Source organism: Taudactylus pleione, unplaced genomic scaffold (genome assembly GCF_031769625.1).
Source record: "Taudactylus pleione unplaced genomic scaffold, aTauple2 ptg000665l, whole genome shotgun sequence".
NCBI lineage: Eukaryota > Metazoa > Chordata > Amphibia > Anura > Myobatrachidae > Taudactylus > Taudactylus pleione.
Genome location: NW_028285067.1, coordinates 1590150 through 1662238, shown reverse-complemented (window position 1 = coordinate 1662238; position 72089 = coordinate 1590150).

Genomic DNA, 72089 nt, shown 5'->3' with positions numbered 1-72089 from the left:
CTTGCTTGTCCCCTGTATTTAGCACTACCAGTACTGGGTCTCCAAAACCCAAGGCTGGTTGTTCTTTTTTGGGGGGGGGGCACGCTGTTTTTTTTTTTTTTTTACACAGGTTACATTTTTTTTAAACACAAAAGCACAGACGGATCTCACTGATCCTGTCCAGGCATCTGTTTTTATTTATACACAGATGCAGACATCATCTATCTTCCTGATCCATGCCTGCATTTGCCACTGACACCCGCTACCTCACCTGGATCCTACAGCCTGCACCACTGCCGCCTGCATCGCCACTGCCGCTAATGCCCGTTACCTCCCGTGAGTCCTGCAGCCCGCACCACCACTGCCTGCACGCTAACACCCGCGCTGCTACCGATGATGCCCACTACCTTCCCCGAGTCAAACTGCTGCTACTGCCTTCAAAAGACAACCATCTTTGTGCGCCCAAGTAAAGCCACAGTGAGTACACCCCCCTGCTGGAGGCACCTAGTTTAAAAACTACGTTTCTAATTTACCTGAACCCCAAAAGCACCTACCCTGGAACAATAGCTACCTAATAAGACAAACCCCAAGTCTAAATTTGCCCTGTACCCTGACTTATGCCTTCCCAAAAATCCCCCATAGAGAACAGCAGAAAAGTGGTCCTAATTGAGTGTCAGAAAAAACTGACAGTTGGAACTTTAGATTACTCCCAAATGCTCATTTTTTAAGTTTTTACCCTGAAATTTGGCATGCAGCACCGAGCGACAGTTCTTCCCATCCATGCCAGATTTCAGCTTGGTACCTCCAACAGCTTCTGAGGTTTAGTACCTTAAACACCATGCCCCCCCTCGGGAGTTCTCTATGGGAGAATTCTGTTTTTTTTTTATTCAGCCCTAATATAAGGGCACTTATAATAATTCAGCATATAGGGGCTAATTCAGCAGAGGAAGGATGGTAAAGCGGTACACAAGCAGCTTTGCAATTCCGTCCTTGCAAATATGCAAATGCAGCAAGAGGTGTATGACACCCACTGTATGACACCCCCTGCTACATTTACGATCCCAGCACCAAGTGACAGTGGGATAACCATTGTGACCATCGGTCGTGATGGTGGACGGTGCCGACCAGCTGATCAAGCCTCAGCTTACGCAGTCTTTCTGGCTTGCGAGGCCATGAAACTGCATTCGTGGATGCAGCCCTGGCCTTGCCACCACCAGAAAATGGATCTGACATGCCCTAGTTTCTGGGAATGCGTCCCCCCTCAATCAGACAGAAGCATAGAAGGGGCTGCGTGTGATCACACACATTCGCAGAACGGGTCCGGGTAAGAAACCTCCCTTAGAGCCGGGGGAGGGGGGATGAGAGAGAGGTGCCATATTCCAAGTAAACCATGGACCTCTACATTTGGAACCTCAGAGCGCTCGCTCTGAATGAGGGCGGCCGCTTCTTTAAAATCCGGCCTCCTGGACGCTCGCTAAGCTGTGGGTGATCACCTCCCACAAGCTCCAGGTAGCTTCCTGCTCTAACAGAACAGGAAACTACCTACTGACATCACTGCTGATGTCAGTAGGGCCGCCTACAAACGGCAGGCGTTCCTTCAGGTGCGCAGGACCTCACCAACGACCCGCTTGCGAACGCATAGGTGCTTGCGAGTGGGTCTGAATGAGGTCCTTAGTCCAATGTAATGGATGAGCTGTCGTATTTACAAATAAAACAAATCAATATCACCCTCTTCTATAGCGAATTGAGGGAAGACATAAAATTGCACAGACGATATAAGTATCTACAGTGTGCTACATTACATCAGCATCGATTACACATCGGTAACATCAGTGTCAGTTAATCGTGACCTGCCAATATAAACCGTGTACTAACCAGTTCAGTATAATACCTATTAGGCACATACTGTACACATAGGTTCATTAATCCATAGTGCAGTTAGTAGGTAAGAAGATCACATAGTTGATTTGTTCATTCGATCCTGAGTACCAGGATCCCTCTCATTCATCCTATATTGTTCACTTCAGGAATTCCCTTGACATGACACAACACATAGACCATACAAGTGAGGAGGATATCACATACAAGTAGGGCTATATGTAAACACATCTGCAGTGATTTGGTATATTAGGGTTAAATCCAGTTATAACTTATTAGTAATGTAAATACAAAGCATCAGGCACACAAAGGCATTATCCCTACTCATAGATATCCAAAGCACCATCTCAATCATCCTTGGACAAATGCCACCATCTCTATGTTGTATATATTACCAGCGCTAATGCAAGATAGCGCTATGACCTAGTGACTTCAGAAGTGGGGATTGATATGGTTTTGTGGGTGCCATTATTTCTTTAAGACATATGCTCCCTGCACCGTGGTAACAGAACGCTCTGAACGAGTGATTCTAAATATGTACTGTATACTGTATGCTTTATATTCTAATGTCTCACACACCTCCAGCGATGTTGGGATATTGCACTATGAATTAATAAACCTATATGTATGTGCCTAATAGGTCTTATCCTGAACTGGTTAGTACAATTAATATTGGCAGGCCACGAGCAACTGACACCGATGTTACTGATGTTGTGATCGATGCTGATGTAATGCAGCACACTGTAGATACTTCCCTCATTTTGCTACATGAGAGTCTATCAGTGGGTGATATAGACTTATGTTTTAATTGTAAATATGACGGTTCATCCATTGCATTAAACTTAATGGCGAGGCCATATGTGTTACTTAGGATACAGAACCTCTCTCTCCCCCCCGGCTCTAAAAGAAGGTTTTTTACAATGGACTATATACCGCAATGATTTTCATATTGAAATTTCAAGTATATAACCGTCCCCAAGGTAGATGCAATCTCTCCTTCTAACAAGAAGGGAGGAGGTTTATGATGGCCATGGAGTAGTTTATAGCCGTCCCCTAGGAAACAGCCATTGGCTGTACTTCCCCCTCTGATTTCAAGGGCGGAGGCTCATGATGTCACTCTCCGTCAGCCTACAAGAGGTTTGGATTTTTTAAGACACTTACCCTGCTCCCTGCTGAGAAAGCCGACAGGTGAAACGCACGTCTAGGAAGGAGGGTGGGTCAGCAGTACACAGCTGATCTCATGCTGGCATCCGGGGGCATAGAAATATTTACACCGCCGCACACTCTACCTCTACTCAGGTATTCCCCATCGATGCTCTCTCACAGTGCAGGAATCTGTCCCGGGAGCACTGCAATGTTTTAATCAACAGTGCACCTGGCATTTGAACCAGCAAATGCAGGGGCAGCAAGACCACCTTAGAAGGCTTCACTAACACATTGTGCTTCTATAGGGATCTTTATCAAAGAGTAATGTGGTCAATAAATGAGTGTCTTTATGTACCTGCCTCTCCAAGTTCTCCTAGATTCTCATTGGTGTATAATTTTAACTCAGGTGTAATTGATATTCATTTTTGACAGAATATTTTTCTCTCATAGCGGCCTATTCATCATCGATAAATGGCCCAGTAACCATGCAAAAACACTAGTTTCCACACATTTTACTTACTGGGCCATTAATCATCAGGGGTCCGATAGGACCCCCTGATATTCAGCAAATGCCGAAAACTGAAAGTTTTCAGAGTTTGCTCACGAGAACAACTTCCATCACCAGACGGAGCTTGCTCTTGTAGTCCAGCTCCTTCCTATGGGAAGGAGTCCCAGGGACGCGAACAGGGATCCGAGCGGATCCCTCCACCGCCTTCTCACAGACTCCCCGGTGGCTGTGTGCATGTGTGACCTTGGGTCACGCATGCTTAGCCGGGCCGACAGAGAGGAGGTAAGTAACGCAGCTACAACTGTAGCTGCGACACTAACCAAGGGACAGCTGCTTTTTGGAGCAGCTGTCCCCTAACCAGAGCAATGATGAATTGCTCCGGTGTGAACTATCCCCCACTGCGAGTTGGATACTTAAGTATCCCTCGCATCAAGATCAATACTAAATCATCGGAGGCCATACAGCCTACGAGGGTGAATACGCACCATAATCTTTCTATTTTAAAAAGGATTTAATTCATTAACATTTTAATATTATTTCCTAAATTCAATTTACATATAGAAATACATACACACGTGTCTTATAATATAATGCAGATAAAACATTTAAAAAATCACTTAAAAATAAAAATATTTTAAATTTAAATAAGTGTAAAAAACAACTGACTTCTTTGGGATTTGAATCTTAGTAATTCTCCCTACCAGTCCTCACCTTTACCACTACCCCATGGCGATGGCGCGACAAAACCTGAAAGAACTAATTCTTATCATAGATCGTCTCCTAAACACAAACTATGTAGCGTATAAACTATTTATAATATCTTTCCCCAAACTTAATTATTAAAATAAGTTTTGGGATCACCCAGTGGCCAAACTTACCAACAGGGTTCCTCCTGAGATAAGTAACAGAGATAGATCCTATTCAACAGGCCATCCCCTTATATACTATACATATACATTCTCCCAGAGGACATTCTGAAATATATAATAATACAGTGAATGGAGTATTAGACACATCAACGGGTATTTATTTACCCATTGTTCCTAATGCAACTTTCTTTATAAATATTTAATTTAAATGAGAAATATATGAATATAAGCACCCACATTACTGATCTCATGGTTGTATATATTATATAATTACCAATTGTGAGTTGTTTTCAAAACACTAGGCCTGATTCAGAGAAGGGAATAGAGTAAAGGTGCATACACACTAGACGATATGCTCCCTGAGCGATATCGTCTAGTGTGTCCCCGGCAGGCTGTGCTCAATGTCGTTCATGACATTGAGCACAGCCGCTGAACGATATCATTAGCGATATCGTTCAGCGCCGGGCTCTCTCACCCATTCCCTGACATGCAGCAACCTGACGAGGTCGTCAGGTTGGCCTGCATGTCAGCCCGATGAACGAGGATGACGAACGACCCGCGGGAACGCGCGTCGTCGTCATCGTTCATCTTTTTTGTGTTAAAAATGGACGATAAAGTGGACGACTGAACGATAACGATATCGTTATCGTTCAGTCGTCCACTTTAATCGCCCAGTGTGTACGCACCATAAGATAGAGCAAGTAACTGTGCATCTTGGTAAAACCAAGTATATATTGTAAAGCGCAACCGAATATGCTGCGCTATATAAAAAACTTAATAAATAAAATAAATAAATAAATATTTGCACCCCTTGCATTGCAACATGGTTTGTTCAGGTACACAGTTACTCTATTCCTAACTCTAAGGGGGGTATTCAATTAGGTGCGAAAAGTCAATTTCTGCAGAAAAGTATTGCCAGTGACATCATTTTGCCTGGCGAAAACTTATCCCCGTATTCAATTCCGAAGACTTTTTGCGGGTGCGGAGAGTCAATGCATTGGAATAGGCGAAAAAGATTCGCCTATGAAACCTGTCGAAAAAAAGTGCAGAATTGGGGTTTTGGGGTGCAAACTTGCAGGATCCACCCAGCACCCTTGGGACAGTCCCCCAAAGGTAAACTGTGTCAAAAAAAGTTTTAAAAAACCTTAAGAACACCCCAAAAAATTACATTGAAAAAGTACAAAGTTGGGGGGAAAACGTAAAAACTAGCAAAATAGACTCCAAGGGGGACCCCAAGTATGCCCCAGGTGTTTTTTAGATTGCAGGTGTTTATAGCACGTGGATTTTTAAAGACTTTTAAAACTTCACTTTAGAAACTTCAAAATATGCTAGCACCCATTTTCATGTACCCCAAATTTGCTGGGACTAGTTATATCCTGCAGAAAAACCTGCTAAATGCTCACTTTTCCTGCCCTTTCTAGGCAACCAGGATTTCCAGAGAGGTTCGGCCTCTAATCCTTTTTTATCATGGTCAGAAAAGGGTATCACATCTATTGGATGATTGGTAGATTACTTAATAAAAGACCCCTCACATTCCACCAGGCAGTTGATAAATTTGATTTTTTTTTTGGCTCCCTACCCTATTACATATTTCCAGGCCCACCATTATATTAGCCAAGTGATCCGTAATTTTTCTGATGAGGATTGGGATAATCCCTTAGATGAGTTTCTGTCACGTCCCACTCCTAGCAGCAGAGCTATCTCTCTCCACTATGCTTTTTTACGTGATAATATAGACTACACCAAATCTCAATCTGGCCTACCCCGGAGGTTACAACAATTCCCGAAGTTAAAAATTGATCATTTGCTCAAGGCCCTCCATGATTCCTGTCGTCTCCTTCCAATGAGTTCTTATAGAGAATTATTTCTAAATGTTTTTCATAGAACATATATTAGTCCAAAAAGGGGCTTCCTGATGGGTTCTTCTCACGCAAACAATTGCCCTCGTTGCAGGGACGACAGTGCAGATTTATACCATTGCCTATGGTCTTGCCCTTTGGTTAGAGCCTTTTGGCCTCAAATTCGTCCATTTGCTCTGGGGCATTTGGTCAATTTTGTTCCCTTTAACCCTGAATGGGCCATATTAGGGTCCTCCCTCTAGGCCAAAGAGTGTCTCTTGGGAGTCGTAAACTCTTGCTTGCTTTGAGTGTGGCTGCTAATAAAACCATATTACAGATATGGATTCAACCAGGGATGCCTCCCTTTTCTTTATTTAAGGAAACATTATTTTATTTGTTTAGAATGGATTGGGTGGAGGCTTCTTTGTGTAAAGAATCTAGGGTGTCTACATTTTTTTACACTAGGGAAAGTTATATAGCTACACTCCCTTTGCAAACCCAATGGTTGATTGACAAATGCTTTTCATCAACCTCATGGTATCTGAGGCTCTTAATAGATAATGACCCTCCCATAACACTAGCTGGGGAACCCTAGTCCACATAGCACCATTATGTTTTATGTTTGACATATTATGATTTTGTTTATTCTTACATTGTTTTATTTTAAATTTATGTTTGATTGATTTAATGATGTATTCTGTCATTTGTCTTGTACTGTATATTCGATGATATTTATATTCCTGCTCGTATTTCTATAATACTTTATATTGTATTGAATTGCTTTTTATTTTTTCTTGTCAAAATATGCTTTTGAATCAATAAAATACAAGTTTAAAAAAAAAACAACTGCTAAATGCTATTCTTCACCACTTCTGCAAAGACGCTAATTAGTAGCTATTGAGAGCATTTAAGTAAACCCAAATACCTTCAGTAGGGCTTTTCGTGGGTATCTATAGTGATCCCCAATATCAGTGCATCTTTTGGGGGGTGTCAGGCTGATTTCCCCAAAGTTGACAGGACTTTTCACTGGTTTCGAATTCACCGGGTTCCATTTTCGCAGTTTTGGAATTGAATACTGGGATAAGCGGGGATGAGCACGAGACTTTTCCGCATGCAAAACCAGCGATGACGGCGGAAACTCTGGCATGTGAAAGTCAGAGACTTTTCGTACCTAATTGAATACCCCCCTAAATCAGACCCGATATCCGCTACCAGTGAAAAGTATTGAAACACCCACATTTTTCCAGTTTTATTGAAATTTATGCAGTTTAATATCTCAAAAATCATAGAATCTTTTTGTTTACACAAAAACAGACAGATCTCAGGTGCACAACTCCAAATTATTAATAATATATAAATGCAATAAAATGTTGCAATCAGTAGAGGTTTTTAGCATAATCTTAGCCAAGGTTATGGGCCTACCCACCATATCCAGGTAACCTCTGTAGGGTAGGTCCCTGACATACTACGATTCAAATCCAGAGCACAGGATACCCCCAAACTAGCTCAGATAAGCCGCCCCAGGGCACCGCAATAGTAAGAAAAGTGCAGTGTGAAAGAGATAGTTAGGAGCAGCTACTGCTGCATATAAAGAATGAAAATAAAAAGTGAGGTACATATATAATAAACAAACAGTGAAGGGTTAAAATGTGTTATAAAAGAAAAATGTGTTATAATGCGGTGCCCTGAAACAGATCAACAAAGGCAATCCAGGGGGACCCACGCCCCAAAAATGAACCAAAGTTGCACTACAGTATATAAAACTTGTAGGACTTACCTAGAATTGTGCCTATTACTAGTGTGCATATTCATCACAAGACTCCATGCTTTTAAACCAATAAGGTAGGGGTGCTAATCCAGACTGAGGGCGTCTCCTTTCCCTCAGGTGTGCAATAAAGCACATTAAATGGAGTATATGGGAAAGATTTCTGGACAGCACACCCTGCAGTCCAGAAATCTTTCCCATATAATCTTTTTGTTTAACAAATTTTAATCTACATTTTTGACTCATAGTCATTCTTTCTACAACGGAAATCAAATAGAGTTTGGGAAGTTCTTCACAACACTGTTGTAGAAGTTCTCACAGATGTGTTGAGCTTATTGGTTAGATGCTTTTACCCTTCTGTCCAGTTCACCCCAAATAAGCTAAATTGCGGCCACTCCATGATATGAAGCCTACCGTCTAGTTTTATTCCTCGGAAGGCAGTTCTGATATAGCCTGGACATATGTTTCAGGTTAATGTTATAGGATGAACTCTTGACCAATTAGGCGCAGAGCAGAGGGTATTGCATGGCACTGTAAAATGCTGAGGTCGCCCTTTTGCTTCCAGGTGATAGTAACTTCATGCAAGTTGCTGACTTTGGATCCAGCAAAAGAGCCCCAGACGATCACGCTTCCTACTCTACATATTGGCAGTTGGTGTCACAAGGGCTTATTTACTAAGCAAGCAGCAGCTTCCTGGTGTGTTTAAACCCAACATTTAAAAGGTCAATGCTTTTAATACAAAACATGAAGCGGATTTATAGGGCCCTAGGCAAGACACCGGTTTTGGGCCCCCCTCCCTTAAACAAGCCATAGCACTATATTTTTGTTTCTGATTCATGCCCCCTATTTTATGTCGTTTTTCATCCATATATACAACTTTTTAAAGTTTTAAACCTAAAAACACAGTACAAATATAATACAAAATAATTTATTTCAACTTTTAAACCCTGATATCATAGAAAGTGCAATCAATGTATGTAAAAATAAAGAGCCCTGGCCCATAGCTATCCTAATCAGTCTGCTCTTTCCAAAATAGTAGAGATAAAACAGCAAGAATTCACATTTGCATTTATCATAGGTATAGACCAGGCTAGACAATAAGATTCACAAACTCATCAGAGCCAAGCTTCATGGAAATTGATCATTTACTTACTGTACTTAGGGCTCGCAGCCCACCTACATTAGAATAGCCCTCACTCACAGACTCTGTTATATTACTTTCCCCATTCACTAATTGCACCATATCCCCATACCTTCTAATTCCCATTATTACACCCTAACTCACTGACTTTATTATATTACTGTCCCCTCTTCACTGATTGTACCAGACCCCCATCCCCCCTAATTACTATTATTATAAAGTACCCCCACTCACTGATTGCATTATATTATTGTCCCACCTACACTGATTGCACCGGGATGTAGTCAGCTAAATGCCGACGCTGATATCCCGACAAGGGAGTTAAGATAGGCGTCAAAATACCGACTCCTATCTTAAACCCGATGCCGTAAAGCAGACGGATGCCCGAACGAGGTAAGTCCGGGTGCCCGTCCGCTTAGCTCTGGGGGGGGGAGGGTTAGGGCAGTTAGCGGGGTTAGTGTTAGGTTTTAGGGGGGGTTAGGGCTAGGCACCCCTAGGGAGGAGGATTAGGGTCAGACACCACTGGGGGGTTAGGTTTAGGCAATAAGGGGGCAGGGCTTGCTTTAGGCCTGAAGGAGGGGGCTTAGGTTCAGGAACTAACAGGGATGGTTAGGGTACGGGGTGGGGAGGGTTAGGGTTAGACTACCAGAAGGGAGGGGTAAGCATACTTACCCGACCCCTGTCTGGATACCAACCATCAGGATGCCACTGTCGGTATTCTGTCAGGAGGCATCCCGACAGCCTGCATATCATACCGATTCCATTGCACCATATTCGTCTAATTTCCACTATTATACCCCTCAGTTACCACATTTGAAATCAGTGACCCACCCCCTCACTGATTGTAGCAGGCACCCATCCATTATAATACTTATGATTACACCCATTAGTGACTGATTTATACATCAGTGTCTCCCCCTCCCCCCTCACTGATTGTAGCAGGCATTCATCCCCGTATAATACTTATTATTACACCCATTAGTGACTGCTTTATACATCAGTGTCTCCCCCTCCCCCCCTCACTGATTGTAGCAGGCACCCATCCATTATAATACTTATTATTACACCCATTAGTGACTGCTTTATACATCAGTGTCTCCCCCTCCCCCCCTCACTGATTGTAGCAGGCACCCATCCATTATAATACTTATTATTACACCCATTAGTGACTGCTTTATACATCAGTGTCTCCCCCTCACTGATTGTAGCAGGCATTCATCCCCGTATAATACTTATTATTAGTATTACACCTATTAGTGACCGTGTCATCATCCCCCCTTCCCTACTCACTGATTGTATCAGGCACCCATCCCTTAATACTTATTGTTACACCCAGGGCCATTAGTGACCGCTCTATATATCAGAGCCCCCCCCCCCCCTGATTGGGGCATGCCCTCGACCCAAATTCAGCTATTTTCATAATACTTTATTAACTTAAAAATATATTCCCTAGTTTTTAATTTAACAAATGATTCCACAGAAGACAAGTAAAGAAATACAGAGTCAAAGTCAAAACACATTGTCCGTCTCAGGAAAAAAAAACACACACATTGTCCACCACGGGAACAAATACACACAGAATGTCCACCACTGGAAACAAAAACACACACACATTGTCCATCACTGGTAAACAAAAACACACACACATTGTCCGTCACTGGTAAACAAAAACACACACACATTGTCCGTCACTGGTAAACAAAAACACACACACATTGTCTACCACGGGAAACAAAAACATACACACATTGTCCGTCACAGGGAAAAAAAACACACACACATTGTCCGTCACTGGTAAACAAAAACACACACACATTGTCCACCACGGGAAACAAAAACACACACACATTGTCCGTCACAGGGAAAAAAAACACGCACACATTGTCCATCACAGGGAAAAAAAAACACACACACATTGTCCGTCACAGGGAAAAAAACACGCACACATTGTCCACAATGGGAAACAAAAACACACACACATTGTTCCCCATGGAAACAAAAACACACACACATTGTCCACCATGGGAAACAAAAACACACGCACACATTGTCCACCACGGGAAACAAAAACACACAAATTGTCCACCATGGGAAACAAACACACACACACGTTGTCCACCACGGGAAACAAAAACACACACACATTGTCCACCATTGGAAACAAACAAACACACACATTGTCCACCACAGGAAACAAAAACACACACACATTGTCCACCACGGGAAACAAAAACACACTCATTGTCCACCATGGGAAACAGAAACACACGCATTGTCCACCATGGGAAACAAAAACACACACACATTGTTTGGCAACGGATATTAAACACACACATTGTCCACCATGGGAAACAAAAACACACACATTGTCCACCATGGGAAACAAAAACACACACACATTGTTTGGCAACGGATATTAAACACACACACAATGTCCACCATGGGAAACAAAAACACACACATTGTCCACCATGGGAAACAAAAACACACACACATTGTTTGGCAATGGATATTAAACACACACACATAATTAATTGTCCCCACAGAAAAAATTAAATAAAACATACTGTACATTAATTTATTGCCCCCAAAGGAAAAAAAATATACATTCCTTCTTTGTCCCCCACCCATCCCAGAAAACTGAGTGACCTCACCTCACAGAGCTGCAGGGAAAGTTGCAAGAGGAGCTCCATAGGCTCAGTGACCAGTCATCTGGTCCCCTACTAGCCTTCACCCCACCGTGACCCTGGCACACAGCAGCAGCAGCAGCCTCAGTAATTAGCCACTGGCTGCATCACCACTGTGAGTGCGGGCTGGACAGCGAGCGGCAGTATGACGTAAGACATCACATTGACGCCTATAGGTCACACACAGCCTGCATCTGAGCTACCCAGGAGAGCCCAGGGGCAGGAATTTGCAAAAAGGCAGACTCAGCCATTATTCCTGCAATGCGGTCGCAGATTCTGGAGGACATGGAGACCTGGGCATAGCAGCGCTCCACCATATATATCACGGCAGCTGCATTGTGCCTTCTTTCGGCATCTCCACAAGAACGTCTCTCAAGTCGGCCCTGCTGATTGTAGCAGGCAGTGGCATTCATCCCTTATTACTTATTGTTACACCCATGGCCGTGTTTTCAGTGATTGTAGCAGGCAATGGTCACTGATGGCCCTGGACCCTGGGTGTAACAATAAGTATTAAGTGATGGGTTCTCTAATAGCAGCCAGGTATTCAACGCCACCCACCCTCCCCCATATAATAGCAGTCCCCCATCTCCTATACAGTTTAACAGCAGCCAGGTATTCAGCGCCACCCAGCTGCCCACCCTCCCCTATATAATAGCAGGCCCCCATCTCCTATAAAGTTTAGTAGCAGCCAGTTATTCAGCACCACCCAGCTGCCCACTCTCCCCCTCCCTATTATAATAGCAGGCCCCCATCTCCTATACAATTTAATAACAGCCGACAGCACGCACCTTGCTGCTCATCCTCCTATCACTTCTAGCCCCGATGCGGGCGGCTGGCTCCTCTCTCCAGGCGTGTGACATCATACGCTCTAGCGTTATGGCATCACATGCACAGCACAGCAGAAGAGAGCAGCGTGTGCCCCCTGGAGCCGACAGTGTACCCGGCAGTCTATCAGTGCACCATTAAGACAGCAGCCAGAGTCTTCAGCCAGCCAGCGTGGCGCACCCTGTGACATTTTCGGCAGAGCCTGTGATCCACCGGATATGCCCCGCACACAACCTTGGCCACGGGCCCCCTAGGACCCGCCGGGCCCTAAGTGGGTGCCTTTGTTGCCTAGCGGGAAATCCGCCCGAGCATGATGCTATTAAAATCATTGCCCTTTTAAATCTTTGGCTTAAACATGTGCTGTAGTGGCTATTACAAGCTGAAGCTTAGTAAATAAACCCCACATATTGATGAACCATGCTTTCAGGGGCGTATTTATAATGGGTTCAGGGTGTGCGGGGAACACGGGCCCCTGGGTCCAGGGGGGGCCCCATACCGCACACCCTGCACCCATCAAACTTACCTCTCCGGATTCTCACGTCGGCTCTGGTGTCTGCGCCTGTAAAAACTATTGGAAAAATGTCCGCCACTGCTATTTTCCCATCGTTTGCGCATGCATAGTACAGGGAAAATGGCCATTGCGGCAACATTTATCATACACAGTGACATTTACCACTCATTTTGGTGATAAGACTCGTTAATAATTGAGGCCCAATATGTCTGGCCATAGAAACCAGCTGTGATGTCATTGTCACTGGACGGCCGTGTGTACACATGAGTAGATGTGAACAATGGCCCTCATTCAGAGCCGTTCGCTATTTGCGGTCGTTCGTTTAAAAACAAGGGGTGGCTATTCAAATGATCCGTACGCACATTGCAGTCTGTTCACACCTCTAAGTCTGAACGAACGAGCAAAACATACGCTCGTTTATTTGTTAAAAACGCCCCCTGGCCGCACGCATCCTACGTCATGTCCGCTATTTATTAGATTAATCGAGTACATCGACCAGCGTATGAACTGCTCGCTATTCTTGTGGTTGGTGTTTGCTACCACAAATTTGCGAGCAGTTCTGGCTCTTAAATAACCCAGTGACGTGGTCAATGACGCTGCTGTTTTAAATATACACACCCATAAAACGCCCGTTTTGACCTTTAAGCACGCCTGCGTTCGGATCTCCACTCCCCATTTTCAAGCACCTTCCCCTGTTACCACCCACATACGCCTCATTCTGTCACTCAAAATAGCAGGCACTCGCTATATAGCGTACAAACGATTTTCGGCCGCACTGACTGGTTCGCGCATGCGTACTAAAAAGCGTACGCATGCGCAGATGTGCAAACATCGCTCGGAACGAGCGTACTGCCGCTAACGAGCGGCTCTGAATGAGGGCCAATATCTTCCAGATATATTGTATAGCTCACAGACATATCGTGTGTACACATGGACAGATACACTGAACAATTTATAGTTTATCTGTGTACAAACAATATATTGTGCAGTGTGTACCCAGCATAAGGTTTCTCTATTATGTCAATATTTTGCTGAATATGAATAATTTTATGTATAATTTTACTATTACAAAATAAAAGCTGAGTGTAACCTGTGTATCCCACTATAGCAGCCCATTTTCTTTGTTCTTTTTGTTAAAATCAGGCCCGCTGAGAGCCACGGCAAGCCTGGGTAATAGGGGGCGTGGCCTAATCGCGGGAGGCGTGGCCACGCCCCCTTCCAAAAAAAAAAGATTTGCAGTGCCGCGAAGCGTGGCTGCGTGCTGCGGAGGGAGGCGCTCTGGGCCCCCTCAGCCCTGCTCAAAGCCAGTGGGGGCGTGATCAGTGTGATCACTCCCCCCACAGGCATAGGAGACTGCTGTGTGCTGGGCTGCTGTGAGGGAGGGGGAGCGGCGCCGAACCCGGGCCCCGCAGGAAGCCCAGCCCCGGTAATCTGTACCCGCTCCCCCCCCTCTCGGCGCCCCTGGTTAAAATTGAAGTGAATAGTAAGTGAAATTCAGAGTAGAAAAGGGAAGAACATAGGAAAATGGTCTCATAAATACTAGCGGGATCCGGGAGAATTATATATCACAGCAGCCAGTACAGACAGACAGGTATCACCTGACTCTGATAGGCAAAATAAGTACAGTAATTACATATGAGATTTGGGTGACACATTGGAACAGCCCCAAATATTCCCATCATAGTGCTTGGGACAGGGCCCACCAGTAATTTATATAAACATGGTTGTATTAGAGGGACTGTGGGTAACAGGCAGTGACACTGGGCCTACAGCAGCTGGTGATGTCACAATGCTGTTTAGGATGTCATAGAGCTGCTGGCTCAGTTGATTACCTGCATAAGATACGTTTGTGTGTTTTCACCTATTGCAGTGTGAAGGCGTTTTTATTCGTGCTTAGCGAATTTTTGTTTATTTTTCCTGATTTTTCTTGAAATGAGATCAAGAAAGAGGAAAAGGCGACCGGATAACAACAGGTCTGCTATTAAGGAGGGTAGTAGGAGTAATAAGGAGGATATCTGTGTGGGAAGAGGAGATTTTCCCAATATCACAGAGGGAGGAGATATTCAGGGGAGAGAGGACCATCAGTGTGAGAAGATCCAGCAAACTGAGGTGACTTCGAAGAGCCAGAAGAGCCAGGCTAGATCACCGAAGCAGCCAGATGAGGCTCCAAATAAAAGGCTCAAGGTAGAAAGCACCATCAGTAAAAGAGCGTCTAGAAAGAGACCCTCAGACAATACGAGGGAGAGTGACACCAATAAGAAAAAGAGAGAGGAGGAGCTGAAACATGACAACCCAGGAGAGGGACCCAGTGCACCCATCATAGAGCTCACAGCTCAGAGGGGCAAGAAAAGATCTTATAAAAGTGAGGACCCAGACCATCAAAAGAAGTTTAAAAAGGGAACAGCAGGTAAAAAGATTTTTTGCTTGAAAACACTAATAAGGGGGAGATGTATCAAACCTTCTAAAGATAAAAAGTGGAGAAGTTGCCCATAGCAACCAATAAGCTTTCAAATGACAGAAGCTGATTGGTTGCTATGGACAACTTCTCCACTTTTTCCCTTTAGAAGGATTGATACATCTCCCCCCCCGCACGTAATGTAATAGAGAAGTAAGTGAGGTGTAGGTTAGTACTTACATAACAAGTGTAGCTCCTGCACCTCCTGTGTGTAAGCGCCGAGCATATGGCTACAGAGCGCACAGGTCTGACGTAATACGGTGACATGATAAATATTTGTTCAACTTCTGGAAAATTTGTAATAAATCTGAAAATGTGGAGCTTTGTACAGACTCCATCACCCTAATATTATATGTAACACATACAAACTCTGCCCTTTACACTCTCCATTGTGTCTAACCCTTAATAAGGCTCATTCCCACATAGGCGCTGATGTGCGCTGTTCTTAGTACAGGGAATTTTAATGCATTTTACTGCACTATTGCGTTATCGCTGGCATAAGTATCAGTGATGGGGGAGCTGCTACACTGTAAGTTTACTCTATATGTGATGAGCATAGTAAGAAAACACTAAGCCTGTACTTTTACGGCGGTGTGTAAATGAGGCCTAATAGGCAGGGCTGTAACTAGCTATCCCCAGTGCTGCCCCCTTACTCTAGGGGGTAAAATTACTACAGTGAGAGTTTTTAGAAGTGAGTTTTAGAAGAGATGTTGCACATAGCAACCAATCAGATTCTAGCTATTATCTTCTAGAAGGTGCTAGTTAAATGTTAAGTAGGATCTGATTAGTTGCTATGGGCAACATCTCTTCTAAAACTCACTTCTAAAAACTCTCACTTTAGTAAATTTACCCCTAGGTATCAATAATTTTGTGAAGCAGGATCATGGGTGAACTTGGGAGCTTGGTTTGTTTCTATGGAAACTACACTAAAGTTATCCCTCCTGCCAATCAAAAAGGGTGGTCCTGCCATAACCATCCCCTCCTTTATAAGGGGGCCCTGTTCCTTGCATATCCTCTTTTATAGTTGGTCAAGTTCATTTGTGGTGACTGGCCACACCCCCCCTGGTGGATGGGCACACCCCTTAAGCTTGGGCCCACACAACTGCATTCCCTGGTGGGCCCTTCATGCTTCAGTCTGACGCTGTATATAGGCTCCCTAGGTCAGATATTTCACAATTCAGATATCTACTATTGTCAACTGTGTGGCATAATATATACAGGCAACACTACAATGTGGCATATTGTGAATTAGACCACTAATATGGAGCATACAGTGAACAAGGTCACTACTATGGAGCATAACACTAATTAGGGAACTACTATGGGAAACACAATGAACAAGGGCTCTACTATGGGGCATAACATTATTTAGGGAACTACTATGGGAAACACAATGAACAAGGGCTCTACTATGGGGCATAACATTAATTAGGGAACTACTATGGGAAACACAATGAACAAGGGCACTACTATGGGGCATAACATTAATTAGGGAACTACTGTGGGAAATACAATGAACAAGGACATTACTATGGGGCATAACATTAATTAGGGAACTACTATGGGACATACAATGAACAAGGTTACTACTATGGGGCATAACATTAATTAGGGAACTACTATGGGAAATTCAATGAACAAGGTCACTACTATGGGGCAGAACATTAACTAGGGAACTACTATGGGGAATACAATGAACATAGGCACTACTATGGGGCATAACATTAATTATGGAACTACTATGGGACATAAGTTGACCTAGGGCACTACTATGGGACATGCAACGAACAAAGGCACTACTATGGGACAAGAGTTGACCTAGGGCACTACTATGGGACATACAATGAACAAGGGCAGTACTATGGGGCATAACATTAATTATGGAACTACTATGGGATATAAGTTGACTTAGGGCACTACTATGGGGCATGCAATGAACAAAGGCACTACTATGGGACAAGAGTTGACCTAGGGCACTACTATGTGACATACAATGAACAAGGGCAATACTATGGGGAATAACATTAATTAGTGAACTACTTTTGGAAATGCAATGAACAAGGGCACTACTATGGGAAATACTATAAACAAGGGCACTACTATGGCGCATAACATTAATTAGGGAACTACTATGGGGCATACAATGAACAAGGGCAATACTATGGGGAATAACATTAATTAGTGAACTACTTTTGGAAATGCAATAAACAAGGGCACTACTATGGGAAATACTATAAACAAGGGCACTACTATGGCGCATAACATTAATTAGGGAACTACTATGGGGCATATAATGAACAAAGGCACTACTATGGAGCATAACATTAATTAGGGAACTACTATGGGGCATACAATGAACAAAGGCACTACTATGGGGCAAGAGTTGACCTAGGGCACTACTATGGGACATACATGAACAAGGGCACTACTATGGGACATAACATTAATTAGGGAACTTCTATGGGAAATACAGTGAACAAGGACACTACTATGGGGCATAACATTAATTAGGGAACTACTATGGGACATACAATGAACAAGGTTACTACTATGGGGCATAACACTAATTAGGGAACTACTATGGGAAATACAATGAACAAGGTTACTACTATGGGGCATAACATTAATTAGGGAACTACTATGGGAAATACAATGAACAAGGTCACTACTATGGGGCAGAACATTAACTAGGGAACTACTATGGGGAATACAATGAACATAGGCACTACTATGGGGCATAACATTAATTAGGGAACTGCTATGGGACATAAGTTGACCTAGGGCACTACTATGGGACATTTAACGAACAAAGGCACTACTATGGGACAACAGTTGACCTAGGACACTACTATGGAATATACAATGAAAAAGGGCAGTACTATGGGGCATAACATTAATTATGGAACTACTATGGGACAAGAGTTGACCTAGGGTACTACTGTGTGACATACAATGAATAAGGGCAGTACTATGGGGCATAACATTAATTAGTGAACTACTTTTGGAAATGCAATGAACTAGGGCACTACTATGGGAAATACTATAAACAAAGGCACTACTATGGCGCATAACATTAATTAGGGAACTACTATGGGGAATACAATGAACAAGGACACTACTATGGGGCATAACATTAATTAGGGAACTACTATGGGAAATACAATGAACAAGGTCACTACTATGGGGCATAACATTAATTAAGGAACTACGTACTATGGGGTATACAATGAATATAGGCACTACTATGGGCCATAAGTTGACCTAGGGCACTACTATGGGACAAACAATGAACTAGGGCACTACTATGGGGCATAACATTAATTAGTGAACTGCTATGGGAAATACAATGAACAAGGTCACTACTATGGGGCATAACATTAATTAGGGAACTACTATTTAAAATACAATGAACAAGGGTACTACTATGGGGCATAACATTAATTAGGGAACTAGTATGGGAAACACAATGAACAAGGGCACAACTATGGGACATACAATGAACAAGGACACTACTATGGGGCATAACATTAAGTAGGGAACTACGTACTATGGGGTATATAATGAATATAGGCACGACTATGGGCCATAAGTTGACATTGGGCACTACTATGGGACATACAATGAACTAGGGCACTACTATGGGGCATAACATTAATTAGTGAACTGCTATGGGAAATACAATGAACAAGGGCACTACTATGGGGAATAACAATAATTATGGCACTACTATGGGACATACAATTAACAAAGGCACTACTATGGGGCATAACATTAATTAGGGAACTACTATGGGGCTTACAATAAACAAAGGCACTTCTATGGGACATAACATTAATTAGGGCACTACTATGGGATATACAATGATCAAAGACACTACTGTGGAGCATATAATGAACAAAGGTGCTACTATGGGCATACAATGAATAAGGGCGCTACTATGGGGCACAACATTAATTAGGGACCTACTATGGGGCATGCAATGAGCAAGGGGCACTACTATGGGGCAAAAAATGAACAAGGGTGCTACTATGGGGCATACAATGAACAAGGGCACTACTATGGCACATATAATGAACACAGGCGCTACTATAGGACATACAATGAATAAAGGCACTATTATAGGGCATAAAATAAATAAGGGTGTTACTACGGGGTATATAATAAACAAGGGTGCTACTATGGGACATATAATGAACAAGGGCACAACTATGGGAGATAGGGGTCTATGTACTAAGCTTTGTTAGGAGATAAAGTGAACGGAGGTAAGGTAGCAGCCAATTAGCTTTGAACTGTAATTTTTCAAATAAAGCCTATGATTTGGCAGTTAGGTGCTGATTGGCTGATACCTTACCTCCGTTCACTTTATCTCCTAACAAAGCTTAGTAAATAGACCCCATATAATACAATGATTAAGGGCGCTACTATGGGATATACAATGAACAATGGCGCTACTATGGAACATAACATTACAGAACTAGTATGGGACATAAAATAAACAACTAATGCTGAAAAAGGTGTCTCTCTTGAAACATTAGGGCCCTTTCAAAATGTTACTAAGTTTTGGCTACGCCCCCATCACTGACCAACCATATCTGTGGCCACTGATACCAAATTGGAGCTATGGTTTACAGGGAAACCTGTACACACTACTGGATTAATGACAATATATATGCACACAGATTCCTCCCTTGCACACACTGATCTCCGTTCTATCCGGCCGGCACTGTACAGGCAGACTTTTCACTCTGCCTCTCTTCTGGCTGCAGGTCAGGTAATGTGCACAGTGGTCAGCAGTGGAGAGAGGGGGAGGGGACCCAGGGGCGACGCAATAGCCTATTGGTTGGTCAGGTGCTGCCTGCGGCCACGCTACTACAACACACAAAATTGATGAGCTTGTGATACAGCCCTGTGGTCACTGCTCTCAGCTCTCACCACCAATCACATCCTTTCCCTATCACCTATCTCTCTGTAACACCTTTATACCTTGTTATTACTATTCTACAGTACCTGTGCTGTTGTTACATTGTCCTATCCAATGCTGGCAGCTATTTCTTATTATTTTAATTTATTTCATTAGTTTCTTTTATACCCCAACAATACATAATTAGGCAACATAACAATATTATTACCAGATACTATATAAAATTAGGATATAAATACTTTCTATGCTATAATTATCTCAAACCTTTAAATGAAAGATGCCAAATATCTATGTTTATATCAGTCAATAAATCTGATTTCTCTTTATGCCACAAGGTGTAAGTGGGACCCCTCCAGTCAGCCCCCCGGAAACAGCTGCTGCCTCTCACATACTGGAACATCTCATCTATCACAGTGTTATTGGAGAGGGCGGTTTCGGGAAGGTAAGTGATCAGTACAGATTTGGTGACTTACCTGTAAACACTGCAGCAAATATAAGAGAACTTCTGATGACTTAAGAACTTTGCTTTAATAACTATATCATATAATTATCTATCATTACATGCACATGGATGCTTACATTGGGAGCTCTCCATTAAATATACAATGGAGCCTATGTAACAAGGCAAATATAGAAGATACAGTGGCTCATTCCCACACTTACCTCCATACATGGTTTTGGACTGTTGCTTAGCGCAGCTGACAGGGGTGTGGCCAGTGTAGAAGTCAGGGCGGAGCTAGGGCACACATGCATGGCAATGATATTAGTTATGCAGCCTGTTGTACCACTCCCTGTGCTGAAATCCTCTGTCACCTCTGAGGTGCTAGGGGACAGTTCTGCTCTGCGTTTCACCAGAGCTGAGCTACATGTAATAGGTCAGTGTGAGATCTGGTGCTGTCTGCTTCATAACTGAGGCTACTTTGTCACCCAACCCATAGCTCTTATATTCTGATCTGATACATAAGAAAGATTTGATATTTTCTAATTAATTTCAACTTGTGGGTGACATAGACGTGAGCAGGGTCTTTGTGAGGTGTGTTTGTGACATGCTCCCACATAGCCACATCACTCACCTCCCTCTTCCTGGGGGATGGCAGATGATGTGGCAGTGCTGGATTGGAGCTCCTCCATCGTTGTGCCACCCTGCCCCCATGTACATGGCTGGCAACAGTGGGCCTGATTCAGCTTGGGTCGCAGTTGCTAATATGTATGCAATCAGCCGTTTGTTGCGTACTGAGCATGCATCACAGTGCGTGTGCATGAACTGGCCACTGTGATCGGGACTGCGATCGCAGTGACCATGCAAACCCAACACAGAGGGCTCTATTTACTACAATCCGCATATTGAATGCGGATTGTAGTGTGATATTACCGAGTGAATTCGCATTGCGAATTCAGGTACTATCACAGGGATTTACTATAAATCCCTTGCAGGGACAGAGGTTGCGATAAAGCTCTGTCTCTGCGGATCCCATCCGCACTCTAGTCGCGGTGTTTTCGGAAAAAATACCGCGACTAAGAGCCCGCGCATGCGCCGACCGGCCACCGCTACTACCCCCCCACCGACGCTAAGCCCCGCCCCCAGCGCTAAGCCCCGCCCCCCGCGATTGCGGATTTATTTTTAGTAACTTGCACACAGATCACATTTCCCATTACAATTATGGGAAATGCAATCTGCTTTACTAAAAATAAGTGATACTGGGGGTTGGAGTAGAATTTTACTAATTCTACTCCAATTGCCCTGTAATAAATACAGGTGAAACTAAAATAATGTGAAAAGGGTGTGAAAACACCCTTTTTCACTTTATTTTAGTAAAAATAATGTTAATAAATAGAGCCCAGAGTGATTGACAGGAAGCGCCATTTGTGAGTGGTGATGGGTGGTGGTTGGGGAAACGCAGGTGTGCCAGTACGTTTGAACGCCATTGCAGGGGCATGCATAAATTATCCTTGTGATGCCATACGCAGCTGAGGCCTGATAGCGTGCGCTGAAGTTAGCAATTTCTGAGTAAGGTCAGAGCATGTGTAAGTGTACATGAGGCTGTGATGGTACTCCAGTGTACTGATGGTTTCACAGTCTTGCTAAACATTACGGATGTGTGTAAGGTAAGATGGGCGTCCCTATGTAGTGCTGCGGTAGCATAGTGATCGCAATGGATTAGCATACTATCACAGTGAGATTGCTCACGTAATCGCTATTGCAATTGCAGTTGTGCTCGGTAGTGAATCAGGCCCTGTGTCCACTTATCCCAGTGACTACAGTAAGTGCAGAGTCTGCATTGATGGGGTTGGGCTCCCTAAGGGATGTGGTTTAATCTATTGTACCATTTACTGTTAATGAGAGGAGCCTTAGAGCTTTACCACTAGCCGGTCCCATGCTGCATTGCACCATCGCAGATATAGCTGGATAACCCTGCTCTGCTGTTCTGATCCAGATCATTCTGTCTCCTGAGAATGCAGACACCAGTATATAAAGAAGGTGCCAGGAAACAAATGACATTTTCAAAAGGATCATTGACCCACTGTCCTGGTGGTGTTACTATCTATGTGAGGTTATGCTGAATTGTTGAATGCTTCTGAGATTTAGGACTGACCGCCATGTCTGTGGTATCTGTGTAAGATGTTGCTCATAGTCAGTGGGGATAAGGTGTGAATTGGCCAATTAAAGCAGAACACTGTCTACATTACAATACTTCTGTATAGAAATCTCCCTCCAATAGAACTGTTGGTGTCTCTCAAAACCCTCCTTTCCTAACATGGCCACCCCCACCCCTCTGCTCTCTTTCCCCTGGTATAATAGGCTGGAGCAGTTTGCATTAAGACTCATCTTAGTTGTTTACCAGAACGGTCACCAAATAAGCTCACGTCAATGTCCTGCTTGTGTACAGGCTATTACAGAGACTATAGGGGCTGAGAAGCTGGTGATGATTGGTTGGGATCTCAGTAACAAGTGTACACCCACAAGGATCTACTAAATGGGGAGATTGGGTCATCTGTAATAAATGTTGGACACAAGAGTTCTCCTACAATGCTGGGCTCAGGGAAGATGCTGGTCCCTAGTACATTTACCTATAGTATAGAGGTTTCCTAATTCCACCATTGCAGTCCAGCTTTTAAGGATATCCATACTTGAGCATATGTGACTTAATTAGCTCCTCAGTCAATTTTGACTCTTAGTACCAGTGAAACAGCATCACCTGCCCTGTATTACTTTCTATGCCACTGTGCCCTAGTCCTTATTATCTGTCTCATGCAGGTACTGCTGGCATCCCACCCCAACAGCAGAGAGCGACTGGCAGTCAAACTGGTGAAGAAGAGGAGTCTGCTCAGGAGTAAGAACCCTATTTTTATAGAGCGGGACATCCTTCAAGTCACCGGCAACAGCTCCTTCTTTACCCATGGCTATGCCACATCCCAGACCCCGGTAAGAGTCTCTGTCATAATTGTAACTTACCTCTGATTAGCAGCTTGTTTAATATAAGACAAATATCACATGACGGGGAATGGAAAAGAGGGAAAAGAAGTCTCTGTCTGGTGCACACAGGCAACAAGGTAAGTATTATGTTAAAACATAACTTTTATTATTTTGTTGAACAAAAGTGTAATTATGTCATCTCCAACATGAGAAATAAGCGAAATAAAAACAAGATAGAGTGTGTAAAGAAAATAAAGATGTGTTTAAAAAGATTGGTTTGCTAGTGCGTTTCATTTGTGCTATGTATCAATACCCTGCATAGTAATACAAGTATAGGTGGAGATTTAAAACCAATAATCAGTCCGTCCAGGGACTTCTGTGAAGCACTGAATGTAATGTATATAATACTAACTAGCCCTACACCCACAATTATTATCATGTATAATGTATAGCGGAAAATGAACAGCGCTATATTCTAGACATATTTTTCTGATCTGCTGATATAATATATGAAGGAACGCGGAGATTTCATTGTGCAAAGACTATTGTACAGACGGACGATCGACAACGATAACAATATCGTTGTTCGATCTAACGGGTGTGCTGGATGATCGATAGCAATCATCCAGCACACCATGTACCCACCAACGACTATAACGTCGATCGTGGGTTCCTATAGTAGCCTGGTCAGTATCGACCAGGTTGGCCTGCATACACGGGCGATGATTGATATCGACCATACTTGCCCGCATATCGCAGTTCATTGGTGGGCGAAAAATGGCCGATATGAATGATAATGATATGATCGATATCGTTATCGTTCATATTGTCCATTTTAATCATACCGTGTATACGCACCTTAAGAACACCTGTGAAATTATTATACGAACAGACAGTCCTAATAAGGAAATACAGCCGGCAATAAATACCGGGATATTATAGCATCACGATTTTCACAGTAAATAAAGATATCAAATAAATGTGGGTTAAAAACACATTTTTTGGGTAATAAGGAACCAATACCAGGATCGGTGTAACAGCCAATCAGAACCCCATTCATAGGGTAAATAGTCCTTGAACCAGGGTCTGTATAATATGTGTGGCATATGACAGTTTGAAAAAAAAAAACAATACCACAAATAAGACGCACCAGCAAAGCAATCTTTTTACACATCTTTATTTTCTTTACACGCTCTATCTTGTTTTTATTTCACTTATTTCTCATGTTAGAGATGACAACATTCATTTTATTCAATAATATCATAAAAGTTAAGTTTTAACAAAATACTTACCTTGTTACCTGTGTGCACCAGACAGAGACTTCTTTTCCCTCTTTTCCATTCCCCGTTATGTGATATATGTCTGTATACTGTCTGTGGTAGCACCCCCTCCTATTGAACCTTCTAATAAATGTAATATATTATTAAGAATACACCACTGTGCTCTTTGGGGAGGGTTAGGTAACTTAAATATTGTATATAGATCTATATATATATATATATATATATATATATATATATATATACTCTAGTGCAGTGAACATACTTTTGTAATATAAGACAATTGTTTTACTATTGTGGGACCTCGGCATAATTCCAATGACACATATTGTATGAAGCATTATTCTGACACAGATGTTTATTATCCTAATTCTGTACCTTTGTATAGTATATGGGATACTTCATCCCATGCTCCTCACTATCCAGCACTGACTCACTCACTTACCCCATGTCCTGTGTACATTATATATGTAGAGGCCCATCTCAGACAGAAGAAGAGCTGGATACAGCGTATACATTGGGCCTCATTCACATCACTAGTGGTGACTGAGTATTGCTGATTATCATCTGCTGTGTGTCAGAGTAATGTCCATAATGTAACTTATATCATACTCTCTGCCTCTTACACAGGAACACGTCATCTTCATCATGGAATACCTGAGTGGGGGAGACCTATACCAGCTAATACAGAGGAGCGCCCCATTAGGTAAAGCCACTACCAGGTAAGAGAGAATATGGTTATATTATTATTATTATTATTATTATTATTATTGATATGACAAATAGTAACATCAGTGTTTCCATCCCTGCACCTGGGCTGCAGTAGGGTCCGGCCTATGTGGCCTAACAAATCCAGGCTGGGCCTTTATAGGTGTCCATGGTGACAGGCCTGTGTATAATACAGAGTCTCCTGGACACAGGGTCTCCATTGTGTAACTCAGCCATACAGAGAGCATGTGTGATAATAATATGTCACGTGTCACTCTTATACTCTGATAGTATATCAGGGGGAATGTACTATCTCATTATTGGTCATTTTACTTTCAAAATATTTGCTATTAATATTTATTTTCTTCCTCATCAGATTTTTAACAGCAGAAATCCTTTGTGGGCTCCAATTCCTCCACTCAAGGGGCATTATCCATAGGTAACTCATTATTTCTAATGATCACATACAGTAACCCCCTATATGTAGTTACAGTATAGCTAGAATGATGCTAGGGGTCAGGCTATAGAGAAGTGTCTCTGCCCTTTTCTGAAAATGGGGGATCATTCATTCTTGAGTTACATGATATGTAGGGCGAGGTTCTTGTGACTGCTTCACACACCCTCTTATCTCCCTCTTTATCCCACCACATACATAGGAGCCTATTTATCATAGATTTCCCCTGAAAATACCAATTTTTGTCTGGCACCTGTAAATATTAAGGATTCCATAAATGTATGTATGGGGGACCTCAGCACATCTTGGGGATATCTGCTGCAATTCCCCATTTTCGATCACAAAAACAGCCCCCATAGGTTTCTATATGTTTCTATGAGGGCTGCATACATGCTGAACTTACCAAGCTCTGGAATGGGAAATATTATGGAGCTTGGCCCCATAAACTAACACCAGGGACATAACTAGATATTTGAAGGCCTCATAGCAAAAGTTTGTAAGGATTCCTATGTACCACCCAATTGTGAAAAATGTATATAACTCATGTAACTTTGACAAGGAAGATGGGCCCCCTAAGCTCAGGGCCCCATTGTGGCTGCAACCAATGCACACTGTGACACTGACATGGTTCTTATTGTGTCTCTGGGAATCTTCCTCTGCAACAAACAAAGTTATACAGCTGGTAGTTGTCTGACAGGCAGAAACTTACACTCATTCTCCTCACAGGGACATCAAACCGGAGAACGTGCTCCTAGATGCAGTTGGCCATGCCAAAATCTGCGATTTTGGCCTTGCAGTGAAGGACATCAGTGACCAGAAGGTGTTAGGAGTTACTGGTACGCTAGGTTACATGGCCCCAGAGGTGAGTAACAGATTCATTGTCTACAACATCTTAGTTCTTAATGATATCTAAACACGGCCCGATTCATAGATGGACGCAGGGTCTGATTCAGAGATGGATGCAGGGACTGATTTAGGGATGGACGCAGGGACTGATTCAGGGATGGACGCAGGGTCTGATTCAGGGATGGATGCAGGGTCTGATTCAGAGATGGATGCAGGGACTGATTCAGGGATGGACGCAGGGACTGATTCAGGGATGGACGCAGGGTCTGATTCAGGGATGGACGCAGGGTCTGATTCATAGATGGATGCAGGGTCTGATTCAGGGATGGATGCAGGGTCTGATTCATAGATGGATGCATGGGCTAATTCAGGGATGGATGCAGAGTCTGATTCAGAGATGGACGCAGGGCCTGATTCAGGGATGGATGCAGGGGCTTATTCAGGGATGGATGCAGGGACTGATTCAGGGATGGATGCAGGGTCTGATTCAGAGATGGATGCAGGTGCTGAGTCAGAGTTGTATGGCATTGCATAGCCACAGAGAAGCAGCTGTGTAATACCCTACAACTGATAAGCTAATGCAGTAGTAGGCATCTGGTGTACATAGACACCTGTCAGCATTGCAGATCCGAGTGCTGCATCCCAAGATGCATCGGATGTTGTATGAGACCATTATCCAGCTGAGTAACCTTGAGGTTACTCTCATTGTCCCTCGCAGCTCTGTAGCCAAGGCCAGGAAATCAGCATTGGAAGATGAAGACCCTGGCCTTGTGGGCCAGGGCCCTGACCTATTCTCCGAAACAGAGGCTGGCCCCACCCACTCCCCACCCCCAAAATGGTAACACCCTGTGAATCAGGCTGCGGATATGGAGATCTGTAAGAGATCTTGCAGTAGGAGATCAGTGCATGCACAGTACAGATCCTCTCAATACAAATCTAGATGGCTGTGACATTTGCATATTTTCATACAGCCGTTGCATACACATGTGTGTGTACAGAGATGCCCACCAGCCAATGTCTTAGATCCACTGCTTACATACAAAAGACGCTACATCGGTCCCAGAACTGAACTACTGAGCGACCCTATGGTGTTTCATAATGTCCGTCTCAACTAAGAGGCCGGGGCCAGTCCAACTGCAAACAAATGTGCAGTGGCTGGCTAGGAGGTGCCCAGAATATGGTGGCGACATGCCTGTGTTTTGTAGCCACCCCTTGTTACTTCCCCTAAATAGTTACTATCTGTTACTTTGTGAATAAATCCTCACTGAGTCAGTTGTCTCAAATCAATCACCGCATGTGTGTAGTGCGGCAGTGACACATGGGCAGTGGCAAAAATCAAAGAACATACAGACAAAGAATATATAGGCACTGACCAGCACCTATATATTCTTTGTCTGTATGTTCTTTGATTTATGGGAATCCAGCAATTTTCCCATCTATATAAGGGCTGCTGTCAGCCATTTTGGATATCAAACATTATACATATTTGATGATTTTTTTGAGTCTCAATTACCATCTATATAGGGTAGCGCCCATATATATTCGTTTTTTGGTTAAGTGGCAAAAATCAGTCCACTGTGTCTGACATCAACACTGCATTCACCTCTGTATTAGGCCCATAGTCACATAGGGGTCTAATTATTAGGCAGTGAAGTGGAGTTTTTGGCCAGAGAAAGAGGATACCACTGTAATATGCGGCGACATGGAATGCTAATGTGCATGGGAACATTGCTATTTATGAATAGACCCAATCATTACAATGTTCAAATAGCATAATTATGTAGAGATTAAAAAAGAACAGAGGACCCTGCTCTCACGATCTTACAATCTATAGGGGATATGGGTGGACACAATAGGGGCAGAGGGTAAAGTAGAGATGGGCAGAGACTGTAGAGGTAGTAGGGAGGGTAGTAGGGTAGAATGAAAACAATAGGTGTAAAGGCTGGGAAGCAGGTGAAAGACTAATGAAGTGAGGGAGGGAGTTCCAGAGGTTAGGAGAGGCTCAGGAGAAGTCCTGACTGTGAGAGTGGGAAGTGATGATCAGGGAGATTAGCAGAGAGATGAGGGTGGGAGGAAGCATGTGAGGAGATGAGGCTGGAGATGTAGGGAGGAGAGGTGTGGGTGAGAGCTTAGTAGATGAGTGAGTTTACATTAATTAAAATATTTTACTAAAGAGTAAAAGCCTATACCAGGAATGATTCAGTAACAATATATAGTAGTCAGTACAGTGTATGAATTACATCAACAGGGTATTCATTCCTCAAATGAGTCTTATGACCCTGTGGTATATACAGTCTGGGAGCTCTCATCCTTCTTGATGTTCCCATTTTCATATGTAAATAGCTTCAGAAAAGGTGGCCAAGCTGTCCTTCCTCTACTCATTTGCCTCTGCTTGTTTCGGCTTTCTATATAATATTCTCTTACACTGTCATTACCATTACAGTTATTTTAATTTAGTAATTGATTTCTATCACATAAACCCTCAGCTGAATGCTGTCTGTGTAATTACCAGTATATGTTCATTGATATTCTTCCTTCCATCAGATCTCTCAATGTGTACATACAGCAGAGCTGTCAGCATAACCCGGTGCCTCCTGCCCGGTTGGACAATGTACTAACCATCCATTTCTCTATCATGTTTTCACAGATGCTTAGTCGGGATCCATATGATGCCATGGTAGACATTTTCTCGTTGGGTGTCACAATGTATGAGATGGCCACAGGATACCAACCCTTTTATTGTGGTGAAGAGTCTTTGGAGATTGTACGATCTGTCCTCAGTGATGACCCAGTCTACCCAGGGGAACTAAGTCCTAGCATTATAAACATCATGAAGCGAGTGAGTATGCAGTATACAGGCTTATCACAGGGTCAGGAGTTTATACAGTCACAGGGGAAATAAGGCACAGGTCTGAGAACATACATTAATACTAGCATAGGCAGTCAGCATGCCACCACATAGTTATAGTTACAACTCTCATTTGTAACTACAGTACCAAGGTGGCAAGGGTGACTAGTGTGCCCTGGGAACATTGCCCCAATTTAAAGGGAACTATCATGAAGCTGTAATTGGTTTAGGCTTTAAGTATTATTATATTGATTATTTTCCTAATGGTTAATAAGCTGGGCATTAAGTAAGGCCTGCAGGGAGCTGGGCTACATAGGCAGTCATATTATCAGTGGCAGGAAAAGGGAAGCACTTAGCAAATGGGGTGGAGGACAGAGCCAAACCAAATAGCTGCCCAAACCTGGGTAACCCCCTGTCAGGGTCAGCGTTGTTCTTCCATATTACATAATGAAAGTAAATAATAAGTTAGTGAGCAGGTCATATGTTATGGAACAATAGAGACAGATAAGTAACCTCACAAATATTTATAAATTCTAGAACAATAGCAGTTACCTTGCATAAGCCACCAGCAAATGTAGTTGTAAAATAGTAATATTTATACATGTCATCCTGAGAATAAAGTAGCATAAGGAAAAGGTATGACATTGGTCAGCTAGTGCTTATCTGCCATAAATACTTTTCTGTTTATTCCTTTCATAGTTCTTATGCAAATCCCCAGAGAGGAGGCAGCAGCTATATTGTAACATCAGGGATCATGTTTTTTTCTGGCCCATTAACTGGGAAGCCCTAGAGGCTGGCAGGACATCTCCCCCATTCATAATGCAGCCGGTGAGTATATGTACAATATAGGAATGCACACAATATGTGCTCTGTCATACAGTCCTATTATCTCATAGATACTACATAGTGTAGAGAGGACCTGATTCATTATGAATCTCAATTGCAACAGCGTACATTGGGCCTGATTCAGACCCAGTCGCAAGCGCTGAGCGCTCGCAACCGGGTCGATGGTGGCCTACAGTGCATGTGCACGACGGAGCCGGCTCCGTCGTGCGCATGCGCGAGACCCGGCTAGCGATGGGCACTCCGTCGCTCCAGGTCTCGCAACAAAGGGGGCGAGCTGTCGATGTTGAGTGACAGCTTGCCCCCTTTGGTGGGAGGGCCGGGGGGGTGGCTGCCCAAACGGAGGCGTTCCCATGAGAATGCCTCTCGTTTGGGGGTGGCCCCACTGACATCACTTGGAGAGCTTCCGGCTCTGTGAGAGCCTGAAAGCTCTCTGGGGCTTGCGGCCATGAGACCCTACCACAAGGGTCTCATCGCAAGCCTGATGGTTGCGATGGTCTTGACCATCGTGACCTTCATCATGGCCACTCGCTATAGCTGTGGGTGGTCACCCACAGCTATGCGAGCTGCCAGGAGGCCGCACAAAAAAACCCCAAAACACCCTGATTCAGAGCGAGCGCTCTTTCAGAGCGTCCGACTCTGAATCAGGGCCACAGTCGGGCGATGGTTGTGTACGGCATATGCATTGCTATGCACGATGGCTACATTGCAATACACTGCGATCACACCGAGCATGGTAAACCATTGCAGAGTGAGTGACAGGTAGTCAGCATTTGGGGGTGGTGACGGGGGAGTGGTTGGGGAAACATAGGCATGTTTTCCATTTGATCACCGTTGCATGGGCGTGCATAAATTAGCCATTACGATGGCATACGCAGCTTGTGTACATACTGCGTGCGACGAGGTTAGCAATTTCTGAGTAAGGTCAGACCTGTTGTAATTCTGAGTGAGGGACCGATGTTGCTCAATGTTCCCGTAGTATACGCAGGACTGCGAGGTATTAATGATGTGAGGTAACGGTAGTGGGCAGCAGTGGGCGTCTCTATGCCGGCTGTGCGACAGCATTGTGATAGCATTCATTCACATATTTTTGCAGCGGCGCTGCAGGCGTAATCGCAGCTGCGATCGCAATAGCAATCTGTAGTGAATCAGGCCCAGAGTACACAATACCTGACGCTTAGTATACCAGATTCACTAAAAGAATATTATAAGGGACTTCACAGTCACTGTCACTTTAAGAGAGATGTGAATGCTCTATATATATATACAGTCATGTGCATAAATATTGGGACATTGACAGAATTTTCATATTTTGGCATCTATTCACCACCACAATGGCTTTGAAATGAAACAAACAAAATGTGCTTTAACTGCAGACTTTCAGATTTCATTTGAGGGTAATTACATCCAAATCAGGTGAACGGTGTAGGAATTACAATGGATTCTATATGTGCCTCCCACTTTTTAAGGGGCCAAATGTAATTGGACTATCAACTCAAAAGCTATTTCATGGACAGGTGTGGGCTATTTCCTCGTTATTTCATAATCTATTAATCAGATAAAAGAGCTTAAAGCTCTGAAACGTTGACTTCTACCTGTTGCAGCCTGCTGTGATCAGTACAACATAAAAAATAGAAAAGGAGCTTGGACGTCCTATAGTTATATCACTCAGAAAGGACTCAATATAATTACATTAAAATACAATTTATTGTGTGGCAGTTAATAAACTTATAATAAGATATATAGCACAGGCATATTCATGTGGAACTTAATGCATTAAAACAGAGAGAAACATTGTTACAGAGTATCTACTATTTGTTACATTCAATATTAAAAAGTCTATTTTATCATGTGCTGAGAAAATTAAGTTACTTTATAGCTGAGAGCGGGGTAAAAAACAGAAAAACAAAAATTAAAACATACTCTGTAACAATTATACAGCAACCCAAAGTCAGTGAGGCATCTAGTTACTGTTATACATATATCTGCCACCTAATGTGCAGTTTATAGTTGTATCTAATATATTAATTTATTGATTGCTTATATAATCATGCAACATACAGCTATTGCATAATATAGTATAGTAAGCAGAGTTTGCACATTACCTAATTATTCTTCATTATGACACAGTGACAAAGAGCCCAATTACTGTGCATTTATTTTGTGTTTACATGACGGATCTAATTTGTCTCCTCTTCATAGACCCCAGTTACTATGCTGAAAGATCATACACTGGATGACTTAATACCACCGGAGGCATCAGAGAAGCCAGTGATATCTGAAGAGGAGCAGTGCCGGTTCCGTGGCTTCTCCTTTGAAAGTCACCGGTGGAAAACCATGGACAACCAGTCATCTGCATAACATCTTACCTCAGTCCATCACAGCAATTGTCATCTGCTAATAACCAACATCACAGCAATAACACCTGGTAAGTACCAACATCACAGCAATAACACCTGGTAAGTACCAACAATACAGCAATAACACCTGCTGATTAACAACATCACAGTAATAACACCTGCTGATTAACAACAATACAGCAATAACACCTGTTGATTAACAACAATACAGTAATAACACCTGTTGATTAACAACAATACAGTAATAACATCTGCTGCTCACCTCCCCACTTCTGCTGTTGTGGCCACCACGGATTCTAATTGGAAGTCATTCTAGAGTCACCAGTTGTTCATCATCTCCAGGTACATTTGGCTCATGTCAGCTGCTGTCACCAAAGAGCGATAGTTCAGACTCTGTCAATAGAAGAAAGTTATTAGTGTGTGATGATGTTTTTTTTTTTCTTATAACAAACACATCCGGGCGACTATATACTTCTGTGCAGCAGGGCCGGATTAACGGGGGGGCAACAGGGGCGATCGTCCCTGGGCCCCCACACGTTAAGGGCCCCCACACCCATCGGGGTTAAAGTGGACTGGAGGAGACAGAACCAGTTCCGCCTCCTCCGGCCAACCTAATGCCGGCACCGCAGGGAGGCTCCATTTACCAGGCAACCATTGTAACCAGCGGGCGCCCGGCTCCCTCCCCGCAGCGGCAGCCGGAGTCGGAGGCTTGAGCTCACGTGAGCTCCAGTTTCCGGCTCACACAGAGCACTATGGCAGAGACGTCATGATGTCTCTGCCGTAGTGCAGAGGAGCAGCCGAGCGGACTGCAGCGGACGCGGGGCTCAGCTTAAAGTTTTTTTTTTTTTTTAATGCAAGCAGCCTATTGGGGACATTTCTGGTGGGGGGCATTACTACAGGGGACATTACTCGGGGGGAGCATTACTACTGGGGCATTACACGGGGAGGGGAGAGGCATTACTACTGGGGGCATTACTGGTGGGGGGGCATTACTACTGGGGGCATTACTCAGGGGGGAGCATTACTACTGGGGCATTACTCGGGGAGGGGGGAGGCATTACTACTGGGGGCATTATTGGGGGGAGAATTACAACTGGGGGCATTACTAGGGGGGAAGGCATTACTCGGAGGGGGAGACATTACTACTGGGGGCATTAATCAGGGCATTACTATTGGGGGCTCTACTAGAGAGGGAGTATTAGTATTGGGGGCACTAATAGAGGGGCATTACTACTGGGGGCATTTCTACAGAGGGCTCTACTGAAGGGGGAATGACTACTGGGGGCATTACTATTGGGGGCACAACTACATGGGTATTACTACTGGGGGATTTATACAGGAGGCATTACTACTAGGGCATTACTATTGGGCACACTCCCAATTACTACTGGGGGCATTACTATTTGGGGCACAACTACAGGGGTATTACTACTGGGGGCATTTAAACAGAGGGCATTACTACAGTGGGCACTACTAATTGGAGTATTGAATAGGGGCACTGCATAAGGGGCACTACTACTGGGTGCACTGCATACGGGGCACTACCACTGTGGGCACTGACACTACTGAGGGCTCTGCATAAGGTCCCCATTGCGCATGGCCCCAGTTTATCACATTTAATAGGGCCCCCCACATGTTTGTTGCCCAGGGGCCCCCACAGGCCTTAATCCGGCCCTGCTGTGCAGTAATGCAGATGGGGTAAAATGTTTTATATAGCAGTCTTTATAGTACAGACCAGCATCATTACTGTGCATGTAGTAATTACCACTTTGCATTGTCACAATTAGGTGGAGATGTATCAAACCTTGTAGAGATGAAATACCAAACAATCCGCCTATAACTGTATGTTTAATAACAAAGGGGTTGATGTATCAAGCTGTGAAGTGATTGGAGAAGTGGCCCAGTGTAGAAGTTGCTCATAGCAACCAATACGCTTCTAATTATCATTTAATAGAATTTTCTAGATAAATGCTTCATCCATGCTGATTGGTTGCTATGGGCAACTTCTCCACTGGTTCATTTATCCATGCTTTCCACTGCGTAATACATCAGCCCCAATGCCTGTATAACATCACAATTTGTGTTGTGAAAATTAGAGGGATATATATATATCAAATATTGAAGAGAGAGATAAAGTGGAGAAAGATTAAGTAAAAGTTTTTTTTCACAATATGACTTTTTTGTTTCCACGTTACAGGATAATTATCCCTTACCGGAAACCTCTACAGGAGATGGATCCAACTTGGCTGTAATCAGTGTGTCACCCTCACCCTCACTTTCCGGCATTCAAGATGGAGGTGGATTTAGGGGGCTGCTGTCTGCCTAGACGTGATGAGCCTTGAAACCAAAAACAACATGCAAATATTTGATAATGGAATAACGTTCAGTGGCAAACGCAGGATTTGCAAAGGGGGGTTTCCAAATGCTAGGTTACACAATCAATGGCAAAAAAAAATCTAAAAGACTGCAGACACACACACACTGATACAGACACACACTGACACAGACTACAGACACACACTGACACACACACTGACACAGACTACAGACACACACTGACACACACACTGACACAGACTAGACACACACACTGACACAGACTACAGACACACACACTGACACAGATACACACACTCACATACTGACAGACACACTGACACAGACACACTCACACACTGACAGACTACAGACATACACACACACTGACAGACTACTGATACACACACACACACTCAGATACTGACATTGACACACTCACACACTGACAAAGACTACACTGACACACACCTCTCACTTAAAAACACAAATAAATACAGCTCTGGCATCATTACACCCCACATGTTATACACAGACCTGCAGTGCAGCTCGAGTCCAGGAGAGACTGCCGGCAGTACGATCAGATCTCTGTCACCCGGCAGCAGCTCCCTCTCAGCCTCTCACAATACTGGTGCTGCCATGTGAACTGCCTAGGAGGGACTGTGCACTGCCACTGCAGCTCCCCCTACAGCCAGCACAGTATGACAGCAGGCACAGTTGCCTGAGCTTCTCTTTTAAAAAAAAAAAAAAGTTCAGCTGTGCAGCTAGGTACTCAGAAACCCCCCCTGTGTGCGCGGGTGACGTTGATACTCTCTAATGTTGTTTTGTAGACAATTTCTATAATAAATGACTTTATAGTATAATGCCTGTCCTTTCATCATCAGGGTGTAATGGCTGCCTTTCAGGAGGTTGTCTCCTAGGTGGAGCTGAAAATAAATAGGATATAAGTACAGTATTAGATGTATGTGACACATACTAGAGCATAATGTGTCCTTATCTTCAGTGTGTAATTTAATCTAAATATGGGGCCACAACTAGGTGGGGAGCTAGGGGGGGGGCACATGCCCCGGGCATCAGACTTGGCACCAAGGAGAGACTGCTGAGGAGGGGGGCCCCAGGTAGCTGCATGGGGGAATCCCCTCACATTGGAATCAGCAGGCAGCAGCCTCAAGAGGGCGTCTTAAGACAGGCTGGTGGGTGTCCACATACACAAAGCAATCACATGCTTAAACATAGTGGGCGTGTTTATGCCTTGCGGTGTGATCGCCTGCTGTGCTGTCACTTAGCCGAATTTGCATAAGCTGGGTGTGAGCGAACGCATCAAGCGAGCGGGTCTGAATGAGCTCCTCAGTGCACTGCCAGCCGCCGGAGAGAGAGAGGAGGGGGCCCCGGACAGAGATTGCATAATGGGCCCCCTTCTCTCTTGAAATGCCCCTGTGTGCAGCCTATGTATTGAACAGTCAATTTGTATCCACTTGTGGTTTGCAAACTGTGTCTCCTACCTTGGATCCTATTTGTTTAATTGACCGATGTGCATACCAAGTCGAATCAGGGTTGTTTTAACAGCAGTGTGGGCCCTGGGCAAAGCAATGCACTGGGGCCCGTACCCACCCATTCACGGGAAAAAAATGTAAATTGTCAATAAAATTGAATTCTCCTGCATGCCCATCAGACCTCCCACACATGCAGAGAGACTGTTGACTGATCTGAAGCCAGCGGATGAAGTGAAACTGGGACTGAGGTGAGTACTCATCACCGGGGGATGGGGGGGGAAGGTTAGATCAGAATACAGTGCACCGGCGGCCAGCTTATAAAAATATCACAAATTTACCAACTGGCTGCAGCTGCAGTAGGGCGGGTTGGCGGTCCCCTACAACCTAGGGCCCTTGGGCAACTGCCCAACAAGCCCAATGAAAGAGATGGCCCTGAGTCCAGTGTGTAGAGGGTATTGTATGGTCTTACCGGTAAGCTGGGCGGTTGTTCTGCAGCCACTGGTAGAGAGAACTGTGTCCCCAGTGCACACTGCTGATGAGCTCCTTTCAGTGGTAATTCACTTCCCGGTGTCCACGCTGTCAGGGCCGCTGAAGGTTTACACACTCCACACACTTCCTGGTTTGCAGTGGGAGTGTTAGGGGGTGTGTCCGATGCATTTTGCATAACCAATCACATTGTGACTCGCATCACTTTTGAGGTTCCGAGCAGTCTCGGCTCGGGTCTGCTGTAACTCGGTTTTAAAAAACGAATCTCTGGTATTGGCTTGCATGTAAACAGTCCCAAATGACATGAATTTAGCTATTATTTATCAATTTTAAAGAAATCCAAAACCAAAATCAGAACCAAAACACTTGAGAGTGGTTTTGCCAAGACCAAAACAAAAACAGGTGGGTCCAAGCTTAAATAGACCTATAAATGTTTCAAAACATTGCAGCTCTGTCTGAGGTCAAGAAGAGTAATAAGATTCACTAATTCTAACTCTACATATTACTGCTTACAAGTCGCTTGCTTAATTCTTGAATCAAATAAATGACATAGTCAAGATCACAATGTCTCTGGTCTTCTGGCAGACCAATTATCTGTGACTACAGCTGGTGCAATATATTCTAGTTCACTTTGTTCCAAATATCGCCATATCTGCTTCCCGTTAATGCAGAAATATTATGTACAGTATAGTACATGAGAATTTGCCAAGTGCTTTGTTTGCCCGGCAAGGTGATGGCCTTTTTGGAGGAACACAATTTTGTGTCAAAAGGTTTATGGAAATGAGATAAGGGACTAGAGACTGTGAATTTTAGGCACATTTCTTGCTTTGCATGAGGGTAATAACGCTAACATTATTCGCTGAATGTATGTGGTCAATTCAACTGCAGGCAATGGCAACATTGCCCATGAGTAAGTGTGAGCATATGCCGCCAGAGCTGTAACTAGAGGTGTGTGACCGGTGTGGCAGCACAGAGTGCAGGGCTCTGTAGACGGCCCCGTCACCAGCCAACGGCCCTTGCTTCTGGCTAGCAGGGTGCCTGGAATGGCAGCCAGTATCACTGCGGCAGTGCCGGCTTTAGCGTCCTTTTGATGTTACAGGCAGGCACCCTACAATAACTACAGCTGCCCGGAGCATCTTCAAGACTCTCTGTGCAGTACTGCAGTCCTGGGTGCCAGCGGCCCTGCCCCTCCTAAGCGCAATGTCATGACATCAAGACCAATGGGGGCGGGTACAGGGTGTTCAGGGCCCTTGTTATGATTCTGTAAGCCGCACTTACAGGGCCCCCCCCTGCAAAAGGTGCTGCAAATAAAAGTCTTCGATTTTGGGTGGTGTAACCGGGGAGATATGATGGGCCATTGTTGCAATTTCCACTCTATTGACACTGTACATCCTGGGCATAACGCACTATTGAATCGACCCTTAAGTTGGCAGAAGCCATGTCTTGTACTATCCGGCATCTTGCACCTGAAAGTTGCACATGTAATATAGAAAGTCCTGAAGTTCTCTCCCTTTCTTTAATAACTCAAGCTTTAAAAGATTCTACATTGGCAAAGCTCACGTTGATGAACAGAGTGGATCTAAAGGGCAGGAGGCTGATCATTAATGTGACGTATACATGCAGAATTGTTCTGCCACCAGATGAACCAAGACTTATCACTGTTGTGATTTGCAGTGTGCTTTGTGATTGAGGTGTACAGTACTATATTTACAATTGTCATAATAAGGTTTATACTCTATACTATTTGTCTGATGGTATTGTACTTTATACTATATAAAACTATATAGCAGTGATTCCCAACCTCCTCAAGGCACACTAATACCCCTTTTACACCTGAGCTAAAACCCAGGTTATTGCAGGGTTAACCCGGGCAGCTCCCTGGTGTAAAAGGGGAGAGGATTGGATCGCCGGGTCGAATGACCCGGTAATCCAACCTAGATAAATAGTAGGGTTTAACACGGGCGTAGCCTGTGAAACCCTGCTGTGAGAACAGCGCACTCCAGGTCACGATGACCTGGAGTGCGCTGCTAGCCAGCCGATTGGTCCGGCTTCAGTGGTGCTTGGAGATGACGTCATCTCCAAGCATCCACTTTCACGCCAGGAAAGCCAGGTCTATGCAGACCCAACTCCGGTGTGAGCGGCGCCGACTCGGGAATATCCGGGTCTGATCCGGATAGGAACTCTGGGCCTGATTCAGACCCGGACGCTATTTACGGATGCTCATTCTTAAAAAGGGGCCGGATATTTAAATTGAGCGCTCGCTCTTTGCGTTGTGTTGACACCTCTATGTCTGAGCGAGCGTCCGAAAAATGTGCTCGCTATTTTATAAAGACGCCCCTTTGCCGTTCGCATCACACGTCATCTCCGTTATTTATTAGATTAATCGGGAACATCGAAAGGCATCTGAACTGCTCGCAGTGCTTGTGGTAGGATTTACTTCCTGCTATCACTGCGAGCAGTTCAGGCTAAAAGACAACCAAGTGACATGGTCGATGACGCTCCTTTACTAATTGCACTCCCATTAAATGCCCTTTTGACTGTTAGGCACGCCTGCGTTCAGATCTCCACTCCCCATTTTGAAGCACCTTCCCCTGTTACCACCCACAAACGGTACATTCTGTCAATCAAATTAGCAGCCCCTCGTTGTTTTACGAGCGCACGATTTCCGACCGCAATGACTGGTTTGCGCATGCGCATTGTGAACCATACGCATGCGCAGTTGTGCGAACATCGCTCAGAGCGAACGAGCGGCCGCTTACGAGCGGCTCTGAATCAGGCCCTCTGTTCCAACTCCGGGTCAGACCCGGAATTTTGGTGGAAAAGGGGTATAACAGTCTTGGTTTTGGTGATATCCAGGCTTGAGCACAGATGGTTAAATCAAATTAACTGAGGTACTAATTAAGGCCCTGATTCAGAGCCGGACGCTTTGACCAGAGCGCTCGCTCTGAATCAGGGCCCACCTCCATTAATATGGAGCATCCTCCTGGACGCTCATATAGCTGTGGGTCACCACCCACAGCATATACGAGCGTGCAGGATGATGGTCGCGATGGTCAAGACCATCGCGACCATCGCCACTGCGAGCAGAAATCTGCGGTTGAGTTTCTCAACCGCAAGGCCAGGAGTGATTTTGACTCTATCAGAGCCAAAATCACTCCCACTGACATCACTAGTGATGTCAGTGGGGCCGGCTTCTGACGGTAGGCGTTCCCTTGGGAACGCCTCCGTCTGGCAGGCACGCTCCCGGCACGCCCACTAAAAGGGGGCGTGCTGTCAATCAACATCGACAGCACGCCCCCTTTGATCAGACACTATGAGCGAAGGAAAGTCCTTCGCTCGTCGTGTCTCGCGCATGCGCACGACGGAACTCCCTCCGTCGTGCGCATGCGCAGTGCAGACCATCGACCCACTTGCGAGCGGACAGTATGGCTATCCTCAAAGCCTGGACTGTTAGTGTTCCTTGAGGACCGTGGTTGGGAACCCCTGCTATATAGTATTCCTTCAGACCATAGCTGATGTCTTTGACATAGGCTTTACAATTGTGCACAAAACATTCCTCTTGTATTATTATTGCAAATCTTATACACTTAACAGTATAGAAACAATGATACTTATGGTAGGAAAGATTGCACATAAGATGTAGCTTCATTTAAGGCAGTGAAGTCCTCAGGGACCCCTAATGATTCCTGTTTTCCAGAACTCCTGGTTAGTGGACGGATGTATTCATTTCTGGCTGACACTTTTTAAAATATCCACATGTGCTGCTAATTTCATTTGTGACACTGAGATCTGTAAAACATGCATGGTTAATAATAGGGGTAAAAGAAAGAGGACGTCTCGGTGCACAAAGCATATGCAAAACACTCTGGGCCTGACTCAGAGGAGGACGCAATCGCGTCTTTATATTAATGCTGCAACCGATGACCTTCGTGCATCCTGGTTCCCGCGGTGGTGGTCATGTTGGTCCGTATCACCTGGCTAGTCTCTCCCAATGGTAGTCCTGAAGTCACTCAGCTGATCTTCTGATCCAGTGACCAACTATCTAAGGGCATTTATAGTGTTCACTCTAGCTCCGGCGGCAGGCCCGAAAAGGGGGTGTCTATAAGACGCGTCCCCTTTTCGTTACTCTTGGGGGTGTGCCCGGCACTTACTAAGCCCCCAAGCACTGCAGACAGAGAGAATAGATGCCGGGCGCATGCGCCCGGCGTCTATTCTCCGGAGGTGATCAGGTCACCGCACATTTCTCCACCCACGGGAAACTGCGACCTGTGGGTGAAGACGGCACCCGCAGGCTGTGAGGGCAGGCCGCTTTTTGCCCTCCTTCTGGAGGGCAGGGTGCAGTGCCCCGCTAAAACAGCCTAGCGGGAACGCTATATTTAGTCCGACTCCAGGAACAGGAAGCTGCTCTTCAACTTCACTTCTCCAGTGACTGTGATTCTGTAACATCGCTCCAGATTCCACGTTGTCATTCACTTTTAGTGACTACTATCAGCGGATTCAGTATGATTTACCAAATCCTGACAGCGGCATCCTGGCAGCAGTGAAAATCCTGATCGTCGAAAGTTAAGTACTCATTATGCTATTCTACTCCCTAACCCTCCCTTAGGGGTGCCTAAGGCATCGGGATTTCACCGCCTGTCATTTAACCCTTGCCGGGATTATACAGTTGGGAAGCCGGTGTCGGGATTCCGTCCTACGGCTTCCCGACTCTTTGCCCTATCAGCTTCTGGATCTTCAGTTATCACTTTAGCACCGTCTTCATGCTGAACTCCATTGTAACTTCATTACTATCAGTGTGCTACTTTGTGTATTTATCTCCAGTACTCTTTTTAGACTTGGCTGTATGTCACCAGTGTGCTTTCATCAGTCTCAGCTGAGATACTCTGTGTGTTTCCTCATCAGCCCCTGAAGTTTATTTTCAAGCAGGTTTGCTGCACAAGATGAGCTGTACAGCTTAGACAGTCAGCCAGACGTCTATGCTGTTGCTCCTTCACCCCGCCGGTACTAATCCGGGGATGCTGGTGGGTGTCTGGGGTCGCAGCTATCGGTAACCCCGGAATATCCCTGACTATGGCTGGATTCAAGGGGGTCAGGTAAGCGGCGGGGTCCCACGGAGGGTACCCGTCTATTCACAGTCATTTGGTCCTCAGGCAGGGGGCTCCATGGAGCCAGGTACTGATCTTGCGCTTTCCACTAGAACACCAGGGACAGCGGGCTGCAGCAGTGTGAATATGCTCCAGCATCCCAGGGGTTAATAGCATGCCAGGGGAGCGCACCTTCCCTGTCTCACAGCCAGCGTCTCCCCCGCTGCATAGTGCCTTTTCACAGCGGTCCGGTGAGCTGTCAGTGCTCCTCGCTCGGGCCCGCCTCCTCTCAGCTCCTCGGCGGCCATTTTCTAGGAAGTGTGCAAACGCTGTTGGAGTTTGATACAGATGGCATCGCGGTCCGGATCCCCCCGCATACCTCTTCTCCGATAATGTCAGAGTGTGCAGCATAGTTTCCTACCAGGCTCTGGACTGTGTAGTTGATCACAGTGATTGTAGTGCAGGTTATTTAATTATTTCTGCATGGTATGTGACTATGGACCTCATTCAGAGTCGGTCATTGCGGCCGCTCGGTCGTACGCCATCGATGTTCGCTAATCTGCGCATGGGTAAAATTCTCAATGTGCGTGCACAAAAACTAGCTATTACGATCACAAATTGCTCTCTCCTTGAACACAGCCAGGTCGTTAGTTTGAGTGACAGGATGAGGCGTTTGTGGGTGGTAACAGGGGAAGGTGCTTCTGAACGGGGGAGTGGAGATCCGAACGCAGGCGTGCCTGACTATGCAAACGGCATTTTATGGGAGTGCATAATTAACTAAGTAGTGTCATCGCACATGTGACAAGGGAGGTTTTTACACTGACATGATCGTAGTGCTTAAGAGAGGGTATGGTCAACCTTAAGCTCTACGAACAGCTCCGATGGTTCCCGATGGTCTCGATTCATCCTTATATGCCCGGAGATGATGTATAATGCGAACGAGAAGGGGGCGTATTTTTAGTCTTATGGCCGCATCCTCTCCTCGCTTGTCCAGCTAACGATCCTACCCTAACTTCATTTGCATATCCGGCCCCTTTTACCTTACGACCGAGCGGCCGCAATGACCGACTCCCATTGACTGTACTTTCACTTCTGACTGTCAGATATTTTAATATCCCTGTTCTTCCTCTGCTAAAGCCCTTGCGGTGCAGTGTTGCAGGGTGTTCATTGCCTCACAGGGGAGTCACATACGCTCCGTTTACACTCATCATGTCTGGGAGTGAACGTGAATATCCTCTTCAGCTAAAATGTACCACATGTGATGTACTGTTAGCGGAGGGAGATGTGAACGCTGAGGGTTATGCAGGGCATGTTATCTTATCATGCCTGATTTCTGTCACTGCGCCTGTATAGGAACCACCCTGGGCTTGTTTTGCTAAGGCACTTACAACCCTTGTGGGCCAGCTGGTGACGCTCTCTGCATTTCCCCAGATGGGGTTATCGCAATAGACAGTAGTCTCATCACCCATGCATTGGTTCCCCAAGCAGTTGATGATACCTTGGGGACTCCCTGTTTCGCCCCCCCAGGTCTCTCAGGAGCCTGTCTGGGTGAATTCATTGTTCGCCACGGTACAGCACCTGATGGACATTTTACAGGGGCAGGCACCATTGTGACCTTTATTGTCTCAGACGGCTCAGTATGATGATGACGATGACATGACGTCTGATGACGGTGAATTTATTGACTTTCAGACCAAGAGCCTCTTTGTGCAAAGGAGGCGGAGTCTAAATCTAAAGTCTATATACCTGGCCTTATACGGGCAGTCCGTGCGGCCTTGGTTATTGAGGATGAGGATCCACCCGGGCCAAATCTAAATAAGGCCTTCTTTAAGGATGTTAAGGGAGATGCCACTGTATTTCCTCTATCTGGTCAGTTAGTGGATCATTTAGAGGAGGCGTGGAAAAATCTTGGTAAGTGGTTCCAGCCTCAAAAACGCTTGGCCTTTGCATACCCATTTGTGGATAATTATTTTTCCAAATGGGAAACGCCTCCACAGGTGGATTCTCATGTCACACGCCTAGTGAGGAGTGCTACATTGCCCTTGCCCTCCATGTACTCCTTAAAGGATGCTATGGCTTGCAAGGTGGAAATATGCCTAAAATCCATTTATTCCCTTGCTGGAGGGGCTTCCAGACTGGCTATGGCCGTGTGCTGGGTGGCCAGAGCCATGGAGCGGTGGGCGGATACCTTGGAAGCATCTCTGGACACTGACTCTTCCCCTGAACAGGTGGAACTGGAATTGTTCCCCTGAACAAGTGGCATTAGTGGGAAATCTCAGAGACTCAGCCACGTACATCAACGAGGCAGCCTTAGATATAGGTCTCCTCACTTCTAGAATCTCCTCGGCAGCAGTAGCGGCTCGCCGCTCCCTGTGGTTGCGCTCTTGGAAAGCAGATGCAGATTCCAAGAAGGGATTGGAATTCTTGCCCTTAATGGACAGGTCCTGTTTGGTCCTGATCTGGACAAAATTGTGGCCACACTGGCAGCAGCTAAATATGTGTGTTTGCCATCGGCTACAGTCCCATCAGGGTCTGGTAATTTGGCCTTATAGGGCCCAGGGTAAGTCCGAGATGAAGTCTTTTCCCAGACAGTCGGGTAGCAGGAAATCTACCAAGCCAAAGAAGCAGGCTTGGAGTACAAGACATCCTACTCCCAAGTCGGACGATAAGCCTTCAGCCTGATGGGACAAGCCTCCCCTTGGGGGACCCCAGAGTGGGAGGCTGCCTGCTTCAGTTTGTACCTGACTACCAAGGACACTTGGGTACAAGAGGTGGTCTCTCAGGGATATGCCCTCTCCTTCCGGCGAAGGCCTCCCAGCCGGTTTTTCACCACAGACCTTCCATCAGATAAGGACAAGGCCCTGGAACTCCAGAAAGTGTTGCACTCTATGCTCCAGCCTGAAGTTATAGTGCCTGTTCCGTTACCCCACAGGGGCATGGGTTTCTATTCCAATCTCTTTCTGGTGCAGAAACCCAATGGGTCTTACCGGCCCATCAACCTCAAATCCCTCAACAAATCCTTGAGGGTCCCTCGGTTCAGGGTGGAGACCCTGCGTTCCATTATTATATGGAGCCTGGGGATTTCATGGTGTCGTTGGACATTCAGGACACCTACCTGCATGTCCCTATTATCTTAGCACACCAGCAATTCCTCAGGTTCGCAGTGCTTGACCAACATTTCCAGGCACTGCCCTTTGGTCTGGCCACAGCGCCTCGTGTCTTTACCAAAGTCATGGTGGCCCACCTGTGGATGCAGGAGGTCCGCTTGTTGCCTTTTCTGGACTACCTTCTGTTGTTAGCATGGTCTCCAGAGATCCTCCAGCGCCATTTGCAACTGACAATATCTGTGTTGCAGAATCACGGCTGGTTGATATACTGGAAGAAGTCCACCCTGGTTCCCTCGCAGAGGATTCTCCATCTTGGGGCCCTGTTGGACACTCAACAACAGAGGATCTTTGTGACGGAGGAAAAGATCTCTGCATTACAGGCAAAGGTACGCAGTTGCCTTCAGAGCCACCGAGTGTCTGTTCACTCGGCGACGAGGTTACTGGGCTCCATGGTGTCAATGTTCGACATGGTGGAATATGCACAGTTTCACTCCAGATCTCTGCAGAAATTGATCCTCCCAAGATGGAATGGGTTGCCCCATCGGATAAAGGCACAGATCATGGTGCTTTCTCCGGAGGTACGACTGTCTCTGGCCTGGTGGCTGCAGACAACTCGCCTGTTGGGTGGCAAACTGGGTCCTTCTGACAATGGACGCCAGTCTCCGAAGCTGGGGAGCAGTGATGGGTTCACACTTGTTCCAGGGCAAGTGGACACCAGCAGAATCTACGCTTCCAATAAACATCTTGGAACTTCGGGCGGTATTCAAAGCTCTCCAGCAAGCAAGACATGTTCTCCACGGAAAACTCGTGCAGGTACAATCGGACAACGCCACCATGGTGGCTTACATAAACTGCCAAGGAGGAACCCGCAGTCAGGCGGCACTGACAGAGTTGTCCCGCATTCTGAATTGGGCGGAGGGCAATCTCCCTGCCATCTCGGCAGTGTTCATACCAGGAGTCCTCAACTGGGAAGCAGACTTTCTCAGCCGTCAATACGTGCATCCAGGAGAATGGTCTCTTTACCAGGAGGTGTTTCAACTCCTGATGGACAGACAAGTGGGGCCTTCCAGAGATAGACCTCATGGCCTCCCGACACAACAACAAGCTGCCTGTGTACGGGTCAAAAACAAGAGACACGGAGGCTCTTCTGGTAGACATTCTATCGGTCCGGTGGACCTTACAGTTTGCATACCTCTTCCCTCCGTTCTCCCTTCTTCCTCGAGTGATTTGAAAATTCAAGCAAGAAGGAGGCACGCTCCTGTTGATAGCTCCAGCATAGCCCAGACGTCACTGGTACTCAGATCTTCGGAGTCTCTCCATAGACACTCCGATGCTGTTGCCTCAACGTACGGACCTGTTGTCTCAAGCTCCTTGCCATTACCCGGACCTGGGTCGTCTGTCTTTGACGGCGTGGCTGTTGAGACAGCCCTCTTAAGGTCCAGGGTTTTTTCCAGCTCTGTAGTTAACATATGCTCAGAGCTCGGAAGCCAGCGTCTGCAAGAATTTACCACAGAGTGTGGCATACTTTTTTTGAATGGTGTCACCCTAGAGGCTATGATCCTCAGGTGTTCAGGATATCCAGGGTTTTGGCTTTCCTACAGGTGGGCTTAGATCATGGTCTTCGCCTTGCTTCCCTGAAGGTGCAAGTTTCTGCCCTGTCAGTGTGGTTTCAGCTTAGGATTGCTACTCTTCCTGATGTCTGCACCTTTCTGCAAGGTGTACTTCGTATTCAGCCTCCCTTTGTTCCATCAGTGGCTCCTTGGAATTTGGCTGTGGTCCTGAGGGCTCTCAAAGGACCACCATTTGATCCACTGGGCTCAGTGGATTTAAAATGGCTTACAGATAAGACTGTGTTTCTTCTGGCCATTGCTTCGGCCAGAAGGGTCTCAGAATTGGGGGCACTCTCATTTCGACCTCCCTTTCTAATTTTTCATAGGGATAGGGTGGTGCTTCGCACTCGCCCTGGTTTCCTACCTAAGGTGGTATCTAGACATTAACAAGGAAATGATTGTGCCGGCCTTTAATTCTCCAGACCTCTCGGCTGGTGAGGCCTCCTTGGATGTGGTACGTGCTCTAAGGATTTATGTTGACCGTACCAATTCATTTAGGAAGTCGGACTCCTTGTTTGTCCTCTATGGCTTCTGTAATAAGGGTTGGCCTGCCACTAAGCAAGCTTTGGCAGGATGGATTCGCATGGCGATTTCTGAGGCTTACATGCATGAAGGCCTTTCTGTTCCATCCTCTGTTAAAGGTCATTCCACAAGGTCTGTGAGTCCTTCATGGGCAGCTCAACGTGGTGCCTCTTCTGTTCAGCTTTGCAAGGCTGCCACGTGGTCTTCTGTCCATACTTTTGTGAGGTATTATGCATTTGACACCTCCGCCGCTCTCAGGATGCTTCCTTCGGGCGGCGGATTCTCCATTCAACACAGGAGCGTCCCCACCCTTAAAGAATACTGCTTTGGGACATCCCCAAGGTATCCTGTGGATACCCTATGGATCCTGAAGTAGAAAATATGAGATATGGTAAGAACTTACCCTTATCTCTATTTCTACGAAGTCCATTGGGCTCCACAGGACTCCCGCCCTGTCGCACCTGTACTGCAGATGGGCTTTGCTCTGGTCACTGGGTTTTCAGTCTCCTTCTGGTGAGAATGTGATTCTTGTGTGTTCCAGAACTTTCTTCCCTCTCTTTCTTCTCCTCCGGCCTATGGCTTGTTACGTAACAGATTTGCCTTGGCTCGGGGGTGGGGTATAGGAGAGAGACCCCAGTGCATCCTGGGAGGCTGAAAACTTACTTTGAGGTGCCCGATGTCTGCCGCCATCGCCTATTCCCCAAGGTATCCTGTGGAACCCTATGGACTTCGTAGAAATAGAGATAACAAGGGTAAGTTCTTACCATATCTCATATTATTCTCAGAGCAAACCTGTGTTTGGATGTACAGTGCTATTTCTTAGAGCAATCCTGCGTCTGGATCACCTACAATATTTTAAAGTACACGTTTGTGTTTGGATCTCTAGTGTTTCCCATTACAAGTTCTCCTGCAGTGCAATCCATATAGTGTCATCTCCCATCTCCTCGTAATTCCCAGGTACCTGACCAGAGGGCCGCGACCTGCTCACTTGGTGCGGCGAAACCCAAATCCCAATAGGAGGTGTCAATGGTGAAGACCACCATGTGGGTTAGACTCCGCGCCTCTGGTTAGGTCTAGCCAATCGCTGGGTTTAGCCTTTAAGGAGGACATTATTACTGTCATCCCATCAGTGCTTCCTAGCCCCCAGCTCTTAGTCCTCCAACTGAGGAATTCCTTGTGACAGGGACCAGATCCTACAGACTATTAATTATGAAAAAAGCTGCAGACAACTGAGCCTCTAAGAAGAAGAGAATAATATATAAAATAAAATGTTAATCTCAAGTTTAAATCAATATAAGGTCAGGATTGCAACATTTTATTATTGCGAAGGCCCCCACCCGGCTACTTCTTGATGCCACCTGGCTGGCAACATTTTCTGTGGGGAACACTGGAAGATTAAATGTAATTTTGGAAGAACTTTTCCAAATATTTGTTAGAGGATCTAAAGAACATTAAATAGAGTCTACAGAACATTGCCGTACAAGACTCCATGATCAGAGATGATCTTGGTATCCATGGAGGTGAAAGATCCCTTTGAAAAAGAGTTTAGCTAGGAAGGCTGCAGAGCGGAGAGCCTTGGAAGGAATGAATTGAGCCATCTTTGAAAAGATATCCACCACTACCCAGATAGTGTTGTGTCTTGCAGAAGGTGATAAATATCTAATAAAATCCATGGCAATATGTGACTAAGTTTGTTTGGGACTGATAGTGGTAGTAATGGACTGCATGTAACCTTATGTTGGGCCCACTTACAAAAAGCTCCACCGAGCTGTTCCACATCTTTAACAAAGGGTTGACCACCATTCTGAAGCATGTGTTAGAGTATTACAAACCTCCAATGTGTCCTGAAAAATGGGAACATACACCAAAGTAAGAAATCGGCGACTGCACATACATTGGAACAGGCATATGCACATAGACAGAGTGCTACTGCAAACCAATTGATCCATCATTTGAGTAACTGTTCCATCTCAGAGTATCTTGGGCATTTAAATCGACATCCATGCATGATCATAGAGCGCTGACGGACATGGGATATCTATTTCATATGGATCTTTTGCACCCAGCATGCTGTATGTGCAAGTCCAGACACCAATGATGATGGCTGTGGTCTTACAAACAGAGGGCAGGATAGGCTTCCATAGACACCTCGCAGACACAGGGACTTTTGGCATACACAGGCAGTTTCTTGCATTAGCATAAGTAAGACTGAAACATATGCGGCCAGTTCAGATTCTGGACCTCATTCAGAGTCGGTCGTACGCATCCGATGTTTCCAAACCACGCATGCATACGGTTAGTTGTGCGCATGTGCGTACGAGACCTTGCGATAAAAAATACTGTCGATCGTACGGCTTATGAGCAGGAAGTGGCTTCCGAGAGTTGATTGACATGAAAGGCCGTTTGTGGGTGTTGAAGGGGGTGGTGGTCTAAAAACGCAGACGTTCCTCACCGTTTCAGGGCGTTTCATGGGCGTACATAAATTTCCTGCTACGACCGACATAGAAGGCCGGAAGTAGTAAAACGTCACTCTGCGAGCAGGTTAGAGGCCTGGCTGATCGTACAGCTTGAGGTTGGGTATGTGCTCTCTCAAGCCCCAGAGTACAATCGATACTATCGAATGTGACTGATGTTATGTTTGATGTTTCTACTTTGTGCCATACAATGCAAGCAGATAATAATCGTTTGTTGTTGCTAATAATACTGCTAATTGGCTTGTAATTGATTCAGTTGCGTTTGCATTAGCGAATAATAAGAATACATTTCATGGGGATGGCTTATTCTATGCGTTTTTTTTGTTAATTTTTGGTGTAATTTGCATACAACACAAGCGGCCGCAACCATCAGAAGAAAATTAACATACAGCGACTGACAACGATTGACTCGATCGCTAACTGCTATCACTCGCTAGCTAGAGGAGGTGCTTTGATCATGTATGGGTGTCACTTTGGTTGCGATCGCCCGGCCGTGCCATTTTTTTTTCTGATTCTCAATCGTTAGGCGTACGACCAAGCGGCCGCTTATGACCGACTCTGAATGAGGTCCTCTGTCCCAATTTATCAGTTTACTGCGTAACTTGGGCACTTTGAAGCTTTTTGCTCGGGGAGGACTGGTTTGGTTGTAACAGATAGAAGACAATTGGGATTGATGATTGGATAGATGTCTGATACAGCAGCTTTTTGTGATCAGTTTAAATGGTAGAAGGTCTAATTTCTTCTCAAGAGCCAACTGCCAAAGGGCTTAACAGATCTTAAATCAGAAGGTCGGTGCAATTAATAATTAATTTAACTTTCTCTGGATTCATTTGAAATCCTGTGCCGCAAATAATGTATGCCAGGAGAGGTATAGCCTACTTCAGTGACAGGTTTCAAGTTTGTAGTAGAGCTTTTATTGAGAATGACAGATCAACGCTTCTTTGACATTGACACAATGAGAAGAGAGATCTTTGCAGAAAAACAGAATGTGATTGAGATAGACAACCAGAAGAAAATGTTGAAAAATGGCTGGGGCATTACAGAGGCCTGGCATTCATGCCAGGACAGGAGAGAGGCAGGGTGCCTGTCGTGAAAAGAGGTACTATTGTGCACACCCGAAAAAGGGACGTGGTCACCCAAAAACGGGACATGACCTTAAGAGATGCGGGGCAGCCAGAACTTCTCCCAACCATCAAAGAACAGTTTGGCGACGAACAATGCCTTTTCCAGCATGATGGAGAACCTTGCCATAAGGCAAAAGTGGCTCAGAGAACAAAACATCAAAATTTTGGGTCCATGGCCAGGAAACTCCCAAGACCTTAATCCCATTGAGAACTTGTGGTCAATCTTCAAGAGGCGGGTGGACAAACAAAAACCCACAAATTCTGACAAACTCCAAGCATTGATTAGGCAAGAATGGGCGGCCATCAGTCAGTATGTGGCCCAGAAGTTCATTGACAGCATGCCACGCGAATTGCAGAGGTCTTGAAAAAGAAAGGGTCAACACTGCAAATATTAACTCTTTGCATAAACTTAATGTAATTGTCAATAAAAGCCTTTGACACTTATGAAATACTTATAATTTTACTTCAGTATACCATAGTAACATCTGACAAAAAGGTCTAAAAACAATGAAGCAGCAAACTTTGTGAAAAGCAATACTTGTGTCATTCTCAAAACTTTTGGCCATGGCTGTATGTCACTGACGTCGGGCAATATCGTTAGCAGGGATCACGCTGCCAAATGCGGCATGTCCCCCGCCGTTGGTCCATATGCACTTGCTGTTACCGGGTCCAGTCGCTAGCAACATCGCGATATGTCGTTCAGTGCAGGCACCCTCCCTCATCCCCGAACATGCACAACCTGACAATCTCGTCAAGTTTGCTTGCATGTTCAGGCGATGACAAACGCTAATTGCTGGTCGTTGCTGGCGTTTTATGGCACGATTAATGAACGGTTGAACGATAACGATGCTGTAATCGTTCAATCGCTCATTTTTCTCGTGTAGTGGATACGCGCCTTAAGAGCTACAAATTTATAGAAAACACAGTCTATAGTGAGAGAATGATGGAGGGAACCACAAGACCCCAGACTCATTGCATTACTTATTACTGACATACAAAACTACAGCATGAGAAACACAATGTGTATATTACATATCAGAAGGCTCCAGCTTACTCCTATTACTGTTTACTGAGGAAAGAACAATGGTGGATAGCAGGGGATTATTACTACGTCACACGTGAATAGAAACCTAAATAACAGAAGCTACCATCATGGCAGCGGCCCCGTCCCTCCCTATACCGCTCACCTCTCTGAGACAACCACAGAACCACGGCGGCGACACAGCGCGGTCTCCTGGCACCGTAACACAGCGGCCCCGCCCCTCCTCATCACATGTCACTCCTGTCACGTGATGGAGGCTGCCTGACGTGAGGGAACAATGCAGCTGATTGGCTGCTGCTTATTTGGCGCCCATTATGGTGGCCTTGCCATTTATCATGATGATACGAATTTACACCGGACACGGAGCGACGTGACGCCGGCAACTGGTCACACGGACCTTCTGAGTTTAGAGATGTGGGGGATTTTATAGCGAATGGCGGTCCTTGAACCAGAGCCAGACCAATGGGTCTATTTACTAAGCTGTGTTAGGAGATAAGGTACCAGCCAATCAGCTCCTGTCATTTTTCAAACACAGCCTGTGACATGGAGTTAGGAGCTGATTGGCTGGCACCTTATCACCATTCACTTTATCTCCTAACACTGCTTTGCAAATAGACTCCAAAGGGAGGGCACAAGGCAAGATCATGTTTGGGCCTCCCTATTAATGTATAGAGAGGGAATGGAATACATAGGGCAGTGTGGCAATCATTATCTGGGCACTACATATGTGGAAGCCGCCAGTGTGCCAACAATGCCAAGAATGCGACTTTAACTATTTTAATAGTGTAGCTACTAAATAATTAACCACGCTGCTTGCCCAGGATATTTATAGTTAAATTAGGGACACTGTTAAAATGCTTTAAGTTGCATTTTGACATTGTCTCATACTGGTGCCCAGATGTGTACGGCACACACATAAGAACCGTGCATTAGCATGCGTGTTCATCATAGTACGCACAGCTATGATCCCGGGTGGGTGTGGTGGACGCTACATGCTCTATGCAAAATGTCCAAGCATCAACTTTCCGCAGGTAAATGTTGCAGAGCTGAAGTGGCACAACACACACTTGGATAGGTGACGTTGCTGAAGTGTACCTATTGACAGCTGCTCAGGGGTCGGACAGTGCGGTTACCGAATGGGTCTCATGCTGCTGCCACAGCTCCCGTCTTCCATACTGGTAGACAACATTCGCATGACTGGTGGAGGATCGCTCGCCAGGCGCCTCATCCCATTGGTTGCCAGCATGGGGTCTCGGCTATAGCTTGCGTTTCGATTGGTCCCTGTATGATGGGCTCGCTTTACGTCTGCATTATGGAGGCTGGCTGTACATTGCCTGCTATGCTACATCACATATATGTAGCATTGCTCCCTTGTGTCCGGTGTACCAGCAGCTCTCACTCTGCTGCCTCTATATACCGGGCTGCTAGTACACAGCCGATCCAGGGAATACTACGCAGCAGTACTCACACTGGTAGGTGTGTGCCGTGCCCCCTAGGGGTGGACCACAGGGCCATAGGTGCCCACCTGTGCCGCCTTGTCGGTAATCCGGCTCTGGCCTGAAGTTCTCTGTCCGCTTATAGCTGACGCATAATGATGTAGCTACAGCAGGCCTGGAGCAGCCATGCTGCAGCAAACATGTGTTTCAACACTGGAGTTACACTCCCTGCCAATATACGATGTAAAATGCATTTCCTTCGGATCGATAACATTGATGGTTACCAACCATTTGTTTCTGATGACCCTCCTACTCCATGTCCGGAATACTGAACTGCTAATGACAGGAGATATGTTGATGTGTGACAGACATTTATGGGGGGGGGTGTGCTTTTTTATTTTTTTTATTTAAGCTGTTCTTTTGTGTGTGTGTGTGTTTTGTGGTCCGATACAAAGAAGCACGGTAAAATTATTTTGATTATATAAGGAGACTTTCTACTTCAGGGTCCATAGGGTATCCACAGGATACCTTGGGTATAGGTGATGACGTCAGGCATCGGGCACCATAGAGTTAAGTTTCAGCCTCCCAGGATGCACTAGGGTCCCCCTCCTATACCCCGCCCCCGAGCCAAGGCAACTCAGTTTTGTTTGGTGCCCGGCCGGAGTCGGATGCACCTGTTAGAGGGGGGTTATGAAGAGCCCCTGAAGTTTCTTCAAATGCAGCTGTGGCTGCACATCATGGAAGTACAGCATGGACAGTCAGTACTGACGTCCAAGCTGTCTTCCCTACACCCCCGCCGGTACCAGAACGCCGGCACTGATCCGGGGATGCTGGTAGGCATCTGGGGTCACAGCCAGCGGTGACCCCAGATGTTTCGGACCATGGCCGGAATCAAGGGGGGACAAAGGTAAGCAGCGGGGTCCCGCGGTGGGTCCCCGCTGATACATGGTCCAGAGTCCCCAGGCAGGGAGCTCCCTGGGGACTGGCAGCAGCGTGGAGCCAGGTTCTAACCTGCGCTTCCACTACCCCCCTGGGACAGCAGGACCGCGGCAGAGCGGTAGCGCTGCGGCATCCCAGGGGTTAAATGCATGCCAGGGGAGCGCGCCTTCCCTGTCTCACAGCCGGCCCCTCCCCCGCTGCACACAGCCCTCTCTGCACTGTGCTGACTGGACCTGTGTCAGCGCTCCTCCCCCAGGCCGGCCTCCTCTCTGCTCCTCGGCGGCCATCTTTGGAAAGCATGGTGAGCGCTGCTGGACGCTGAAGATCGGTGGCATCGTGGTCTGGGTCCCCCTGCATACCTCTCCTCCATTGGATTAAGGTCTGTGTATGCAGCGCTGTGTCCTACCAGGCTCTGAGTCTGTGTAGTTGAGGATCAGTGCTGATAGTGCAGGATTGATTTCTTTGCATTGTACCGTGTTTTCCCGATAATAATACACTGTCTTATTTTTTTTTGGGGCCAAAAAAACACAATAGGGCTTATTTTCGGGGTAGGACTTATTTTATTTAACACTGACAGCCTCTGCCTCTCCCTCCCCCCCCCCCGTTGTTGAATGCAGTCTCTGCCTCTCCCTCCCCCCCCTGTTGTTGAATGCAGCCTGTGCCTGTCTCTCCCCCCCTGTTGTTGAATACAGCCTGTGCCTCTCCAGCCCCGCCCCCCCCCCCACCACCCCGGTGTTGAATGCAGCCTGTCCCTCTCCCCTTTGAATGCAGCCATTTCCTCACTTACCTTTACAATAAGAAGAATCCGGAGGCGGCTCCTTCCTCCACCACCTTCAGAGTTGCGCCTTCTTCCACGATCCGTTGGCTCCTCCGATGTCCACCTGCGGAGGCGCGCCGTGACGTCATGACGTCACGCATGCTGACTCCAAAACAAGCTTTATTGAAAGCTTGTTTTGCAACCTGACTACAGTACTGTAAGCTGGTGGAGGAGCGGCCCGAGCGGGCCGGGCAGCCTCCTCCAGCTCTTTCATTTAGTACCGTATTTCATGCAGGGGGCGGAGCTGGGGCCATATTAGTATAGTGCAGGGGCCGGGAAAAATTTTGATTTTATTAGGTCTTACTTTCGGGGTAGAGCTTATTTTGGGCCATTCATCAACAGTAAGGATAGGTCTTATTTTCGGGGTAGGTCTAATTATCGGGGAAACACGGTATGTGACCTATGCTAGCGTCTGCTGCCTGTACTTTGTTTTCTATCTGTCAGCATTTAACTGTCCCTGTTCTTTCTGCTAAAGCCCTTGCGGTGCGGTGCTTGCAGGGTGGTCTCACACTATACTAACGAGTATCAGTGAGAGGGGTCACACACTTACCATTATGTCTGAAAGTGACTTTCCTCTCCAGCTTTTATGTACTACATGCAAGGTACCTATGGCGGAGGGGGATGGTAGTGCGAAGGGACTATGTTGGCAGTGTTATTCATTGTCGCGGCCGATTACGGGCACGGCTCCGGTACAGGAGCCGCCCTGGGCTTGTTTCGCCAAGGCGCTTACAACCCTCGTGGGCCAGTTAGCTCCGCAGCCTGCCTTCACTCAGATGGGATTGTCCCAGCAGTCAGTGGTGTCGTCACCCATGCAGGGTTTCCCGAGACAATTAATGGTACGCCACGGTCTCCCTATTTCCCCTCCTCAGGTCTCTCATGAGCCTGCGTGGGTTAACTCGTTAACAAGCTCTGTACAGCAGTTGTCAGACGTGTTGCAGGGGGAGTCTGTGATGCGGCCTCACAAGCGGTCGGTGGCGTCTCAGTCCGTTCCTTATGAGGATGACGATGGGACGTCCGATGATGGGGAGATTCTGGATCTTTCTGACCAGGAAACTCCCCGTCCTAAAGAGTCGGACGCTAAGTCTAAGGTGTATATACCTGGCCTTATTCGTGCAGTCCGTACTGCTTTAGTTATTGAGGATGTGGAACCTCCGGTATCAAAGTCCAAATACGCCTTTTTCAAGGATTTTAAAGGAGATACCACAGTGTTTCCTCTTTCGGGAAAATTAGTTGACCACCTAGAGGAAGCGTGGAAACAGCCAGGCAAACGATATCAGCCGCAAAGGCGTTTAGCAGTGGTGTATCCGTTTGCGGACAATTATTTTGCCAAGTGGGAATCCCCTCCACAGGTTATTCTCATGTGACACGCCTTGCCCGTAGTGCCACATTGCCCATGCCATCCATGTCCTCCCTTAAGGATGCTACGGACCGCAAGGTGGAGATCTGCCTGAAGTCCGTCTATTCCCCTGCAGGGGAGGCAGCGCGGCCAGCTATGGCCATTTGCTGGGTTGCCAGAGCTATGGAGCGCTGGGCTGATACGCTGGAGGCGTCCTTCGATCCCGACTGTCCGGCTGAGCAGACGGAGTTGATAGGCAATCTCCGGGATTCGGCTACTTATATCAACGAAGCGGCCTTAGATATTAGTACCCTGGCGTCTCGAATTTCTTCGGCGGCAGTGGCTGCTCGTCGCACCTTGTGGTTGCGATCCTGGAAGGCGGACGCTGATTCCAAAAAGGGTTTGGAGGCATTGCCTTTTAACGGAGAGATTCTCTTCGGGCCGGACCTGGACAAGATTATAGCCACGCTGGCGGCAGCTAAATCAGCATATCTCCCGTCGGCTGCTGTTCCTTCTGGTTCAGGTACATCGTCCTTTTGGTCTTTTAGGGCCCAGGGTAGGCCTAAAGCACAGTCTTTTCCCCGACAGGCTGGCCCCAAGAAATCGGCCAAGCCCCGGAAGCAGGCCTGGAGTACCAGGTCCGACCCCTAAACCAGATGACAAGCCTGCGGCCTGACGGTCCGGGCCTCCCTTTGGGGGATCCCAAAGTGGGAGGCCGCCTGCTGCAGTTCGCCCGGTGTTGGTCAGTCACCACGACAGACACTTGGGTTCTCGAGGTGATCTCACACGGGTACGCCCTCTCCTTCTGGCACAGACCCCCGGTTCGATTCTTCACCACGGGTCTACCATCAGACCGGAACAAAGCCACGGAGCTGCGGAAGGTCTTGCACACTATGCTCCAGGCTGGAGTTATAGTGCCTGTTCCATTCTCCCAGAGGGGCCAGGGTTTCTATTCCAATCTCTTTTTGGTGCAGAAACCCAATGGGTCGTTTCGTCTGATACTCAACCTCAAAGCTCTCAACAAGTCTTTGCGGGTGCCGAAGTTTCGGATGGAGACCCTGCGGTCCATCATTCTGGCGCTGGAACCTGGGGACTACATGGTGACATTGGACATACAGGACGCTTACCTGCATGTCCCTATTCTTTTGCGCCATCAACAGTTCCTCAGGTTTGCAATCCGCAACGACCACTTTCAGACGATAGTGCTCACTCCGGAGGTTTGCCTGTCCCTTGCCTGGTGGTTGCAGACGACCCATCTCAACAAGGGTCGTCCGTTCTGGGTGGCAAATTGGGTCCTGTTGACAACGGACGCCAGTCTTCAGGGCTGGGGAGCAGTTTCGGGTCCACACTTGTTCCAGGGCAGGTGGACTCCGGCAGAAGCGGAGCTTCCAATAAACATCTTGGAACTCCGAGCGGTTTTCAATGCTCTCCAGCAGGCATATCGGGTTCTCCAGGGTCACCCAGTGCAGGTCCAGTCGGACAACGTTACCACCGTGGCCTACATAAACCGGCAAGGAGGAACCCAAAGTCGGGCGGCTCTCGTAGAGGTGTCTCGGATCCTGGTATGGGCGGAGCGCAATCTTCCGGCCATATCAGCTGTCTTCATCCCGGGAGTGCTAAACTGAGAGGCAGACTTTCTCAGTCGCCAGGACGTTCATCCGGGGGAATGGTCCCTGCACCCGGACGTTTTTCAACTGCTGGTGGACAGGTGGGGTCTTCCAGAGATCGACCTCATGGCGTCCCGGCACAACAACAAGTTGCCCGTGTACGGGTCTCGCACAAGAGACGAAGAGGCGTCTCTGGTGGATGCTCTGTCCGTCCGGTGGACGTTCCGGTTTGCTTATCTCTTTCCGCCGGTTTCCCTTCCACGGGTAATCTGGAAATTCAAACAGGAAGGAGGGATACTCCTGTTGATAGCTCCCGCATGGCCCAGACGGCACTGGTTCTCAGACCTTCAGGGTCTGTCCGTGGACAGTCCTCTGCGGTTACCGCTCAAACCGGACCTTCTGTCTCAGGATCCTTGTCTTCACCCGGACTTGACTCGGCTGTCTTTGACGGCGTGGCTGTTGAGACGGCCATGTTAAGGTCCAGGGGGTTTTCAAGCTCTGTAGTCCGTACTATGCTAAGAGCTCGGAAACCGTCCTCCGCGAGAATATACTATCGCGTGTGGCATACGTTCTTCCAGTGGTGTCGTCTGAGAGGTTATGCACCACGGGGGTTTCATCTGTCTCGGGTACTCGCCTTCCTACAAGCGGGACTAGACCATGGGCTTCGCCTTGTGTCTTTGAAGGGCGTTCTGCGTATTCAGCCGCCTTTTGTTCCACCTGTTGCGCCTTGGGACTTGACTGTGGTCATGAGGGCTCTCCAAGGACCGCCGTTTGAACCACTGGGCTCAGTGGATCTTAAATGGCTAAGACTGTTTTCCTTCTGGCCATTGCTTCGGCCAGACGTGTTTCTGATTTAGGGGCTCTCTCTTGTAGACCCCCTTTCTTGATTTTTCATGGGAACAGGGCAGTGCTACGCACTCGTCCTGAATTTCTTCCCAAAGTTGTTTCCCAGTTTCATGTTAACGAGGAAATAGTTGTTCCGGCCTTTAACTCACCTGGCCTTTCAGTGGGTGAGGCCACTTTGGATCTTGTGCGGGCCTTAAGGACTTATGTTGACCGCACTTCTTCGTTTAGGAAGTCGGACACCTTGTTTGTCCTCTATGGCTTCTGTAAAAAGGGTTGGCCTGCTTCAAAGCAAACTTTGGCAGCCTGGATCCGTATGGCTATTTCTGAACTTATCTTCATGAAGGCCTGCCGGTTCCTCCTTCTGTGAAGGCTCATTCCACTAGGTCTGTGGGTCCTTCGTGGGCAGCTCGACGTGGTGCCTCTGCAGTCCAGATCTGCAAGGCTGCTACATGGTCTTCTGTCCATACCTTCGTGAGGTATTACAGGTTTGACACCTTCGCCTCTCAGGATGCTTCCTTCGGGCGGCGGATTCTCCTTTCAGCACAGGAGCGTCCCCACCCTTAAAGAATACTGCTTTGGGACATCCCCAAGGTATCCTGTGGATACCCTATGGACCCTGAAGTAGAAAATATGAGATATGGTAAGACCTTACCTTTGTTATCTGTATTTCTACAAAGTCCATAGGGTTCCACAGGACTCCCGCCCTGTCGCATCTGTGCTGCAGATGGGCTTTACTCTGGTCACCGGTTTTTCCGTCTCCCTTTGGTGAGAATGTGATTCTCGTGTGTGTCCAGATCTTTCTTCTCTCTCTTCCTTCTCCTCCTCCGGCCTATGGCTTAGTTACTAACTGAGTTGCCTTGGCTCGGGGGAGGGGTATAGTAGGGGGACCCTAGTGCATCCTGGGAGGCAGAAACTTAACTCTATGGTGCCCGATGTCTGATGTCATCACCTATACCCAAGGTATCCTGTGGAACCCTATGGACTTCGTAGAAATAGAGATAACAAAGGTAAGGTCTTACCATATCTCATATTTTTTTTTTATTGTATTTTTTTGCTTCTCATGAGAACATACTTCAGTGGTGGGCTCCCTGATTACACTTTAAGGGTCATGTCTGTGGCCCCCCAACCCTTTCTAAAGGGTTGTACATTGCCCTTAATTTCAAGAATGAAGAAATAGCCCAAAAGCCTTGCCAAAATGCCACTACATGAGAGTCAAAGTCACAAACAGAGGTCAAGAAATCAAGCAGATCATGCAAAATGAGCACAGGTGTGGTAGTATGTAAATTCTATGGGATAAATGTAACTGACTGCTGCTTTGAGGCATCGACGAGTCCAGTGAGAGACTTCCAGTTGTTTTAAAGTAGCAGTCGTTTAGTATGCAAATGCAGGTTGATTATGCCTATTAAAAGACTGCTAATTTAAAACACTGGGCAGTCTCGCACGGGACTCACACTGTCTCAAAGCCACAGCCTATTACATCTACCCTTATAACTTCAAAGCATTCCCGCTGAATGCTGCTATTTAAAGCAGCTAACGCCAATCAAAACTCATAATAAAACCATTCTCCAGATGAGTGGAGTTTACGTAAAGACATGACCACAAGCATTTAGGACATACAGTATAGGAAAACAAAACAACTGCTAGAAGTGAAGGACAACTCCATAAAGTCTGAACAGTTGCCAAAACAAATGCTGTTCCCTATTATTCTTAACATATCACTATATAGTAGGGGTGTGCACCGGCCACTTTTCATGTTTTGGATCTGGATCTTTCTTCGTGTTTTGGATCTGGATTGGTTTTGCCAAAACCACCCTTCCGTGTTTCGGTTTTGTGTTTTGGATCTGTATTTTTTTTTAAAAAGCATAAAAACAGCTAAAATCACCGAATTTGCAGGTTTTTCTGCTCCTATGCTATTAACCTCAATAACATTAATGTCCACTCATTTCCAGTCTATTCTGAACACTTCACACCTCACAATATTGTTTTTAGTCCAAAAGGTTGCACCGAGTTAGCTGGATGACTATGCTAAGCAACACAAGTGGGCGGCACAAACACGTGGCCCATCTAGGAGTGACACTGCAGTGGCAGACAGGATGGCAGTTTGAAAAACTAGGCCCCAAACAGTACATAATGCAAAGAAAAAAAGAGGTGCAAGATGGAATTGACCTTGGGCCCTCCCACCAACCCTTATGTTGTATAAACAGGACATGCACACTTTAACAAACCAATCATTTCAGCGCCGGGGTCTGCCACATGACTGTGGCTGAAATTATTGGTTCGTTTGGACCCCCACAAAACAAGCTGGCAATTAATCTGTCCCTGCACAAACTGGCTCTACGGAGGCAAGTTGTCGTCCTCATCCACCAATTCCTCACCCTCTGCAGTGTTGCGTACATCCTCATCCTCACAGAGTATTAATTCATCCCCGCTGGAATCCACCACCACTGGTCCCTCTGTACGTTCTGGAGGCTGGTCTCCCTGGAAGAGTTGATAATTCATTTTGATGAACATCATCTTCTACACATTTTGTGGAAGCAAGCTAAACACTCTTTCGGAGAACACACTGGAGGGGGGGCAACTCCGGTAAAATAGAGCCAGTTTGTACAGGGGCCTCCAAATTGCCTCTTTTTCCTGCAGTACAGGTACGGACTGTCTGACATGCCTATTTGGATGCTGTCACCGATGTAATCCACCATTCTGTCAATGGTGACAGTATCATATGCAGTGACAGTAGACATGTCAGAAATTGTTGCCAGGTCCTTCAGTCCAGACCAGATGTCCAAACTTGGTCCTGCCTGTCCTGCATCACTGCCAGCGGGTTGCTTAGGATACCTAAGTTGTTTCCTGGCAGCCCCAGTTGCGGGAGAAAATGAAGGAGCTGTTGACGTGTCACGTTCCACTTCAGCTGACAGTGTTTTCACCAGCAGGTCTTTGCACCTCTGCAGGCTTGTGTCAGCTGGAAAGAGAGACACCATGTAGGCTTTAAACCTAGGATTGAGCACGGTGGCCAAAATGTAGTAGTCTGATTTCAACAGATTGACCACCCTGGAATCCTGGCAAAGCGAATGAAGGGCTTCATCCACAAGTCCTACATGCCGAGCGGATTCGCTCCGTCTTAGCTCCTCCTTCACTTTCTCCAGTTGCTTCTTCAAAAGCCTGATGAGGGGAATGACCTGACTCAAGTTGGCAGTGTCTGAACTGACTTCACGTGTGGCAAGTTCGAAGGGCTGGAGAACCCTGCACAACGCGGAAATCATTCTCCACTGCGTTTGAGTCAGGTGCATACCCCCTCCTTTGCCTATGTCATAGGTGGATGTATAGGCTTTTGCTGCTCCTCCATCCTCTGAAGCATATAGAGGGTTGAGTTCCACCTCGTCACAATCTCTTGCATCAGGTTCAAGAGTGTTTGCTGGAGCTTCAGTCTTCGGCACGCAGTCGCTGAATGGCGAAAGTGGCCAGAAATTTTTGGGACGTGCTGGAATTTTCCCAGATGTAATGCCCGCACAATATTGGTGGCATTGTCAGATATCACAAATCCCCAGGAGAGTCTAAGTGGGGTAAGCTACAGGGCGATGATTTCCCTCAGTTTCTCTAAGTGGTTGTCGGCGGTGTGCCTCTTACTAAAACCGGTGATACACAGCATAGCCTGCCTTGGAACGAGCTGGTGTTTCTGAGATGCTGCTACTGGTGATGCTGCTGTTGTTGCTGCGTAAGATGATACATCTACCCAGTGGGCTGTCAGTCATATAGTCCTTAGTCTGCCCTGTTCCACTTGTCCACATGCACATGGTTAAGTGGGCATTGGGTACAACTGCATTTTTTAGGACACTGAGGACACTTTCTGACGTTTCTGTACACAATACTCAAAGACTTTTAAATGTTAGGTGACACATAACCATACTTGCCTACCCTCCCGATTTGGTCGGGAGCCTCTTGAAAATTGGGTGCCCCTCCCGGCTGCTGCCCACCCCTCTTAACCCCCCTGCACTTACCTTAGAAACTCCCGCAGCGAGGGGGCAGTGATGCCATTCACGCCGAACCGTGTCATTTTAGCTCTGCCCCCTGCTTCAGAATGCCTGTAATATCGGCATTGTGTAGCGGGGGCAGGGCCAAAATGACACGATCGCATGGCCCCGCTCTGCCCACAAACGTGCATCACTTGGCCGGCCCCGCCTCCACGATGGCCACGCCCCCCTGTAATGCCGATCGGGCTGCTCCCTCCTGGAAGGGGCAGCCAGAAAGTCGGCAAGCCTGCACATAACGTGTTCCAACTTCCTGGCATTATTTATTACAAAATAAAATAAGTATTAAATAGGTTATACAAAATAATTTTTCCCGGATAACATCTTATCGGGAGAGAAATGGTGAGATATAGATATGCTTGTAAATAATTATCAATAATTCTGAATATATCCCAGTTGTTACATATAGCAAGTCATATCCAAAAACATCAGCGTCATATGCATCAGCAAAGGATAATTCAGTATCTACCAAGTATAATCTTGCATATATCAATGCTTCAGATACACACATGAGTCTGAGTGGTTAATGCGCACACACTCTCAGTGATAACGCCTCAAATTTGGATATGTCAGCAATTCTAATCAATATTGCAGCCAAAACATAATCAGTTTGTCACATTCGACTTAGGAGGATCTCCTACTGAGGAGCTGAAAGCAAAGGTCCCGGATTGAGGAAGGAATCGGAGGCGAGGGACCTGGATGTATGCAGGGGCGCAGAGAGGGAGGGAGGTACTAATTACCCGGGCCTGGGCTTTCTAGAGGGTCCAGCACCGCCCCCCTTCCTACATCACAGCAGCCCAGCACACGGTGCTGTGTGCTGGGCTGCACTTGGAGACTGCTCGCAGCTAGTAAGAAGCAGCCACAGCAGTCTCCTATCTATGCCTGTGGGGGGAGCAATCAAGCTGATTGCGCCCCCACTGGTTATGCACCGGGTTGAGGGGGCACACTGCTCCCCTTCGCCAGCGCGCAGCGCCACTTTACGGCACTTGAAAACTTTTTTATTTTTTACCTAAGGGGGTGTGACCACGCCTCCTGCTATTAGGTCACACCCCCTTTTACCCGGGCCTGGATGTATGTCCTCCTCATCCACAAGTATCGGATGTTGATGAGACTCCATGAGACTCCAAGTTGAATATGGGTTTAGCTGCACCCAGCAAACAGGTCGTGGCCCTTTGGTCAGGTATCCGATACAAGTGGGAAATGGAGGGAGATAACACAGATGAGGCCCAGGAGGATGTACTTCTGGGAGAAGCACTAGTGAGGATTCTGTACCTCTTTGGTACTGTATTGGCACCATAAAATAACTTCCGGAGTAGTACACTGAAGGGCAATGAATAAGGCTTACTGAGGACCTGGACGCACCACTAGCGCAGGAGAATGGCAATGTAGTTGTACTCAGATGTTAGACGAAGTACACGGGCTTGGAACTCAGACATACCGCTGGCACAGGAGAGAGAGACTAGAAATGACTCAAGAGCGGAAGCAAGGAACCTGGAACAAAGTGACGGCAAGCATACACCAGTAGTAACTTCCTGCTGTCCAGAGCCCAGTTATATACCCTAAGGTAGCAGTCCATTGGAGGATAGTATCAGCTGACAACAACCATGCTACCATTGGACGAAGGGTCAGTCAGGTGATGAAGACTATCATGACACCCATGACGGTAACCTCAGTAATCAAGTCACAGAGCCGCACATGGGAGTCCAAGTGAATCTAAGGCAAAATTCTCAGTGCGTCACTCGCTGCCGCACCTGATGTCTGACCGCTGGAGAAGTCAGGGGAAATAGGCGCTGGGGTGAGTAACAGCCGATCCTAGGCCATAGCCTGACACAGCTCTTCTATCAAAGAATAGAGTTGAAAGGCACCCTCCAATAACATCACATATAATAACTATAAATGGCACAAGTACATAAGATACTTAATAGGATGCTGGAGACTGTTAATAATATACAGTCCTTATAACTTCCTGATACCAAGTATTAAGGAGTTTTACAGTTAATACTTTGATTTTTACTTACAATAGGTCACATGATCCATGACAACCATAGGAGTACACATATGCACCAATGGTCACTTGAGGATACAGATATTTTCAATAGGTCTCATATAAATTATAGCAACCATACACATTGGAACATATACATATTCCATAGACAAAAAAACTTACGGTTTCACATATCCCATTAAGGCTCCTTAGACATGAACTGAAATTTCACAAAACCTACTGAATTTCTGCCACTCAACCTAAAAAAAAGCTGACGCCTTAATGGACGTGTTCCTTGCACAATACAGCTATGGTATGCCATCACACCCTGTGGTTAACTGCAAATGTAGCTCTCTCACAGAGTGAGATTGCTGTCACACAAAATGGTGGAGATGCTAATTCACAGAATTGTGTGCTCATTGGAATACACACATGCAGTCTATGCAAAATGCAGAAGATAGTGCTGCGTAGATGGAATGGGTATGAAATACCGCCGGCCGCGTGGCCGGCGGTTTGATTCCCGTCAGCGGCGGCCCAACAAGAGCAGAGTTCCGAGCAGCGGAAGCCCGACAGCGCTGGAAATCCCAATCGTGGATAGGTGAGTATCTACTAACCTAACCCTCCTTAGGGGTGCCTAACCCTAATCCCCCCTCTAAATGCCTAACCCTAACCACTCCCTTCCCCGCTGCCTAAACCTAAGTCCCCCGGGGGGGTGCCTAAACCCAAGTCCCCCCCGGGGGTGCCTAACCCTAAGTCCCCCCCGGGAGCCCTAAACCTAACCCTTCCCCCCGCGGCTGTCCGCTCGCGGCGCCCGGCATCACTATGATCGGGGAAATGTGGGCGTCTATATCTAGACGCCCGGCATTTCACCCTTGCCGGGATATGACAGTCGGGAAGCCGGCTGCCGGTATTTAGGCACTCGGTTTCCCGACTGCATACCGCGTAGATTGGATAAGAGTGGGGTGGATGGGGGGAGGAGACAGAGCGGTGTGGATGGCAGAAATTCAGTAGGCTTCGTGAAATTTATTAACCATCAGGGACTGGAGCAGTAAATTGGGCCACCTGCAGGAGAGAAGGGCAACAAAATGGTACACTAGCGCTGGTGGTGATTGTCTCGCTGCGGCCATCTTTGAATTTAAAAAAATGGCGCTGAGGCGCCATAGTTTTGAAATGAGCATGAAAGAAACCTTAAGTACCACTCATTGGCTGAGAGGCCGAAGGCTCGCCTCTCTCAGCCAATGAGCGCTCCACATAGGGATTTATATAGTGAAATCCCACGGCGGAGCCGTCATTCGGGTAGTACTGTCCTTGGATGACAGTACTAAATTCGTGGGTCCGCATATTTGCCTTTTTTTGTTTTGCCAAGCCCGGAAATGCTACATGGAACGAACATGACGTGATCCACGCATAGGAGGAGGTGAGTATGGATTTTTTTATTACAGGTACCCTATGGATATTCTACTGGAAAAGTGGACGTGATGGCTTCAGGGATGCATAGGTGAGTATGTGAGATAGCGAGTGTGCATGTGTGTGTGCATGTATGTTTTAATAAAAATGTGTGTCTTGTGTTTCTTTTAAAATTTATATATTTAATATATTTATTTAATATTTATTTTGCTGTGGAACTACAGGTACCAGCAGGCCCATAATGCCCCGTATGCTGGTACTTGTACTTCTCAAAGTACCAGCATGCAAGCGAGGCTTGCTGGAACTTTTAGTTCCACAGAAAAAGACAATATTTTTACTATCATCAAATGCACCACACTGAACACAATCAACCCGGCACCCAAAGATCCAGCCTGGGCCTGGGGTGCCCTGGAGAGGAAGACCCTTTTATTGAGGGGGTCCCCAGCTCCCCAGGGATTCCCAGCCTGGGCTGATTAGCAGTCAGGGGTGATGCTGCTACTGGGGGCCACGGTGAAAGGGCTCCTATGACTGTGGCATTACCCACCCCCCCACTAGAAAGGGTCCGGTGCAGGTTCTGGTAAATACAGGGAGACCCCACATATTTTTTTTTCCCCTGTATTTCCAGAACCAGGACCGGCTCACAGCCCAGTGCTGGTTGCGCTGACCCCTATGTCATTTGTCCTCTGTATTTTGGCAACCAGGACTGGTTCTGAAAGCCCAGTGCTGGTTGTGTTTAATAGAGGGGACCCCTACCTTGCTTGTCCCCTGTATTTAGCACTACCAGTACTGGGTCTCCAAAACCCAAGGCTGGTTGTTCTTTTTTGGGGGGGGGGCACGCTGTTTTTTTTTTTTTTTTACACAGGTTACATTTTTTTTAAACACAAAAGCACAGACGGATCTCACTGATCCTGTCCAGGCATCTGTTTTTATTTATACACAGATGCAGACATCATCTATCTTCCTGATCCATGCCTGCATTTGCCACTGACACCCGCTACCTCACCTGGATCCTACAGCCTGCACCACTGCCGCCTGCATCGCCACTGCCGCTAATGCCCGTTACCTCCCGTGAGTCCTGCAGCCCGCACCACCACTGCCTGCACGCTAACACCCGCGCTGCTACCGATGATGCCCACTACCTTCCCCGAGTCAAACTGCTGCTACTGCCTTCAAAAGACAACCATCTTTGTGCGCCCAAGTAAAGCCACAGTGAGTACACCCCCCTGCTGGAGGCACCTAGTTTAAAAACTACGTTTCTAATTTACCTGAACCCCAAAAGCACCTACCCTGGAACAATAGCTACCTAATAAGACAAACCCCAAGTCTAAATTTGCCCTGTACCCTGACTTATGCCTTCCCAAAAATCCCCCATAGAGAACAGCAGAAAAGTGGTCCTAATTGAGTGTCAGAAAAAACTGACAGTTGGAACTTTAGATTACTCCCAAATGCTCATTTTTTAAGTTTTTACCCTGAAATTTGGCATGCAGCACCGAGCGACAGTTCTTCCCATCCATGCCAGATTTCAGCTTGGTACCTCCAACAGCTTCTGAGGTTTAGTACCTTAAACACCATGCCCCCCCTCGGGAGTTCTCTATGGGAGAATTCTGTTTTTTTTTTATTCAGCCCTAATATAAGGGCACTTATAATAATTCAGCATATAGGGGCTAATTCAGCAGAGGAAGGATGGTAAAGCGGTACACAAGCAGCTTTGCAATTCCGTCCTTGCAAATATGCAAATGCAGCAAGAGGTGTATGACACCCACTGTATGACACCCCCTGCTACATTTACGATCCCAGCACCAAGTGACAGTGGGATAACCATTGTGACCATCGGTCGTGATGGTGGACGGTGCCGACCAGCTGATCAAGCCTCAGCTTACGCAGTCTTTCTGGCTTGCGAGGCCATGAAACTGCATTCGTGGATGCAGCCCTGGCCTTGCCACCACCAGAAAATGGATCTGACATGCCCTAGTTTCTGGGAATGCGTCCCCCCTCAATCAGACAGAAGCATAGAAGGGGCTGCGTGTGATCACACACATTCGCAGAACGGGTCCGGGTAAGAAACCTCCCTTAGAGCCGGGGGAGGGGGGATGAGAGAGAGGTGCCATATTCCAAGTAAACCATGGACCTCTACATTTGGAACCTCAGAGCGCTCGCTCTGAATGAGGGCGGCCGCTTCTTTAAAATCCGGCCTCCTGGACGCTCGCTAAGCTGTGGGTGATCACCTCCCACAAGCTCCAGGTAGCTTCCTGCTCTAACAGAACAGGAAACTACCTACTGACATCACTGCTGATGTCAGTAGGGCCGCCTACAAACGGCAGGCGTTCCTTCAGGTGCGCAGGACCTCACCAACGACCCGCTTGCGAACGCATAGGTGCTTGCGAGTGGGTCTGAATGAGGTCCTTAGTCCAATGTAATGGATGAGCTGTCGTATTTACAAATAAAACAAATCAATATCACCCTCTTCTATAGCGAATTGAGGGAAGACATAAAATTGCACAGACGATATAAGTATCTACAGTGTGCTACATTACATCAGCATCGATTACACATCGGTAACATCAGTGTCAGTTAATCGTGACCTGCCAATATAAACCGTGTACTAACCAGTTCAGTATAATACCTATTAGGCACATACTGTACACATAGGTTCATTAATCCATAGTGCAGTTAGTAGGTAAGAAGATCACATAGTTGATTTGTTCATTCGATCCTGAGTACCAGGATCCCTCTCATTCATCCTATATTGTTCACTTCAGGAATTCCCTTGACATGACACAACACATAGACCATACAAGTGAGGAGGATATCACATACAAGTAGGGCTATATGTAAACACATCTGCAGTGATTTGGTATATTAGGGTTAAATCCAGTTATAACTTATTAGTAATGTAAATACAAAGCATCAGGCACACAAAGGCATTATCCCTACTCATAGATATCCAAAGCACCATCTCAATCATCCTTGGACAAATGCCACCATCTCTATGTTGTATATATTACCAGCGCTAATGCAAGATAGCGCTATGACCTAGTGACTTCAGAAGTGGGGATTGATATGGTTTTGTGGGTGCCATTATTTCTTTAAGACATATGCTCCCTGCACCGTGGTAACAGAACGCTCTGAACGAGTGATTCTAAATATGTACTGTATACTGTATGCTTTATATTCTAATGTCTCACACACCTCCAGCGATGTTGGGATATTGCACTATGAATTAATAAACCTATATGTATGTGCCTAATAGGTCTTATCCTGAACTGGTTAGTACAATTAATATTGGCAGGCCACGAGCAACTGACACCGATGTTACTGATGTTGTGATCGATGCTGATGTAATGCAGCACACTGTAGATACTTCCCTCATTTTGCTACATGAGAGTCTATCAGTGGGTGATATAGACTTATGTTTTAATTGTAAATATGACGGTTCATCCATTGCATTAAACTTAATGGCGAGGCCATATGTGTTACTTAGGATACAGAACCTCTCTCTCCCCCCCGGCTCTAAAAGAAGGTTTTTTACAATGGACTATATACCGCAATGATTTTCATATTGAAATTTCAAGTATATAACCGTCCCCAAGGTAGATGCAATCTCTCCTTCTAACAAGAAGGGAGGAGGTTTATGATGGCCATGGAGTAGTTTATAGCCGTCCCCTAGGAAACAGCCATTGGCTGTACTTCCCCCTCTGATTTCAAGGGCGGAGGCTCATGATGTCACTCTCCGTCAGCCTACAAGAGGTTTGGATTTTTTAAGACACTTACCCTGCTCCCTGCTGAGAAAGCCGACAGGTGAAACGCACGTCTAGGAAGGAGGGTGGGTCAGCAGTACACAGCTGATCTCATGCTGGCATCCGGGGGCATAGAAATATTTACACCGCCGCACACTCTACCTCTACTCAGGTATTCCCCATCGATGCTCTCTCACAGTGCAGGAATCTGTCCCGGGAGCACTGCAATGTTTTAATCAACAGTGCACCTGGCATTTGAACCAGCAAATGCAGGGGCAGCAAGACCACCTTAGAAGGCTTCACTAACACATTGTGCTTCTATAGGGATCTTTATCAAAGAGTAATGTGGTCAATAAATGAGTGTCTTTATGTACCTGCCTCTCCAAGTTCTCCTAGATTCTCATTGGTGTATAATTTTAACTCAGGTGTAATTGATATTCATTTTTGACAGAATATTTTTCTCTCATAGCGGCCTATTCATCATCGATAAATGGCCCAGTAACCATGCAAAAACACTAGTTTCCACACATTTTACTTACTGGGCCATTAATCATCAGGGGTCCGATAGGACCCCCTGATATTCAGCAAATGCCGAAAACTGAAAGTTTTCAGAGTTTGCTCACGAGAACAACTTCCATCACCAGACGGAGCTTGCTCTTGTAGTCCAGCTCCTTCCTATGGGAAGGAGTCCCAGGGACGCGAACAGGGATCCGAGCGGATCCCTCCACCGCCTTCTCACAGACTCCCCGGTGGCTGTGTGCATGTGTGACCTTGGGTCACGCATGCTTAGCCGGGCCGACAGAGAGGAGGTAAGTAACGCAGCTACAACTGTAGCTGCGACACTAACCAAGGGACAGCTGCTTTTTGGAGCAGCTGTCCCCTAACCAGAGCAATGATGAATTGCTCCGGTGTGAACTATCCCCCACTGCGAGTTGGATACTTAAGTATCCCTCGCATCAAGATCAATACTAAATCATCGGAGGCCATACAGCCTACGAGGGTGAATACGCACCATAATCTTTCTATTTTAAAAAGGATTTAATTCATTAACATTTTAATATTATTTCCTAAATTCAATTTACATATAGAAATACATACACACGTGTCTTATAATATAATGCAGATAAAACATTTAAAAAATCACTTAAAAATAAAAATATTTTAAATTTAAATAAGTGTAAAAAACAACTGACTTCTTTGGGATTTGAATCTTAGTAATTCTCCCTACCAGTCCTCACCTTTACCACTACCCCATGGCGATGGCGCGACAAAACCTGAAAGAACTAATTCTTATCATAGATCGTCTCCTAAACACAAACTATGTAGCGTATAAACTATTTATAATATCTTTCCCCAAACTTAATTATTAAAATAAGTTTTGGGATCACCCAGTGGCCAAACTTACCAACAGGGTTCCTCCTGA